This window comes from Zea mays, chromosome 6 (genome assembly GCF_902167145.1).
Source record: "Zea mays cultivar B73 chromosome 6, Zm-B73-REFERENCE-NAM-5.0, whole genome shotgun sequence".
In the NCBI taxonomy this organism is placed as follows: Eukaryota; Viridiplantae; Streptophyta; class Magnoliopsida; order Poales; family Poaceae; genus Zea; species Zea mays.
The window spans coordinates 161,286,723-161,347,670 of NC_050101.1; the positions used below are offsets into that span (position 1 = coordinate 161,286,723).

Genomic DNA, 60,948 nt, shown 5'->3' on the forward strand with positions numbered 1-60,948 from the left:
AGAGAAAGAAAGAATGCGATCCAAGCGCAAGAGCTCAAAAGAACACGGCAAATCTCTCTCGCTAGTCACTAAAGGCTTGAGTGGAATTGGAGAGGATTTGATCTCTTTGTATGTGTCTAAAATTGAATGCCTAGCTCTTGTAAGTGGTTAGAAGTTGGAAAACTTGGATGGCAATGGATGTGGGGTGGTTGGGGTATTTATAGCCCCAACCACCAAAAGTGACCGTTGGCTGGAGGCGTCTGCTCGATGGCGCACCGGACAGTCCGGTGCACACCGGACAGTCCGGTGCCCCTGCCACGTCATCACTGCCGTTGGATTCTAGCCGTTGGAGCTTCTGACTTGTGGGCCCGCCTGGGTGTCCGGTGCACACCGGACATGCACTGTTTGATGTCCGGTGCACCGGTATGGGCAGCCCTGACGTCTGCGCGCGCTGCGCGCGCATTTAATGCACCGCAGGGAGCCGTTGGCGCCGCAGGGAGCCGTTGCTCCGCTGGCACACCGGACAGTCCGGTGCACACCGGACAGTCCGGTGAATTATAGCGGAGCGGCTGCCGCGCGAACCCGAGGCTGGCGAGTTCAGGAGGCCGAGCTTCCTTGGAGCACCGGACATGTCCGGTGCACACCGGACAGTCCGGTGAATTATAGCGCGCCGGCTTCCGAGAATTCCCGAGAGTGAAGAGTTGGAGTCTGAGTCCCCTGGTGCACCGGACAGGTACTGTTCACTGTCCGGTGGCACACCGGACAGTCCGGTGCGCCAGACCAGGGGTGCCCTCGGTTGCCCCTTTGCTCCTTTATTGAATCCAAAACTTGGTCTTTTTATTGGCTGAGTGTGAACCTTTTACACCTGTATAATCTATACACTTGAGCAAACTAGTTAGTCCAAAGATTTGTGTTGGGCAATTCAACCACCAAAATTATATAGGAACTAGGTGTAAGCCTAATTCCCTTTCAATCTCCCCCTTTTTGGTGATTGATGCCAACACAAACCAAAGCAAATATAGAAGTGCATAATTGAACTAGTTTGCATAATGTAAGTGTAAAGGTTGCTTGGAATTGAGCCAATAAAACTACTTACAAGATATGCATGGAATGTTTCTTTCTTATTTAACATTTTGGACCACGTTTGCACCACTTGTTTTGTTTTTGCAAAACCTTTTGTAAATCCTTTTCATAGATCTTTTGCAAATAGTCAAAGGTAAATAAATAAGAGTTTGCAAAAGCATTTTCAAGATTTGAAATTTCCTCCCCCTGTTTCAAATGCTTTTCCTTTGACTAAACAAAACTCCCCCTAAAAGAGATCCACCTCTTAGTGTTCAAGAGGGTTTTGATATACCATTTTTGAAATACTACTTTCTCCCCCTTTTGAACACAATAGGATACCAAATGATAAAGACTTTTGGAAAGCACTAAGTTTTTGAATTTGGTGGTGGTGGTGCGGTCCTTTTGCTTTGGGCTCATTTCTCCCCCTTTTTGGCATGAATCGCCAAAAACGGAATCAATAGAGCCCTTGAAGTGCAATCTTCCCCTTTGGTCATAAATAAGTGAGTTAAGATTATACCAAAGACGAAGTCCTTTTGCGTTTGAGCTTTTACTCCCTCCCCCAAGGATGAAGTCCTTTTCCTTGATGCTCATTTCTCCCCCAAAGAAGAGAGAGTTGCTCGGAGTGGTGGCGAAGTATGAGTTACGGAGTGGAAGCCTTTGTCTTCGCCGAAGACTCCAATTCCCTTTCAATATACCTATGACTTGGTTTGAAATAAACTTGAAAACACATTAGTCATAGCATATAAAAGAGATATGATCAAAGGTATTCAAATGAGCTATGTGTGCAAGCTTAGCAAAAGAAATTTCTAGAATCAAGAATATTGAGCTCATGCCTAAGTCTGGTAAAAGATTGTTCATCAAGTGGCTTTGTAAAGATATCGGCTAATTGATCTTTAGTATTAATGTAAGAAATCTCGATATCCCCCTTTTGTTGGTGATCCCTAAGAAAATGATACCGAATGGCTATGTGCTTAGTGCGGCTATGCTCGACGGGATTGTCGGCCATTTTGATTGCACTCTCATTATCACATAGCAAAGGGACTTTGGTTAATTTGTAACCGTAGTCCCGCAGGGTTTGCCTCATCCAAAGCAATTGCGCGCAACAATGTCCTGCGGCAATGTACTCGGCTTCGGCGGTGGAAAGAGCGACCGAATTTTGCTTCTTTGAAGCCCAAGACACCAAGGATCTTCCCAAGAACTGGCAAGTCCCCGATGTGCTCTTCCTATTGATTTTGCACCCCGCCCAATCGGCATCCGAATAACCAATTAAATCAAATGTGGATCCCCTAGGGTACCAAAGCCCAAACTTAGGAGTATAAGCCAAATATCTCAAGATTCGTTTTACGGCCGTAAGGTGTGATTCCTTAGGGTCGGATTGGAATCTTGCACACATGCAAACGGAAAGCATAATGTCCGGTCGAGATGCACATAAATAAAGCAATGAACCAATCATTGACCGGTATACCTTTTGATCCACGGACTTACCTCCCGTGTCGAGGTCGAGATGCCCATTAGTTCCCATGGGTGTCTTGATGGGTTTGGCATCCTTCATCCCAAACTTAGCAAGAATGTCTTGAGTGTACTTCGTTTGGCTAATGAAGGTGCCCTCTCGGAGTTGCTTGACTTGGAATCCTAGAAAATACTTCAACTCCCCCATCATCGACATCTCGAATTTCTGTGTCATGATCCTACTAAACTCTTCACATGTAGACTCGTTAGTAGACCCAAAAATAATATCATCAACATAAATTTGGCATACAAACAAGTCATTTTCAAGAGTTTTAGTAAAGAGTGTAGGATCGGCCTTGCCAACTTTGAAGCCATTAGCAATAAGGAAATCTCTTAGGCATTCATACCATGCTCTTGGGGCTTGCTTGAGCCCATAAAGCGCCTTAGAGAGCCTATAGACATGGTTAGGGTACTCACTGTCTTCAAAGCCGGGAGGTTGCTCAACATAGACCTCTTCCTTGATTGGTCCGTTGAGGAAGGCACTTTTCACGTCCATTTGATAGAGCTTAAAGCCATGGTAAGTAGCATAGGCCAATAATATGCGAATTGACTCAAGCCTAGCTACGGGTGCATAGGTTTCACCAAAATCCAAACCTTCGACTTGTGAATACCCTTTGGCCACGAGTCGAGCTTTGTTCCTTGTCACCACACCATGCTCATCTTGCTTGTTGCGGAAGACCCATTTGGTTCCTACAACATTTTGGTTAGGACGTGGAACTAAATGCCATACCTCATTCCTCGTGAAATTGTTGAGCTCCTCTTGCATCGCCACCACCCAATCCGAATCTTGGAGAGCTTCCTCTATCCTGTGTGGCTCAATAGAGGAAACAAAAGAGTAATGTTCACAAAAATGAGCAACCCGAGATCGAGTAGTTACCCCCTTATGAATGTCGCCGAGGATGGTGTCGACGGGGTGATCTCGTTGGATTGCTTGGTGGACTCTTGGGTGTGGCGGTCTTGGTTCTTCCTCATCCTCCTTTTCTTGATCATTTGTATCTCCCCCTTGATCATTGCTATCATCTTGAGGTGGCCCGTCTTCTTGATTTTGCTCTTCATCATTTTGAGCCTCATCCTCATTTTGAGTTGGTGGAGATGCTTGCATGGAGGAGGATGGTTGATCTTGTGTACTTGGAGGCTCTTCGGATTCCTTAGGACACACATCCCCGATGGACATGTTCCTTAGCGCGATACATGGAGCCTGTTCTTCACCTATCTCATCAAGATCAACTTGCTCCACTTGAGAGCCGTTAGTTTCATCAAACACAACGTCACAGGAGACTTCAACTAGTCCAGTGGACTTGTTAAAGACCCTATATGCCCTTGTGTTTGAGTCATAACCAAGTAAAAAGCCTTCTACAGTTTTAGGAGCAAATTTTGATTTTCTACCTCTTTTAATAAGAATGAAGCATTTGCTACCAAAAACTCTAAAATATGAAATATTGGGCTTTTTACCGGTTAGGAGTTCATATGATGTCTTCTTGAGGATTCGGTGAAGATATAACCGGTTGATGGCGTAGCAGGCGGTGTTGACCGCTTCGGCCCAAAACCGGTCCGGTGTCTTGTACTCATCAAGCATGGTTCTTGCCATGTCCAATAGAGTTCGATTCTTCCTCTCCACTACACCATTTTGTTGTGGCGTGTAGGGAGAAGAGAACTCATGCTTGATGCCCTCCTCCTCAAGGAAGCTTTCAATTTGAGAGTTCTTGAACTCCGTCCCATTGTCGCTTCTTATTTTCTTGATCCTTAAGCCGAACTCATTTTGAGCCCGTCTCAAGAATCCTTTTAAAGTCTCTTGGGTTTGAGATTTTTCCTGTAAAAAGAATACCCAAGTGAAGCGAGAATAATCATCCACAATAACTAGACAGTACTTACTCCCGCCGATGCTTATGTAAGCGATCGGGCCGAATAGATCCATGTGTAGGAGCTCCAGTGGCCTGTCAGTCGTCATTATGTTCTTGTGTGGATGATGAGTGCCAACTTGCTTCCCTGCTTGGCATGCGCTACAAATCCTGTCTTTCTCAAAATGAACATTGGTTAGTCCTAAAATGTGCTCTCCCTTTAGAAGCTTATGAAGATTCTTCATCCCAACATGGGCTAGTCGGCGGTGCCAGAGCCAACCCATGTTAGTCTTAGCAATTAAACATGTGTCGAGCTCAGCTCTATCAAAATCTACTAAGTATAGCTGACCCTCTAACACACCCTTAAATGCTATTGAATCATCACTTCTTCTAAAGGCAGTGACACCTATATCAGTAAAAAGACAGTTGTAGCCCATTTGACATAATTGGGAAACAGAAAGCAAGTTGTAATCTAATGAATCAACAAGAAAAACATTGGAAATGGAATGGTCAGGTGAAATAGCAATTTTACCCAAACCTTTGACCAACCCTTGATTTCCATCCCCAAATGTGATAGCTCGTTGGGGGTCTTTGTTTTTCTCATATGAGGAGAACATCCTTTTCTCCCCGGTCATGTGGTTTGTGCACCCGCTGTCGAGTATCCAACTTGAGCCCCCGGATGCATAAACCTACAAAACAAATTTAGTTCTTGACTTTAGGTACCCAAACTGTTTTGGGTCCTTTGGCATTAGATACAAGAACTTTGGGTACCCAAACACAAGTCTTGGAGCCTTTGTGTTTGCCCCCAACAAATTTGGCAACTACTTTGCCGGATTTGCTAGTAAGCACATAAGATGCATCAAAAGTTTTAAATGAAATGGCATGATCATTTGATGCATTAGGAATTTTCTTCTTAGGCAACTTGGCACGGGTTGGTTGCCTAGAACTAGATGTCTCACCCTTATACATGAAAGCATGGTTAGGGCCAGAGTGAGACTTCCTAGAATGAATCTTCCTAATTTTGCTCTCAGGATAGCCTGCAGGGTATAAAATGTAACCCTCGCTATCCTGAGGCATGGGAGCTTTGCCCTTAACAAAGTTAGACAAGTTCTTAGGAGGGGCATTAAGTTTGACATTGTCTCCCCTTTGGAAGCCAATGCCATCCTTGATGCCAGGGCGTCTCCCATTATAAAGCATGCTACGAGCAAATTTAAATTTCTCATTTTCTAAGTTGTGCTCGGCAATTTTAGCATCTAGTTTAGCTATATGATCATTTTGTTTTTTAATTAAGGCTAGGTGATCATGGATAGCATCAACATTAATATCTCTACATCTAGTGCAAATAGAAACATGCTCAACATTAGATGTAGAGGGTTTGCAAGATTTAAGTTCTACAACCTTAGCATGCAACATTTCATTCTTAGTTCTAAGGTCGGAAATAGTAGCATTGCAAACATTAAAATCTTTAGCCTTAGCAATTAAATTTTCATTCTCTAATCTAAGGCTAGCAAGAGATGCATTCAATTCATCAATCTTAGCAAGCAAGTCAACGTTATCATCTCTAAGATTGGTAATTGAAACATTACAAACATGTGAATCAACCTTAGCATTTAAAGTAGCATTTTCATTTCTAAGGTTGTCAATCATCTCACGGCAAGTGCTTAGCTCACTAGACAGTTTTTCACATTTTTCAACTTGTAGAGCGTAAGCATTTTTAACCTTAACATGTTTCTTATTCTCCTTGATTAGGAAGTCCTCTTGGGAGTCCAAGAGATCATCCTTTTCATGGATGGCACTAATTAGTTCATTTAATTTTTCCTTTTGTTCCATGTTAAGGTTAGCAAAAAGAATGCGCAAGTTATCCTCCTCATTTTTATCATCATCCTCATCACTAGATGTTTCATATTTGGTGGAGGATCTTGATTTTACCTTCTTTTTGCCGTCCTTGGCCATGAGACACTTGTGGCCGACGTTGGGGAAGAGAAGGCCCTTGGTGACGGCGATGTTGGCGGCGTCCTCGTCGTCGGAGGAGTCGCTTGAGCTTTCGTCGGAGTCCCACTCCCGACAAACATGGGCATCGCCGCCCTTCTTCTTGTAGTATTTCTTCTTCTCCTTTCTTCTTCCCTTCTTGTCGTCGCCCCTGTCACTGTCACTAGACATAGGACATTTTGCAATGAAGTGACCGGGCTTACCACACTTGTAGCAAACCTTCTTGGAACGGGGTTTGTAGTCCTTCCCCTTCCGTTGCTTGAGAATTTGCCGAAAGCTTTTGATGATTAGGGCCATCTCCTCGTTGTCGAGCTTGGAGGCGTCAATTGGTTGTCTACTTGGTGTAGACTCCTCCTTCTTCTCCTCCGTTGCCTTGAAGGCCACTGGTTGCGCCTCGGAGGTGGAAGGCTCGTCAAGCTCGTTGATCTTCTTGGAGCCCTTAATCATGCATTCAAAACTCACAAAATTCCCGATAACTTCCTCGGGGGTCATTAGTGGATATCTAGGATTCCCACGAATTAATTGTACTTGAGTGGGGTTAAGGAAAATAAGAGCTCTTAGAATAACCTTAACCACTTCGTGGTCATCCCATTTTGTGCTCCCGAGGTTGCGCACTTGGTTCACCAGGGTCTTGAGCCGGTTGTACATGTCTTGTGGCTCCTCCCCTTGGCGAAGACGGAAGCGACCGAGCTCCCCCTCGATCGTTTCCCGCTTGGTGATCTTGGTGAGTTCATCACCCTCGTGCGCCGTCTTGAGTAGGTCCCAAATCTCCTTGGCGTTCTTCAATCCTTGTACTTTGTTGTATTCCTCCTTGCTTAGGGAGGCAAGGAGGATGGTTGCGGCTTGGGAGTTGAAGTGCTCGATTTGGGCCACTTCGTCCGTGTCATAGTCCTCATCCCCTATTGATGGTACCTGTACACCATACTCAACAACATCCCATATTCTTTTGTGGAGAGAGGTTAGATGAAATCGCATCAAATTACTCCACATAGCATAATCTTCACCATTAAAAGTTGGTGGTTTGCCTAATGGGACTGTTGGGGGCCTTCGTCCTCCGAAGGTCCTCAAAAACATGATTTGACAATGTTTTCCAAGTGAATTATATGAACAGGTATTTTCGGATTCAGAATTATGGATATGGAGCACGACCAGGACGAAGGCTGAGCCAGACGAAGGTCGGGGGCAGCCGAAGCTGTACGCAGGGAAGCTTCGGCGCGATGGCACAAGGGGGAACCGACCTTAAGATGAAAAGACTTCGGGGTCCTCAATAGATTTCCATAAACCGTTAACAAATGTAATGGACATGGATGTAATTTTACGTGGGCTGCGTCCCGCGTCTATAAATAGATGAACAGTACTCCCGTACTGTTCACGCTAACTTGGCATTCGCTTTTGCGTCACGCTCGTACTTTTCGCCTTTCTCTCAAGACCGAAGGTACATTTGTAATTTGAAAACATTTCTGTTTTTCCATGTTAATAAAATAGAAATGATTCTATGATGATGCTTATATTATATTTCGTGCTTTACGTGAGTCCTTCGTCATTACTTGTTATGTTTACGAAGGTATGTCTCTCTTGACCTTCGTCCGAGACTCATTATTTCCCGAAAGGATATAATGCTTCGAAGGACGAAGGACCCTAACACTTAACACTTTTTATGTTGCCTTGTTCTTAACTCTTAGAATTTGAGAACAAGTCCCCAACATTGGCGCCCACCTCCGGTGAACTCACTTCCACTTCGAGTCTTCGTGAACACCTTCGAGCTATAGACCTTCGCCATGGCGCCGAAGAAAGCTTCAGCGGCTGGGGCTACAGCACTACAACCGCTGGACCACAACCAGGAGACCGTCTCTCTTCGGGAGGCCAGAAGCCAGAAGAGAAAAGCTGTTAGCCCGACGCTTGAGGAAGAAGAGCTAGACCAAGAAATCAGAGAGATGGAGATGCTACATCAACAAGTGCAGAGGAAGAAGGAGAAGATGGCCCGCCTAGCTGAGTTGCAAAGGCAAATTGACGAAGCTTCTGAGGAAGTTCGTCATCTCACTCACGATGAGCAGAACAGAAGGCCTCATCAGAAAGACCTTCATCAGGAGGGCTTCGTCAACGAAGACGACTGGTATGATAATTTCCATCAGGGAAATTTCGTTTTTGATGATGCTTCTCCTCTGTCTGCTGAGCTGCAGGCTACTCCTTGGCCTCCATCCTATAAGCCACCCCAGCTCCCCATGTTTGACGGCCACTCCGACCCGAAGCAATTCTTGATGAGCTACGAAGCGACAGTGTCTTCGTACGGGGGCAACGCTGCAATCATGGCGAAGTCTTTCGTCATGGCCGTCAGGAATGTTGCTCAGACCTGGTATTCCTCCCTTCGGCCAGGAACAATCACTTCATGGCAGAAGCTGAAGGATATGTTACTGACCAGCTTTCAAGGATTTCAAACGAAGCCGGTTACAGCTCAAGCCCTCTTCCAGTGTATTCAGGATCACGAAGAATACCTTCAGGCGTATGTCCGAAGGTTCTTACGATTGAGGGCGCAGGCACCAACGGTGCCCAATGAAATCGTTATCGAAGCCATGATTAAGGGGCTTCGTCCTGGACCTGCAGCTCAATACTTTGCTCGGAAGCCTCCTCAGACTTTGGAGAAATTGCTCCAAAAGATGGATGAGTACATTCGTGCCGACAATGACTTTCGCCAAAGAAGGGAGGAGGCCTTCAGATTTTCTGAGATGACCAGGGGCTTTGGAGGAAGATACTACCCGAGGCATGTCCGTTCCATTCACAGCACTCAGAATGATGATAAGGGGAGTCAGCAAAACAGGCCACAGTGCTCCTCACAGGCTTCGGGGCAACAACAAACTTCCTTTCGGCCACCAGCTCCAAGAGGCAGAGGCGCCAGGGGCTTCGGCGGAAGATTCGGAGATCAGCCAAGGAGACTGTTTTGCCTATTTTGTGGAGAGGGCAAGGGCCACACCACTAGGTCGTGCCATGTTACAATCCAGAAGCAAAAAGAACTAGCCGAAGCTGCATCTCAACAAGCTCAGTCGAAGCAGGTTATGCATACTGCTTCGTTTCATCCGCCTTATGTCCCACAATACATAGATAACCACCCTGCGGCTTCTGTAGCTTCGGCAAGTCAACCTCAAGCTTCCTGGCAGCAGCTTCCACCTCCACCTCCATTGCAGCAAGGTCAACAGCCAGAAGGGAGTCAATACGCTCCACAGCAGAGGGACTTCAGAGAACAGTCCGAAGCTCGCACAGTCAACAGCACTGTGCCAGAGTCGAAGCACATTTATTGAAATATCCTACCTCTGATAGCAGTCTTTTCTATTCAGTTTTATTTTCTGTGAAGCAAAAAACATTGATAGTTTCCATGTAATAATTTCGTTGTCTCCACGAGAAAAATTTATTTGATTCACAGGCCTAAGTTGCCGAAGCCTAAAATTTCTTCCGTTACCAAGAAGGACCTTCGGACTAAAAATCCTTCGGAGTAACAAAAAGTCGTTCTAAGGAACGCAGAGTAAGTTTAAAAAGTCACAAAAAGTCGTTCCAAAGGGAGCGCAGCGTAAGTTTTCTGCTCAGAAGTCGTTCCTAAAGGAATGCAGAGCCTACAGCGAAAAATCAACGCTGATACCGTCTAAGTAAAAGACGAAGAAGCTCCTAAGGGAGGCTTACAGCGAAAAGTCAACGCTGATACCGTCTAAGTAAAAGACGAAGAAGCTCCTAAGGGAGGCTTACAGCGAAAAGTCAACGCTGATGCCGTCTAAGTAAAAGACGAAGAAGCTCCAAAGACGTTCCTAAGGGAATGCAGAGCTTACGAATATATTTTATGTGTATCTTCGGAACAAATGTCACATGCATAACATAACATCATCACATCATTTTGCATAGCATAAGCATCATACATCATATCGCATTTGGCAAGAGAAGGGGACACTCTAAACCTTCGAAGGGATGCTTTGAAAAAGTAACATTGAAATTGTATAGCTTCGGAATACAGTTTCGGGGAATATTTTCACGAAACATGGGCGAACTTTATCAGATCAATATCAAAGTTGCATAGCTTCGGAAAATAGCTTCGGAAAATGTTTTCACGAGGCATCGATGTCATTCATCAGAATAATTTTGACGAAGGCTATCTTCTTCACGACGCATGAAAAGAAGGGAAGGTGTTTTTTCGCCGAAGGCTCAAAAGTGGTATGTATTTAAGTTTCATGCATCGTAAAGAATTCAATAATGAAAAGAGACTTGTATATTACATTCAAATCTACAAAGTGTTGCATAGATTACACTTTAAATGTTTTTTCCAAATAGCACCTAATCTTCCCTCAATACTGCTTCGGCGGCTTTATTCAGAAGTTGGTCAACGACCTTGTCCATGATAGTTTCGGCCATTTGATTAATTTCTTCATCCCCTTTTGTGTGGGGGTCGGCAGATCGTCCAACAGCTTCTGAGCGTAGAGAACACTTCTTCAGTACTTTTACAAATCGCGAGCAAAGTTTAAAATGAAAATTACAGCGCAACAAGAACGACTAGTTGGTACCTAACTGTCTTTCGGGCTCCCTACTCCTTTCGGCAGCGTCTGCTACTCTTCTAGCATCGTGAATGCCTTTTTCGCTTCTTTCAATGATCTCTCGTGCCATTCCTCGGCCGCCGTCGTTCCAGATATCAGTAAAAAATTTGCCTCCAACTGCGCTCGCTTCGGCCGAGGGGTCCTTGATGTCTTCGGTAGATAAGGTAGCTTCGGATTGAGCCAAAAATTTTACATGTTCGCAACCTTTCTTCTCCAAGACGGAAGCAATTCCTCTGGCGCCCGAAAAAGCACATATGTCGCCGCGACTGTTCAGAATCTCTTCGAAGGCCTCTGCTTCGTGGCTAATCCATTCCAGCGGACCTTCGGGATTGCCTCGAGAGAAATTCTCTTCGCTGGAAAAAGCGCCTACGCTGGCGAAGCTGGATTTAATTTTATTAACACATTCTACAGATTTCACATAATATTTCCCCTGAGATGTGCGAAGCTCCTTAACTCTTGATTCCAATTTGCTGACCATGAAATCACTAAGTTCTCGTTTCGTTTCCTCAAGAGCGCGATCCTCTTCGGCTCTGGCCAGCTGTTTCTGAAGATCTTTTATTTCGAGTTTTTGAGCTTCGGCCTGGGCCTTTGAAGCAGCTTCGTTTTTTCTCACTTTATCTACCAGTGTAAGCAGAATCTTATCTTTTTCCAAAGCTTCGTTTCTCAGTTTGATAACTTCGGAGCGTAAATTATTAAACGCAATTTCATAACTTTCATCTTCGGCGCTCTTTTGCGCTCTTAACGCGTTGCTTAGGATCAGGCCCTATATGAAAAAAGAATTCATATAAGAAAAAAGGAATGAGTTGCGTAAAAAAAAAGGGGGGGTTTTTTTCTCAAGTGTTTAATTCCCGTACCTTCAGGCTGTTGTACGCAAGGCTGTCTGCGAGATCCTCTTTCGTCATGGCACTTAACCCAGCTTCAAGCTTCGGAAAGCCCAGGCTTCTAGCCATCTCTCGGCAGACGGATAGCTCTTTGTTATCAGGCAGGCAGTATAAGAAGTCATCTTCATTTGTTCCATTGAATATTACTGCCCCCTTCGGATATTTCAGCTCCTTTGCATAATGATTAGCTTCATGAATTTCTCCATCAGATAGCTTTTTTCCCGAAGCATGTCGTATGATGTAATCACACATGCTGGCAGGCGCTTCGGGGATGGCAGTGTCAGTCTCTTCAACTAAAATTGGTTCTGGTATTTTTATCGCTTCGGCTTCCAAAGTTTCTTCCTTGAAGGGCTCTGAAGGCCCAGCTTCAGCTTCAGTTTGTCGTGTCGGAGCTTCAGAGGAAGCTTCAGCAATTTCAACACTCTTTTTTGGAGTTGTGCTTGAAGACTTAATTGTCTCCAAGACATCTAGTACATTTACCATTCTTTTCCTTTTTGGGGTCACCATTGGAGCCTTTTGGATTTTTGCTGCTTCAATATTTATTGCAGGACTTAAAATTTCTGAGGTTTTTTCCTTAGTCACATTTTTCGCTTCTTCCATTTTTTCTGTCGATGGTGCTTCGGCCATCTCTGCAATTTCTGGCAATAAGAGTGGCCGTTCAGCTTCAGCGGCCGAAGGAGTTCCTCCAGTATACTCAGGCACCAAAGCTGGTTCAATATGGCGTGGTCGGTGTGTGAAGACCTTCAACCTTTTTCCTTTTGGTTCTGGCTCGCTAGGAGCGGTTCCAGCTTCTTCTTTTTCAGAGGTTATGTTTTTCCTTTTTTGCCTTCGGATGGGATAACAATAATCAGGGTAGAAGAACCCGATTGCATCAAACACTCGGTTCAGTCTCTTCTTTTTTCGGCCTCCGAAGGCTGCTGATAGTGCAGTATTTTCAGCCTTCGAGAATGCCCCAAGTAATTCATCACTTAATGTTTCAATGCTTTTCAGCCAGTCATCATCAGGTTCAATAAATTTATCTGCATATTTGAATGTGTATTTTAATCTGACTAGTCCGCCTTCGTCGGACTCTTTGATGGTTTCTTTCGGCATTTCCCACTTTTCTGCAAGTGGCCATACCCTGAAGGCAATGTGCTCCTGGACCAAGTCCCTTGACCCAATGAAGGAGCAGACTGCGCCGAAGGCTCTTTGGCATTCTTCGGCTGCCTCATCCATTTCAACCTTCGGCCTTCGAAGCCCGAAGCGTTGCCAAATTGGGTACATAATGATACTTTTGACATTATTTTGCGCTGTTAGATCATTTTTCACATAAAACCATTCAGACATCCAGGCTCCGGGCCACCTCTTCCGAAAGGTTGGCACAGGGTAGCTTGACCCGGAGCGGGCGCCGAAGCTGTAGCACCCAAAGTTGTTGTGGTATTGCTCCTTTCCCCAGGGCTTCGTCTCGTACAATAACTCGTGTATGTTGCAGAAGCTTTTAGCGTTTGGTTCCAAACCTTGGCTTCTCACAGCCCAGACAAAAATCCCCATTCTTATAATAGCTTCGGGAGTGAGTTGATGAAGGTAGATTTGGAATGTTTTCAGTACCTCAACAACAAAATTGCTCAGGGGGAATCGAAGCCCAGCCTTGAGGAGGCTTCGGAAAATCACAACTTCATCTTCTTCAGGGGTGGGAGAAGTCTTTTCCCCGGCATCAGCTCTCACAATAGATATGTCTCGGAAGTATCGCCCCCTCATATTATCAATGTGACTCTGCTTGATGGTTGTTTTCCCAAAAACTGAGTGACTTGGTCGCCACGGTCGATCTTCGGCCTCTTCCCCATCACTTTCCACATCATAGCTGTCGTTGTCATCAGTATCTTCGGACAAACCTTCGAGAATCTCCTTCGTGATTTTCTCTGTATTAGTCTCTGCCATCGCTATCAGGAACCCCAGATTCTTCTCCTCCTCGAGACTCAGCTTCGTCTCAGCAGGGATCTTCTTGTCTTCAGACATCTTCGGAAACACTAAAAATTTGTTCCCGAGGCCGAAGCTTCGAAATCAAAAAGACCAGCAAATCTCAATGAGCAAGAGCTAAAAATTTTTAGTGGGCCGAAGCAAAAGGCAAGCGTGTGTACCAAATGAATTCACGATGTGTTCTTATTTATACGCCTAGGGCGTTGAAAGTTAAAAGGCCCCGCTTGTCAGTGAATGTTGCTATTCTAGCAAAGGGAAGGTGTTTTTTTCGGACCTTCGGCTCAAGGCCTTCGTCCATATCGCAATCTGAATTTATTATTTACAAATTAATATTGCGAGGGGCTACTGTTGGGGGCCTTCGTCCTCCGAAGGTCCTCAAAAACATGATTTGACAATGTTTTCCAAGTGAATTATATGAACAGGTATTTTCGGATTCAGAATTATGGATATGGAGCACGACCAGGACGAAGGCTGAGCCAGACGAAGGTCGGGGGCAGCCGAAGCTGTACGCAGGGAAGCTTCGGCGCGATGGCACAAGGGGGAACCGACCTTAAGATGAAAAGACTTCGGGGTCCTCAATAGATTTCCATAAACCGTTAACAAATGTAATGGACATGGATGTAATTTTACGTGGGCTGCGTCCCGCGTCTATAAATAGATGAACAGTACTCCCGTACTGTTCACGCTAACTTGGCATTCGCTTTTGCGTCACGCTCGTACTTTTCGCCTTTCTCTCAAGACCGAAGGTACATTTGTAATTTGAAAACATTTCTGTTTTTCCATGTTAATAAAATAGAAATGATTCTATGATGATGCTTATATTATATTTCGTGCTTTACGTGAGTCCTTCGTCATTACTTGTTATGTTTACGAAGGTATGTCTCTCTTGACCTTCGTCCGAGACTCATTATTTCCCGAAAGGATATAATGCTTCGAAGGACGAAGGACCCTAACACTTAACACTTTTTATGTTGCCTTGTTCTTAACTCTTAGAATTTGAGAACAAGTCCCCAACAGGGACGGAAAGTAAAGGTGTATGTTTAGGAATGTGAGGGTAGCGTAGGGGGATCTTACTATACTTCTTGCGCTCTTGGCGCTTAGAAGTGACGGAGGGCGCATCGGAGTCGGAGGTAGAAGTTGATGAAGTGTCGGTCTCGTAGTAGACCACCTTCCTCATCCTCTTGTGCTTATCGCCTTTCCGATGCGGCTTGTGGGAAGAAGATTTTTCCTTCTTCTCTTTGTGGTGAGAAGAAGATTTCTTCTCCTTCCCTTTGTTGGAGGAGCTCTTCTTCTTCTCCCTCCTTTTGGTGCGGGACTCTTCCGATGAAGTGCTCCCGTAGCTCGTAGTGGGCTTTTCGCCGGTCTCCATCTCCTTCTTGGCGTGATCTCCCGACATCACTTCGAGCGATTAGGCTCTAATGAAGCACCGGGTTCTGATACCAATTGATAGTCGCCTAGAGGGGGGGTGAATAGGGCGAAACTGAAATTTACAAAAATAATCACAACTACAAGCCGGTGTTAGCGTTAGTAATAATAAATGAGTCCACAAGAGAGGGCGCAAAACAAATCGCAAGCAAATAAAGAGAGTGACACGTGGATTTGTTTTACCGAGGTTCGGTTCTTGCAAACCTACTCCCCGTTGAGGAGGCCACAAAGGCCGGGTCTCTTTCAACCCTTCCCTCTCTCAAACGGTCCCTCGGACCGAGTGAGCTTTCCTTCTTCTCAATCAACCGGGAACAAAACTTCCCCGCAAGGGCCACCACACAATCGGTGCCTCTTGCCTCGGTTACAATTGAGTGTTGATCACAAGAGCAAAAGAGAAAGAAAGAATGCGATCCAAGCGCAAGAGCTCAAAAGAACACGGCAAATCTCTCTCGCTAGTCACTAAAGGCTTGAGTGGAATTGGAGAGGATTTGATCTCTTTGTATGTGTCTAAAATTGAATGCCTAGCTCTTGTAAGTGGTTAGAAGTTGGAAAACTTGGATGGCAATGGATGTGGGGTGGTTGGGGTATTTATAGCCCCAACCACCAAAAGTGACCGTTGGCTGGAGGCGTCTGCTCGATGGCGCACCGGACAGTCCGGTGCACACCGGACAGTCCGGTGCCCCTGCCACGTCATCACTGCCGTTGGATTCTAGCCGTTGGAGCTTCTGACTTGTGGGCCCGCCTGGGTGTCCGGTGCACACCGGACATGCACTGTTTGATGTCCGGTGCACCGGTATGGGCAGCCCTGACGTCTGCGCGCGCTGCGCGCGCATTTAATGCACCGCAGGGAGCCGTTGGCGCCGCAGGGAGCCGTTGCTCCGCTGGCACACCGGACAGTCCGGTGCACACCGGACAGTCCGGTGAATTATAGCGGAGCGGCTGCCGCGCGAACCCGAGGCTGGCGAGTTCAGGAGGCCGAGCTTCCTTGGAGCACCGGACATGTCCGGTGCACACCGGACAGTCCGGTGAATTATAGCGCGCCGGCTTCCGAGAATTCCCGAGAGTGAAGAGTTGGAGTCTGAGTCCCCTGGTGCACCGGACAGGTACTGTTCACTGTCCGGTGGCACACCGGACAGTCCGGTGCGCCAGACCAGGGGTGCCCTCGGTTGCCCCTTTGCTCCTTTATTGAATCCAAAACTTGGTCTTTTTATTGGCTGAGTGTGAACCTTTTACACCTGTATAATCTATACACTTGGGCAAACTAGTTAGTCCAAAGATTTGTGTTGGGCAATTCAACCACCAAAATTATATAGGAACTAGGTGTAAGCCTAATTCCCTTTCACCCTCGATACACGTGGTGTGCTAGGACCCTATGAGACCAAGGTTTCTTGGAGCTTGGGTACACTAGGCTCTTGTGCCCACTCAGTGGTTGGCGGAGCGGTTGTCTGATGGAATCTACCCTAGGGGTACATAGACCACCCAAGGAGTCTGAGGCCCTGGTGGGGCCCTAGGAACAAATAGAGTTACCAGGCAAAGAACTCCTTGGGGGTCCGGAGTAGGGATGGCAATGAGTACCAGAATCCCAATACCTGATGGGTAAAAGCCCTATTAGGGTACATGTATGGCGATTTTTGATACCCATGGGTATTTTATTGGGTCATTTGTTATACCCATCGAGTATGGTGGGCATGGGTATGTTCTCTCTTGCCGCATACCCACTACCCAATAGGAAACTCGCTAACATATGACATGTGGGCTTGGATTACAGGGATTGTCCTCTCTCATGCATGGGCTTGTATGGTGTTGCCATTTAATGTTGAATGTTGTTGACCTTGTGATAAAATTATGTTGGGTTCAATGAATTTGTCATGCTGGCATAAATATAATATGTTATTTTAGCATCTTTCAATATTCATGAGGTATGGGGTACATTTTGTATTTGGTACTTACTTTTTGCGATTCAAATGATCATGTCTACTAGAATGTTAGTGGGTATGGGTATGACATAATTTTGTACCCATGAAGGATAGTGAGTATGGGTATTGACCTTTTTCTTTATTGGTGCCTATTGGGTACCTTACCCACTGTCATCCCTAGTTCGGAGCCCTCAAAGGGAGGCTGAGGCCCCTACTCTTCAGAAATAGGTGGCAGTGTCAGATCCTACCAATGGCAGGGGCCGTCCAGGACATGTGGTGCAACCGGACCCTGCTAATAGGTTAGCGAGGGCCATTGCAGAAGGAAGCTTGATGAAAACTTACATGGTAAGGGTCCCCTTATGATGACACATAGCGGGGGTCCCGGTCATGTATTGTCCCTGCCTATTTAGAGGGGTCTTATTGACTTGACCCACTTCAAAGGCGGATCTCGTAGCTTGCTCTCTCCACGTCCTAGTTTGATTGTAGCTCCTATGGTACCCGTACCTAGGGCCACTATGGCACTGACAACATTAGAAAAAGACTAGGCTTCAAAAGATCACAAGCGCTTGGATAGATTTGGATTTAGTTTTTCTCGGGTCTGGCCGACGCGGCTCAAAAGTGCACGCAGAGCAAGACAACGACAATACGGGTAAAGCGACAACCAAACACCTTCACGTATGAACCTAGCTAGGACGAAGCAACCAACCAAATGTATTCCACTTGCATATGCTCTACCTGGTCTTTGCCAGATTGGCCTCTGGGTGCGAGCCAGCTTGAGCCTATCGCTGAACCAATCACGCTCGTAGTCTCTATTGAAGAGAAGAAACAACGCAACCAAGATAAACTTCTAGAAATCTAATATAGAGTATGATCTTATTATTTGTAAATTTGGTGTACCACTATAACACGCACTACAAAATTATGTGTTGAAACTGTAATATGTATTATTGTTTCTTTATATTGAAAAATACTAAAAAGTATCCCCTCATCCTAATATGGGAAATATTTGTGCCGTCTAGACGAAACCCCACTTATCCTTGGTGTATCATATCGAAAATATATCGAAAATATTTGTGCTGTTTAGATAGAAAAACCTCTGTATTTATATACGACTAATAGTTTACTATTACAACTACTGTGTAATTAGGCCTTATGTGCAAGAGTGTAAACGAGCCTTCTAATTTGTTAGATCATAATCTAACTGTATGTCATATTAACATTTAAACCCTTTCACCACTATCTCACGTAGAGTTATAAAAAATCCCCTAACAAACCATAGTTATATGTACAATTGAATCATGATCTAATGAATTATGATACTCACTTGCACGCTTACACATAATACACATATTAGTCAGATACTTGTGCATCACTATGATTTATATATATGTCATATGACTTTGTTTTAATAAAACACAAAAATATGTGTTTGGTTAGATGAGTGTAAACGTGAAGGCAACAACCAAGATTTGAATCCCCCACTTGGCCACTAATGCATAATTTTAATATGTTGCTTACAAACATGATCTTATTTGTGAACCTAAACTAATATTTTACCCTCCTCCTCTTTCATCACTAGGTGAGTGCTCGTGCGTTGCAACGGAAACATATAATACCATGATAATTTATATACAAATGTGTGTTATAAGAATCCAAGGGAAATGGAAACAAGAGGTCACAAAGATGGTACATATCATAACAGATTAAAATTGAGAAAAATCATTGAACTCCCTCCGCAAATCACAACATAGTGACGAACTCATCAACAAATCACACCAATTCACTGATCATGAAAAAAACCCTAAGACCCCAAGAATGCATCAGAACGACGGCGTGAAGAGACGACCCGTACCGCGGGCGACGAGGAGAAGACAGTGTTGAAAGTTGTTAAATTCTTATGGTAATCGGCTAACAATTGCAAGTAGCAGGATAGAACAAACAACAATAGCACACTGCTGGTATTAGTGGAACATATGACACAAGCGTTGCATGTATAATTAATACTTTGGTCCAATGTCATACCATCGAAGGTGTCGGGTACCGTAATTAGGGGTACCCCCAACACTCCTAAACACGGCTGGTAACCACCATCAGCACAAGCTGCAGAAACTGATGGGCACGATTTAGGTCAAGGCTTCGTCTACTCAAGGGACGCAATCTCGCCTCGCCCGAGCCCAGCCTCGGGCGGGAACAGTAGTCCCAGACGGATTCTCGCCTCGCCCGAGGGCCTCCTCAAGCAACGGGCGTACCCTCGACTCGCCCGAAGCCCAGCTCGGGCAGGCTTCGTAGTGAAGCAACCTTGGCCAAATCGTCTCACCAACCGACCGTATCGCAGGCGCATTTAATGCGAGGATCGCCTGACACCTTATCCTGACACACGTGCCTCAGTCGGCAAGGTCGAAGTGACCGCAGTCACTTCGCCCTTCCACTGACCAACCTGACAGGAAAACAGCACCGCTCGCCCCTCTCCGACTGTTGTGCCACCCGCCAGGGCGAGGCTGACAACAGCTAAGTTTAGCCTCAGGCGCATTAGGAAGCTCCGCCTCGCCCGACCTTGGGCCTCGGCCTCAGGAGGAGTCTCCGCCTCGCCCGACCTTGGGCTCGGACCGACCGCGCCACGGAGGATGCATCATTACCCTACCCCTAGCTAGCTCAGGCTACGGGGGAACAAGACCGGCGTCCCATCCAGGCTCGCCCCGGTAACAAGTAATGATGGCTCCCCGCGTGCGTCCATGACGACGGTGGTTCTCAGCCCCCTACGGAAGCAAGGAGACTTCAGCAAGGTCCCAAGCAGCCCCGACAGCTATGCTTCTACAGGGCTCAAGCGCTCCTCCGACGGCCACGATACCGCGTACACAGAGCTCTAGCACCTCTCCGACAGCCACGTTGGCATGTACACAGGGCTCAGGCACCTCTCTGCCAGACACGTTAGCACATAGCTACACCCCCATTATATACCTGGACCCTCTCCTTGCATCTATAAAAGGGAGGTCCAGGGCCTTCATGCGGGGGAGCGCGGGAGAACGAGCTGACGAACAGGCTCACTCTCTCTCTCTCGCGAACGCTTGTAACCCCTACTACGAGCGCATCCCCCTAGCGCAGGATAACACGAGCCGCGTTTTCCCCCTTGTGTTCCATCTCGCGCCAACCCATCTGGGCTGGGAGACGCAGCGACAATTTTACTCGTCGGTCCAGGGACCCCCCAGGGTCGAAACGCCGACAGAAGGTCTAACACTTTCCAAAATAGCTTCATCGACCTTCTGATCCTATAAAGAGAGAAAAGATTTTAGGTTAAACATGACAAATGAGAATTTGGCAACCATGCATACAAGTAATTTCATAGTACAACAGCTTGGATAACAGGGTAAATATCTCCAAAAATCCCATTACACTACATAATATGGTTATGGTTTCTGTATAGGTACAACTATTCCTCCTAGTGCCTTGGACATGTTTAGGTTTTTGTATATATGTAGGTATTCCTAATAGCTCTTGATCATGTGTGTTATTTCATATTTTCTTTGTTTTACCAGGTAGTTGTAACTGTTGCCACTTTATCCTTCTTTTGCCATCGGCCAACTGTTATTGCAATCATGGAATTTATGAATGCCATCAACCTTGCAAATGGGTCTGATACTGATAAAGATAAAAGCACTTATCTTGCTACTAAAGAAGATAATGCAATTGAGGAATCTAAGTCTGATCTGGAAACAGAGCCATCAATAAAGCCCTTACTGGCTAAAGGTAAAAGCAGAATAGTTTTTCATCTTACATCCAGCATGGCAGAGGCACAAATATTACTGGTGAATGAAAATGGCGACTGGCTTGCTACTTTATCACAAAATAACCTCTCGACTGATATAAAGGTAATGTGATCATCTCCAGTTTGTGTGATCTATTTTGGGTTGATTTGTTTGATCCCCACACGTGTATGACTATCTTTGGCATTACTCAAGGTGTTCACATCATCATTCAACATAAAGGTTGCACTCAGAAACCTTAAAATAAGTGATGATAACCTTCTTAGCAGCCACCCTTACTTTTGGGTTTGTGATATGCGAAATCCTGGAGGTCGTTCATTTGTGGAGGTATTCCATGTTGTTTGATTTAACTTGCTTAATGTAGGTCATAAATTATTATGCTTGACATTGTTGGTTTTAGAAAAGAAACCTTTTGTAAATCACTGAAGAATAATCAATTTCAAAACCATTGAATAGTACATGCGGAATTTGCTTGCAAGAATGAAATAGAGCTTTGACAAAACTAAACCAGCACAATCTAGCCTAATCAATTGCATATTCAAAAGGGTTGTTGTATGATAGTTGTCGGAGAGCAAATCTCCGGCCGGGTGGCGGAGTGCACCCGCCCTAAATCCTGAGATGAGGAGGGGCTTAGGCGTTTTGCTTGATCGTTGGAATGAACGGGAAGAACTCAAGAACACACAAGGATTTAGAGTGGTTCGGACCGCTGGAGCGTAATACCCTACTCCACTATGAGGTGTATTGCTCGAGAGCTTGTATGAGCTTGCGAGTCTAAGGTGTGACCTAAGATTGCGTGTGTGTGTGTAACGTCGCATGCCTCCCCTTTTATAGCTGAAGGGGGCATGCACAAAGGTACTGGGCCCCGACATGTGGGCCCAAGGACATAAGGAATATAGTGCTTGGAGTTTTCTAATGTCTGTTGCCGAGACAATCTTCTTGTGCCCTGACACCCGAGATCTCCGTATCCTCGGTGTGCAGGGGAAGCTTCTTGTAGAAGGGAGGATGAGTATAGCGTGCCGCTCGGCACGGGCGCACTATTTGCCAGCAGATCCAGCAGGCGTGTTGCCTGCTGGATGACCTTGACATCGTCTGCCAGCGGATGGGATGGGACGCATTAAATGCTGAGAGGGCACGTCGCCCGTCAGCGTAGTGGCAGGCGGCGCGTCCTCTCCTCAATAAATGCAGGGGCTGCACGACTTCATGTCAGGCTCGGCCTGATAGCTTATGTCATGGGCCACAAGCAGTGGGTCTCCGCCTGAGCGGGAAGTGGAGGGCAAGGTCCGGACACGTGTCAGCACCGGACCCTGCTCATACCAGGGTCCTCCTCGTAACGGGACCCTGCTGAGGTTCGGACCTACCCGAAGGCTCCAGACTTATATGTATCGGGGTCCGGTGTCCTTCTGTGGGGGCCCGGACCTACTGGGATGTGTTGTTTCTCCTTGCCACATGGCGCCCTTTGGCCTGCCCATGCGGTGGGGTCAGGCGCCGTCTCCCGTGTGGCTAGGAGACGTTGCATGGGTGCGGCGTCTTCATGCTGTAGAAGAGGGTACCCCTGATTTAGGGTACCGACAGTGGCCCCCGGGCCCGCCTCAGGGGAGGATGCGAGCCTGCAAGTGGGGCCAGAGTCTGGTTGGCGGTTGGACCGCTGCTCCCGCGCGCTTGTTACTGCAATTACTGTCGGCCCGCCTATGGCCTTGCCAACTGCTGCGCCTATTTCCACGACTGACTGGCCCGTGACCATTGTACTTAATGGCACTGTTGGGCCATGCACGGAGTTGCCTCGAGTCGCTGCACTAGTTCTGAAAAATTTACCTTTTCAGGCTCCCGTGACGGCCCCGAGAAGACGTGGCATTGGCGCAAGCAGCGGTGCGGTTTTTTCGCACACGGTAACCGGCGCGCCGGTTGCATGACATGTGGGCCTAGGCCCCCCGAGTTGGACCGCCAGTTGCAGCGGAGCTGAGGGGGCGCACAGCCGTGGGACGGTTGTACGCTTCTTGCGTGACGGTTCGCCTCTTTGATCGCTGGATACGACGAAGATGAAGGGGCGCTTAACCGCGGGGCGGTTGCATGCCCCTTGCACGGCGGTTGGCCTCCCTAACCGCTGGTTGCCCCAAAAATGAAGGGGTGTGTAACCGCAGAGCAGTTGCACGCTCCTTCTTAGGGTTAGTCCGTATGACATGTGGGGCCTGGCCCCTGTGTCATAAGGTGTGATCCTTGGTGCACGCTAGGGGAGACTTCACCCGTGACGCTTCAGGGGTGCGAGTGGGGGAATTTGCCTTTAAAAAGGGGTCGATCTCCTGGCCAGTAGACATGCCTCGCTCCTCTTGCAACCATCGCGCCCTTTCGCCTTCCGGGCCTCTAGATGGGGTGCGCCGGTGTTTTCTGGAGGGATCCGTGTCAAGGTCGTCCCTTTCGGCGACTTCACCGTTGGAGAGCGCGTGCTCATGGTGGTGTTGTCGGTCTTGTCTTCTTCTTGCTGCTGTTGGAGGGGTGCAACCCCATGGGAGTTGTCATCCTTCCACTATCATTCGGCTTCAAGGATTTTCATCACGTATCCCGATCGTAACCTTCGGCCGGTGGTCATCCTCAAGGATGACTACCAGCCTTGTGGTGGAGAAAAGCGAGCCGTGCTGCGGCCTCCCCCTGCCCTCAGCTTCAAGGATGTTCATCATCCGTGCTGGGGAGGAGGGCAAGTCGAGTGGGAGCTTCGCCTTCCGTGTGGGCTAGCAGTCCGCTTCTTCCTCCAGCATTCGGGGGAGAAGGGCGTTCGCCGGCTTTGCGGGGGAGGCAAACTCCGGATACGCGGGGCCGGCCGTCTGTGGTGCCGTCAGCTGCCGTATGTCTGGCTCCCCGGACTAGGTGGCTCTGGTGCCGCCTCCGGCGCTGCCTCTTACCGCTGGGGCGAAGCGTGGCTGCCCGTCCACCGCACGGGCGACGGTCGCGCCGTGCGCGGGTTGGCCACATCCACGACTTCTCCCGCGCCACCGGTCGCACCGAGAGATCGTACAAGACGTCGTACGCCGCGGGGGCGGCGGCGGCGTTCTTGGATGGTCTTGTCCTCACTCCCGCAGTGAGGACAGGAGCGAAGACCTCTTCGTGCGTGCTGGTGCAGCCGCTGCCCATCGGTGCAGAGGTGGTCGCTGCCACCGGTGGGGCTGATGTGGTCGCCTCCGCTGGTGAGGCTATCCACTGCAGAGGTGGTTGCCTCCGCTGGCGGGACCGTCAGTGCCACCTACCGCCGGACCTCTGGCCCTTTGGCTTTAATGGCCTCACTGTCACCCCCCGTAGGAGGACAGGGCGAGGACCTATTCGTAGCAGCGCTCACCCTGAGGTGATCGCTGCTGTTGGCGAGCCGCTCGGAGCAGAGATCGTTGTCGCTGCTGGTGCAGAGGTGGTCACCGTCGTTGGTGGGCTGTCCGGAACCAGCTTCCAGCGTGGCTCTTGCTGGTGCAGCGTAGTCCATTCCTGCAAAAATGGAGCTAGGATCCCGCTTGTAAGGGAATGTAACAACACTTGCTTGAGAGCAAAATGTAATAACATATGTACGCAGGATTTTAGCCTGGGAAGCCAAGTTGTGTGTCCAAACCCCCTAGATGGTGGCTTCAAGTATTAAGACACCTGCCGCAGGGCGGTGGAGTATGCAGGCTCACGGTACGGGACCAGGCTGAGCGGCTACCACTACAAGAAACTGATAAATGTTCGTGGGTAAAATTAAGAACGTGGATACCGACGTTCTTACTTGAGTTAAGTTCATGGGTTATGTTAAGAACGCGGGTACCGACGTTCTTAATTTAAATTCGTGCGCCCTGGCTAAAACCGTCGAACTTAACGAGTTAGGAACGTGGGTACCCACGTTCTTAAGTTAAGTTCGTGGGCCATATGGACACCGTCGAACTTAATCAAAAAAACCTAAATCCCCTAACCCACCCACGCGTGACTCTCTCTCTCACCTGCTGCCTCATTCCCGCCCACCGTGTCGCCGCAACAAAAAAGCGTCATCGCCCCTCCCCTATCGTCGCGCTCGCCGCCTCTCCTTGCGCCTCCCAGGTCGCCGCCGCGCGTGAAGACGGCTCACTCGAGCTCTGGCTCGTCTCCCCGGGCTCCGTCGGCTGGCACAACCAACTCGTATGCTTCCCATAGCCCTGCTGTGTCCTGTGAGGAGTCTAAGGATTGTCTCTGGCCTGATTGGGTGTTTGCTTGGGTGCAGACTATACAGGGGAACGACGAGTCGAGGGTCACATCACTGGTGTGGGGGCGAAGAGGAGGTGAAGCGACCGGCCGGCTGCTCTCGTCCAACGTTGATGGGTCGGTTTGTGAATGGGATCTATTCTACCTGCAGCAAAAGGTGTCTCTCTTCGCATGCTTACACTCGATTTTCTCGTGGAATTGTCAATTCCGAACTCTTAGATGTTGGGATATGCATAAAGCTGGTAATTGGTGTATGAGCAGGTTGTCATTATGTTTGTATAGTGCAATAATAGTCCATAACCTATCGGGTGTATTGAATCACTAGTGATGGCACTTAGATTTCATATTAGGTTTCACCATTTGATCTTCATCGGTCTCCTTATATCTTTTCTCGTTTCGTTGCAATGTGATATCAATTTTAGGTTCATGGATATAATTATAGTTAGTTTGTTGTTCTCTTTTGTAGATTGTTCTAGATACTGTTGGAATTCCAATCTGGCAAATGGCAATGGAGCCTTCAGTTGATGCTAAAAATACTGAAAATAATAGCTCAGAGTTTGTTGTCAATGGCCATCCAGACCAAAATGACTACAGCGATTCTGACTTAAGTAACATTGATGATGGTGACAACTCTGAGGATGAAGATGGTTCTACCAACACAATATCTTCATATCATGTGAATGATTTCCAGCGACTGGCTCTTGCGTGTGATGATGGTTCTGTATGATTGTATAATGTGCCTGAATCAGGTGCATTGACTTACTATAGGTCTCTTCCAAGAGTGAGCGGTATGTGTTATATAAATTCTTTTTTCTGTTATTTTGACAATAAATTCAACACAGACAGTTACGTTTGTGTCTTCTATACAGTTACGTTTGTGTGTTCTCACAGGGCGGACTCTAGTTATGATTTTGGTGTATTTTACCTAATTCTCAGTATCTGGGAGGTAAGAGTGACTTGTTTGGGCATATGGCTGCTCGTTAGCTCTTCATATTTCTCTGCACGCCAATTCTACTGTAACTGGATGTTGCTATTGCAATTTCATTTTATAGGAGATGGTGCCACATTGGAATCGGTTCCAGAGCTTGTGAAGGCAATGTACCTAAACGTTGAAAGCTTCCCTTGTGTGAGGCTGTTGAATCTTTCTGGTGAAATTGGCTGTTCTAGTGAGTCTGCACTCTACATGTATCTAGTCTTCCATCTTCTGCCATTACTAAAGCTAACCACCCCATGCCATTAAGAATAACTGGTTATTAAAATGACTTTTATGCTGTTAGATCCTGGAAGTGAGAAGGTCATTGCACCAATTGTAAGACTTAGAAAAGGCAGTGATCAATTGGTTCAACCATCTACTATTCTCCTTTCCTTAGATCAGATGTCAGATTTCTTTCTGAGGTACATGGAAGCACAACTGCAATTATTCACATATTTTTGAGTTTATATGTGCTTGTGAAATGTGAGGTGTTGAAGTTTGCCCTTTTGCCTTGGTACTAACCGAAGGAAGTTAAGCTTTTTTCCTTGAAAAGTCATATAACCTTTGGGGTGTTAAGAGATGTTAACAAATAACAATAATATTTGGTGCTATTATCCAGGGTATCCAATGATCCAGAACTTCACCAGAAGGTGACTGGTGTATTGGTTGAGTCAAATGGTGTCAACAATGACTTACAAGGTCACTATTCTGAACTAGCATCTCTATTTTCTTGTGTTATTTGCATTTTTTTGCATGATGATCCCTAAGGATGTACTGTATTTTTTTCATGTATATAGAGTTGTCTCCTGATAGAAAATTTCCAAAAGATGATTTTGCACCCTACTCAAATCACAGCCATGATTGGAATCCTGCTGTAAGTAAAACAGGCTTCGTTACACTGATGCCACCCTCTCAAGAGTCAAACTTGCTGCTTCTTTGCAATGTAAAAGTTAAATTTTGTGTTGAATGTGCCTTAGTTACTCTATTATCATGTAGGGATCAGGTATCATGTGGAACAAATATAATTTTCCTGTATTTCTACTTTCAGAAGAGAGTACAAACACTCTTCAAAAGGTAGTTTTCCTTCATTTTTGTTGCATACTTTTTTATTTTCAAAGTTCTGTTTGTCTAATCTCTTGTACCACATTTATATATTGATGATGACTATAAATAAAAGATTTCAGAAAAAAATTGAGAAGACTGGCAATGGATATAAATCAAATGTTGCAGAATTCAACCTTGTTATGCAGGTTTGGATTCCTTTTTAGTCCTTATTATGTCGCATACTCTTATTGACAACAGAAGCATGACCTTTGATCAATTGGGACTACTATTGTCGGCGTTTCGAGACCGGGGGGTCCCTGGGCCAACGAGTGAATGTCGCCGCGTGCCCCAGCCCAGATGGGTCGAGCGCGAGGGCGAGCGCGAAGGGGGGAGAGCGAGGCGGCCGGAGACCGGCATGAGAGAGGTGGGAATCTCGCGGCCTTCGTGTTCGTCCCGCGCCCAGGTCGGGTGCGCTTGCAGTAGGGGGTTACAAGCGTCCACGCGGGAGAGGGAGCGAGCGGCTCCAAGCGAGCGCCTGCCTCGTCCTCGTCCTCGCGCGGCCAACCCTCTCTAAGAGGGCCCTGGTCCTTCCTTTTATAGGCGTAAGGAGAGGATCCAGGTGTACAATGTGGGGTGTAGCAGAGTGCTACGTGTCTAGCGGAGGAGAGCTAGCGCCCTAAGTACATGCCGTTGTGGCAGCCGGAGAGATTTTGGCACCCAGCTGGTGTGATGTCGTGGCCGTCGGAGGAGCGATGGAGCCTGGCGGAGGGACAGCTGTCGGAGCGGTTGGGTCCTTATTGACGTCCTCTTGCTTCCGTAAGGGGGCTGAGAGCCGCCGTCGTCACAGAGTATGCGGGGCGCCATCATTGCCTATCTGGCGGAGCGAGCCAGATGGGACACCGGTCTTGTTTCCTGCGGCCTGAGTCAGCTCGGGGTAGGGCGATGATGGCGCCTCCTGTTGACGTGGCTGGTCTGCGCCCTAGGTTGGGCGATGTGGAAGCTCCTCTGAGGCCGAGGTCGAGTCTGTCTTCTGTGGCCGAGGTCGGGTCCGAGCCCCTGGGTCGGGCGAGGCGGAGTTCGTCGTCTTTTAGGGCAGAGCCCAAGTCCGAGCCCTGGGTCGGGCGGAGTGGAGTTCGTCGTCTTCTGGGGCCGAGCCCAAGTCCGAGCCCTGGGTCGGGCGGAGCGGAGTTCACCGTCTTCCGGGACTTAGCCCGAGTCCGAGCCCTGGGTCGGGCGGAGCGGAGTTCGTCGTCTTCCGGGACTTAGCCCGAGTCCGAGCCCTAGGTCGGGCGGAGCGGAGTTCGCCGTCTTCTGGGGCCGAGCCCAAGTCCGAGCCTTGGGTCGGGCGGAGCGGAGTTCGCCGTCTTCCGGGACTTAGCCCGAGTCCGAGCCCTGGGTCGGGCGGAGCGGAGTTCGCCGTCTTCCGGGGCTGAGCCCGAGTCCGAGCCCTGGGTCGGGCGAAGCGGAGCTTCCTATGGTGCCTTCGGCAGGGCCTGACTGCCTGTCAGTCTCACTCTGTCAAGTGGCACCGCAGTCGGAGTGGCACAGACGGCGTTGTCCTTCTGTCAGGCCGGTCAGTGGAGCGGCGAAGTGATGGCGGTCGCTTCGGCTCTGCCGGCTGGGGGCGCGCGTCAGGATAAAGGTGTCAGGCCACCTTTGCATTAAATGCTCCTGCGATTTGGTCGGTTGGTGCGGCGATTTGGTCAGGGTTGCTTCTTAGCGAAGGCAGGGCCTCGGGCGAGCCGGAAATATGTTCGCCGTTGGAGGGGGGCCTCGGGCGAGACGGAAATCCTCCGGGGTCGGCTGCCCTTGTCCGAGGCTAGGCTCGGGCGAGGCGTGATCGAGTCACTCAAATGGACTGATCCCTGACTTAGTCGCGCCCATCAGGCCTTTGCAGCTTTATGCTGATGGGGGTTACCAGCTGAGAATTAGGAGCCTTGAGGGTACCCCAAATTATGGTCCCCGACAGTAGCCCCCGAGCCTCGAAGGGAGTGTTAGCACTCGCTTGGAGGCTTTCGTCGCACTTTTTTGCAAGGGGACCAGCCTTTCTCGGTTGCATTTTGTTCCGGTGGGTGCGCGCGAGCGCACCCGCCGGGTGTAGCCCCCGAGGCCTCGGAGGAGTGGTTTTACTCCTTCGAGGTCTTAATGCCTTGCGTAATGCTTCGGCTAGTCTGGTTGTTCCCTCATGCGAGCTGGCCGTAGCCCGGGTGTACGGTCGGGTCCCAAGTTCTCGGGCTGGTATGTTGACGCTGTCAACGGTTCGGCCGGAGCCGGGTTTGCGAGAGCAGCCCCTGAGCCTCTGCACAGGGCGAGAGGGCGATCAGGGATAGACTCGGCTTTTTTACATACGCCCCTGCGTCGCCTTTCCGTAAGGAGAGGGGGAAAGCGCCATGTTGCCCTCGATGGGCGCCGAACATGGTGTCTCCGGTGAGCTGCAAGCGGGTAATCCGAGTGGACGTCCGTGCCCCGTTCGTTAGGGGTCGGCTAGGGGCCTAGAGGCACGCCCAAAAGTACCTGCGGGTGATCTGCCGGACCCGGTCCCCTGGCGACGGGGTCCGAGGGCTCGATGCCTCCCTCCAATGGGATTCCGTTACAAGATCGTTCCCGCTGGTCTCGGAAATGTCCTAGGGTACCTCGGGAGCGCAGCCCGAGCCTTGGTTATGTATCGAACGTACCCATGGTCATCCCTCGCTCGGCGTCTGGGGCGGCTGTGAACCCTTCGGGGGCCAGCCTTCGAACCCCTGATAAGTAATGGGCGCGGAGCCCGAGTAGCCTGAGGCGGCCGTGGAACCCTTCCGAGGGGTCGGCCTTCGAACCTCTGACCAGTAGTGGGTGTAGGGCCCACACGATCTGAGGCGGCTGTCGAACCCTTCCGGGGGGCCAGCCTTCGAACCTCTGATCAGTAGGGAGGCTCGGAGCCTGGTTCCTTCACGGGGAAGGATCCTTTTCGGGGTATCCCCCTTTCTCGGTCCCTGTTGCAAGAGAGAGAAAGAGGAAAAAAGGAAAAGGATACGAAATTGAACGACGCGGCGTACCTTTTTTGGCGCGGTTATTATGGCGAAGGCGAAGCGTCGCCTGCTTCTCCTGCGAGAGGCGCCGCCTGTCCCGTCGCGGAGTTAATGCGACGGGGCGAGTGGTTCGCGGGGCGGCCGTTGCGCGTGCGTGAGCCGTTCGAGGAACAGAACACGGGCGCGTTGTCTTCACGCCGTGAGAGAGGGTTCTCTCGCTGCCCCCGGATGGGACGTGAGCTGGGCTGACGACGTGACCGCTGCTCCCGCCCGCCTGCCACCGTCATTACTGTCGGCCCATTTTTGGCTGCACTGACCGTCGCGCCAGGCTGGCGCTGCTGGGTCGTGCGCTGGGTCGCCTCGAGTCGCGGTATTGGTTCCACAATCGAGGAGGCGCGGTGGTGGCGCAAGTGGCGGTGCAGTTGCATGCACGAAGCATTCGGCGCGCCGGTTGCATGACACGTGGGCCTGGGCCTCCATGCTGGGCGTGTTGGGAATCGGAGAAGCACGCCCACTTGGCGCGGTTGCATGCCGCCTGCATGGCTGCCCGCCCCTTTCGCTCGTTGGTCTGGGCAAAAGTGGAGGGTCACTTGTAACCGCTGGGCGGTTGTGCGCACCGCGCACGGCGGTTTGGCTTCTTCTGCTCTGAGCCGGCTTGCATGACATGTGGGACCCAGCCCCCGTGCCGCAGGGGAGGGCCTTGGAGCATGTTGGAGAAGACTCAGCCCGTGACGGCTGGGGACGCAAGTAGGGATAGTCGCCTTTAAAAGGAGGGTGACCCCCTTGGAAGGCGACCATGTCTTCGTGCTCCCTTATGCATCGTGTCTTTCCACCTTCCAAGCCCCCAGATGGAGGATACCCGCCGTATTTCTGCCTTGTCGTCGGGGGAACGCAACTCCGCGGGAGTTGGTACCTTTCAGCCATCGTTCGGCTTCAAGGATTTTCATCACACAGCCCGGTTGCACCCCTCCACTGGTGGTCACCCAAGACGGTGACCTCTAGCTCCTGGATGGGGAGAGGCAAGCCGGGCTGTGATCTCGATCCCGCCCTCAGCGTCGAGGGTGTATGTCATCCTCGCTGGGGCGGGGAGCGAGGCGAGCCGGGGCTCTACCTCCTGCGCGGGTTCGTGGGTCACCCTCTCCTGTGGTGTTCGAGGGAGAGGGCGCTCGCTGGCCCTGCGGGCGGGTCGGACTTCGACAACGCGGGGCTGGTCGACAGCGGGCGTCGTCAGCCCCAGCGTGTCGAGCTCGTCGGCTTGGCTCCCGGTGGCCCCTCCTGCCGGAAGGCGGCTGCCGCGCCGTGTGCACGGGAGGACCGCCCAAGATGTCGCGCGCTGCTAGGGCGGCGTTCGTGTTCTGGGCGGTCCTGCCTTTGCACCGGTATGGCGCCTCCGCGCGGAGGTCGGTGCCCCACTCGTCCGGGAGGATCTGAGTGGGGATCTGCCGGAGGGCTGACGGCCCCTGTCGTCGGTGCCGAGGTGGAGGCGGCTCGAGAAGTCCCCGTCGCCGACGGGATCACCGCCACCATCCGCGCTTCGGGCCTCCGGCTCTTTGTACTTGTCCTCGCCCCTCGAGCGTCGGCGTGGGCGAGGGCAAGATTGCAGCAGCGCCCACCCTGAGGCCTGCGCTGCTGCAGTTCGGCCACCCGGAGCGGGGGTCGTTGTTGTTGCTGTCAGAGCGGGCGGCGGCGAGCCGCCCGTCAGTCTTCTGTTGCTCCGCAGGCCCTCCCCCATCGAGTGGGGTTGTTCGTACCTGCGGAGGTGGAACCGGAGTTCTGTTTGTAATGGCACTCTGAATGCCAGTGTTTTTGTTCATTGTGGCTGTCGAGGCCTGAACATGTATGTAATTTTGGCACGGAGCCGTGTTTTTTCCTCATTTTCGAGCACTAAGACTCGCCTGTTGGTTGTCTGAACCGCTTCACCAAGCGTGAGTCGCCCCGTGTCAAGGTGACGAGTGAGGTATCCGTATCCCGGAGGCGTAGGAGTCCCTCGGCTCGATCGGCCTTGTTGTCCGAGGCTCCTCTAGCTTAGTTAAAGGGACCCCTTGGCCGCTCTTGGATGAGCCAAGGCCAGGGGTAGCGATATCAACATGAACAGGGGCAGAGTTGGCTCGAAAATGAAACCTGGTTGGCCGGAGCCTAGCCGGGTCGTCCGTTAGCGGGACCGACGCTGGAGTTGACCAGCCGACGCCTCGGGTCGTGCTGGCGCCCTCGGTGGACGGCTGGCCGAGGCCCCGGGGCGACCGGCCGAGCCGCCTGCTCGGGCCGGATTCCCGGAGAAGACCCTGGCAGCGATTGCCCGGGCGTGGTGATGACGTCGTCCTTTAGAGCGGAGATCCTCGGACCGCGTTGTCGTCCGAGGCTAGGTCGAACCTCGCCGAAGGTGTCGTCGATGCCGAGGGTGCTGCTGCCCCCTTCCAGCATCAAGACCCGAGCCTGCAGGATCAGATTGTCTTGTAGCGTGTGTCTCCTGCGGCCGCCGAGGCCAGAACACACACCCTCGCTGTGTTGTAAAGTTGCGTCTCTTTTCCTCTTGTTTCGAGTATCTGGACTTTTTTGTCGGTAACAGGGATGTTTGTGCGAGCGAGAGTTGCTTCTCGCGGAAGGTGATGAGTGAGGTATCCGTATCCCGGAGGCGTAGGAGTCCCTCGGCTCGGTCGGCCTTGCCGCTTACGCGCACTTTTACCCGTCCATGAGGCTCTGTCACCGACTCAGTCGAGAAGGCTCGAAGGATCGCTTCGGCAGAAGAACTTCCGAACGTGAAGACTTGTTCGGTCCGCGAAATAACTTATCCGAACGTGAGTTACTTATCGCAGAAGGTGATGAGTGAGGTATCCGTATCCCGGAGGCGTAGGAGTCCCTCGGCTCGGTCAGCCTTGGCTGCTTACGTGTACTCCGTCGTTTTCAGGATCCACTTTTCGAAGTAGTCAAAAAGCACGAAAGATATTCTGGCAGAAGAGATCTTTTTTCGAGGAAAATTTCAACGCAGAGGGGGTTCCCCCCCCCCTTTTAGCCCCCGAGGGAGGGTCGGGCTTTGCCGAGGCGAGGCCGACCCTTCCTTGATGACTAAACTTTGTGTGGGTGCGAGGTATATGAACAACTTGAAAACATCTTAAGGGTAGAAGCGACGTAGCTATTGGATGTTCCAAGCGTTGCCGTAGACCTCGCCTTGACTGTTGGCCAGCTTGTACGTTCCGGGTTTCAGAACCTTGGCGATGACGAACGGTCCCTCCCAGGGGGGCGTGAGCTTGTGCCTCCCTCGGGCGTCTTGTCGCAGCCGAAGCACCAGGTCGCCCACCTGGAGGTCTCGGGACCGGACCCCTCGGGCGTGGTAGCGTCGCAGGGACTGCTGGTACCGCGCCGAGTGTAGTAAGGCCTTGTCCCGAGCCTCTTCCAGCTGGTCCAGCGAGTCTTCTCGGCTAGCTTGGTTGCTTTGATCGTTGTAGGCCCTCGTCCTCGGGGAGCCGTATTCCAGGTTTGTGGGCAAGACGGCCTCGGCCTCGTAGACTAGGAAGAACGGCGTGAAACCCGTGGCTCGGCTCGGCGTTGTCCTCAGGCTCCAGACCACCGAGGGGAGTCCCTTCATCCATCGCTTGCCGAACTTGTTGAGGTCGTTGTAGATCCGAGGCTTGAGCCCTTGTAGAATCATGCCGTTGGCACGCTCTACTTGCCCATTTGACATGGGATGAGCCACGGCGGCCCAGTCCACTCGGATGCGGTGATCCTCGCAGAAGTCCAAGAACTTTTTGCCGGTGAACTGGGTGCCGTTGTCGGTGATGATGGAGTTCGGGACCCCGAAGCGATGGATGATGTTGGTGAAGAACGCCACCGCCTGCTCGGACCTGATGCTATTCAGGGGTCGGACCTCGATCCACTTGGAGAATTTGTCGATGGCGACCAGTAGGTGCGTGTAGCCCCCGGGTGCCTTCTGCAAGGGGCCGACGAGATCCAGACCCCACACAGCGAAAGGCCAGGTGATGGGTATCGTCTGCAGAGCCTGAGCGGGCAGGTGGGTCTGCCTCGCGTAGAATTGACACCCTTCGCAGGTGCGGACAATTCTAGTGGCGTCGGCCACCGCCGTCGGCCAGTAGAAGCCTTGTCGGAAAGCATTCCCGACAAAGGCTCGAGGCGCTGCGTGATGGCCGTAAGCCCCCGAGTGTATCTCTCGCAGGAGTTCCTGACCTTCGGTGACGGAGATGCATCGCTGGAGGATGCCTGAGGGGCTGCGGTGGTAGAGCTCCTTCTCATCGCCCAGCAAGACAGACGACTTGGCGCGCTGCGCCACCCGCCGAGCCTCGGCTCGGTCGAGGGGTAGCTCTCCTTGGTGGAGATATTGCAGGTACGGGGTCTGCCAGTTTCGATCAGGCGCGGCCCCGCTTCGCTCCTCCTCGACGCGCAGTGCCTCACCCTCGGGGGCCGAGGGTACCTCGGGCTGAACCGAGGTCGCCTCGGGCCGAGCTGAGGGTGCCTCGGGCTGTGCCGGGGGTACCTCGGGCTGGGCCGAGGGTACCTCGGACTGGGCCGAGGGCACCTCAGGCTCGGGCGTGTCGTCGATCTTGACGGAAGGTTGGTGCAGATCCCGGGAGAAGACGTCTGGGGGAACCGTTGTTCGCCCCGAGGCTATTTTAGCCAGTTCATCCGCAGTCTCGTTGTAGCGCCGAGCGATGTGGTTGAGCTCGAGCCCGCAGAACTTGTCCTCCAAGCGCCGAACCTCATCGCAGTAGGCCTCCATCTTCGGGTCGCGGCAGTGGGAGTTCTTCATGACTTGGTCGATGACGAGCTGCGAGTCACCGCGGGCGTCGAGGCGCCGGACCCCTAGCTCGATGGCGATCCGCCACCCGTTGACCAGAGCCTCATACTCAGCCACATTGTTGGACGCCGGGAAATGGAGGCGTAGCACATAGCGTAGGTGTTTCCCGAGGGGCGAGATGAAGAGTAGGCCTGCGCCGGCTCCCGTCTTCATCAGCGACCCGTCGAAAAACATGGTCCAGAGCTCCGGTTGGATCGGAGCCGTCGGTAGCTGGGTGTCGACCCATTCGGCCACGAAGTCCGCCAAAACCTGGGACTTGATGGCCTTCCGAGGGGCGAACGAGATTGTCTCGCCCATGATTTCCACCGCCCACTTTGCAATCCTACCCGAGGCCTCTCGGCACTGGATGATCTCCCCCAGGGGGAAGGATGACACCACAGTTACCGGATGAGACTCGAAGTAGTGTCGCAACTTCCGCCGTGCCAGGATCACTGCATACAGCAGCTTCTGAACTTGTGGGTAGCGGACCTTGGTTTCGGACAGTACCTCGCTGACGAAGTAAACTGGCCTCTGAACGGGCAATGTATGCCCCTCTTCTTGCCTCTCGACCACAATCACGGCGCTAACCACCTGAGTGGTCGCGGCGACGTAGACCAAGAGGGCTTCTCCGGCAGCTGGAGGCACCAAGATAGGCGCCTTTGTGAGGAGCGCCTTCAAGTTCCTGAGAGCTTCCTCGGCCTCGGGGGTCCAAGTGAAGCACTCGGCCTTCCTTAAGAGGCGGTACAGAGGTAGACCTCTTTCGCCGAGGCGTGAGATGAAACGGCTCAGAGCCGCGAGACATCCCATGACCCTCTGTACGCCTTTCAAGTCCTTGATGGGCCCCATGCTGGTGATGGCTGCGATCTTCTCCGGGTTGGCTTCGATGCCCCGTTCGGAGACGATGAACCCCAAGAGCATGCCTTGGGGCACCCCGAAGACACACTTCTCGGGATTGAGCTTGACGCATTTCGCCTTGAGGCATCAGAATGTCACTTCAAGGTCGGAAAGGAGGTCGGAAGCTTTCCTCGTCTTGACTACGATGTCATCGACGTAGGCCTCGACCGTGCGGCCGATGTGTTCGCCGAACACATGGTTCATGCACCGCTGGTACGTCGCGCCCGCATTCCTCAAGCCGAACGGCATGGTGACATAGCAGTACATGCCGAAGGGCGTGATGAAAGAAGTCACGAGCTGGTCGGACTTTTCATCCTAATTTGATGATACCCTGAGTAGGCATCGAGGAAAGACAGGGTTTCGCACCCAGCAGTGGAATCCACGATTTGATCGATGCGAGGCAGAGGGTAGGGAACCTTCGGACATGCTTTGTTGAGACCAGTGTAGTCTACACACATCCGCCATTTCCCCCCTTTCTTTCTCACAAGCACAGGGTTGGCAAGCCATTCAGGATGGAATACCTCTTTGATGAACCCTGCCGCCATTAGCTTGTGGATCTCCTCGCCTATGGCTCTGCGCTTCTCTTCGTCGAATCGGCGCAGAGGCTGGTTGACGGGTCGGGCTCCGGCTCGAATGTCCAGCGAGTGCTCGGCGACATCCCTCGGTATGCCGGGCATGTCCGAGGGACTCCACGCGAAGACGTCGGCGTTCGCGCGGAGAAAGTCGACGAGCACTGCTTCCTATTTGGGATCGAGCCCGGAGCCGATCCGGATCTGCTTGGAGGCGTCGCCGCTGGGGTCGAGGGGGACGGCCTTAACCGTCTCCACTGGCTCAAAGTTGCCGGCATGACGTTTCACGTCTGGCACCTCCTTAGAGAGGCTTTCCAGGTCGGCGATGAGGGCCTCGGACTCGGCGAGGGCCTCGGCGTACTCCACGCACTCCACGTCGCATTCGAACGCGTGTTTGTACGTGGGGCCGACGGTGATGACCCCGTTGGGGCCCGACATCTTGAGCTTCAGGTAGGTGTAGTTGGGGACGGCCATGAACTTCGCGTAGCATGGCCTTCCCAGTACCGCGTGGTAGGTTCCTCGGAACCCGACCACCTCGAACGTCAGGGTCTCCCTTCGGAAGTTGGAGGGTGTTCCGAAGCAGACGGGAAGGTCGAGTCGTCCGAGGGGCTGGACGCGCTTCCCGGGAATGATCCCATGGAAGGGCGCAGCGCCTGCTCGGACGGAGGACAGATCGACGCGCAGGAGCCCGAGGGTCTCGGCGTAGATGATGTTGAGGCTGCTGCCTCCGTCCATGAGGACCTTGGTGAGCCTGACGTCGCCGATGACGGGGTCGACGACGAGCGGGTATTTCTCCGGGCTCGGCACGTAGTCGGGGTGGTCGGCTTGGTCGAAGGTGATGGGCTTGTCGGACCAGTCTAGGTAGACTGGCGCCACCACCTTCACTGAGCAGACCTCCCGACGCTCTTGTTTGCGGTGCCGAGCCGAGGCATTCGCCGCTTGCCCACCGTAGATCATGAAGCAGTCGCGGACCTCGGGGAACTCTCCTGTTTGGTGATCTTCCTTCTTGTCGTCGTTGCGGGCCCTGCCACCCTCCGCGGGAGGCCCGGCCCTGTGGAAGTGGCGCCGAAGCATGACACACTCCTCAAGGGTGTGCTTGACGGGCCCCTGATGATAGGGGCACGGCTCCTTGAGCATCTTGTCGAAGAGGTTGGCACCTCCGGGGGGGTTTCCGAGGGTTCTTGTACTCGGCGGCGGCGACAAGGTCCGCGTCGGCGGCGTCGCGTTTCGCTTGCGACTTCTTCTTGCCTTTCTTCTTGGCGCCGCGCTGAGTCGACGCCTCGGGAGCATCTTCCGATGGGCGGCCCTGGGGCTGCTTGTCCTTTCGGAAGATAGCCTCGACCGCCTCCTGGCCGGAGGCGAACTTGGTGGCGATGTCCATCAGCTCGCTCGCCCTGGTGGGGGTCTTGCGACCCAACTTGCTCACCAGGTCGCGGCAGGTGGTGCCGGCGAGGAACGCGCCGATGACATCCGAGTCGGTGATGTTGGGCAGCTCGGTGCGCTGCTTCGAGAATCGCCGGATGTAGTCCCGGAGGGACTCTCCCGGCTGCTGCCGGCAGCTTCGAAGATCCCAGGAATTCTCGGGGCGCACGTACGTGCCCTGGAAATTGCCGGCGAAGGCTTGGACTAGGTCGTCCCAGTTGGAGATCTGCCCCGGAGGCAGGTGCTCCAACCAGGCGCGAGCTGTGTCGGAGAGGAACAGGGGGAGGTTGCGGATGACGAGGTTGTCATCGTCCGTTCCACCCAGTTGGCAGGCCAGACTGTAGTTCGCGAGCCACAGTTCCGGTCTCGTCTCCCCCGAGTACTTTGTGATAGTAGTCGGGGGTCGGAACCGGGTCGGGAACGGTGCCCGTCGGATGGCCCGGCTGAAGGCCTGCGTACTGGGTGGCTCGGGCGAGGGACTCCGATCCTCCCCGCTGTCATAGCGTCCCCCACGCCTAGGGTGGTAGCCTCGGCGCACCCTCTCGTCGAGGTGGGCCCGACGGTCGCGGTGATGGTGCTTGTTGCCGAGGCGGCCCGGGGCCGCAGGCGCGGTGTTGCGCGTGCGCCCGGTGTAGACCGAGGCTTCCCGCATGAATCGGGAAGTCGCGGCATGAGGTTCCGAGGGGTACCCCTGCCTTCGGGAGGCAGAGCTCTCGGCCCGTCGGACCGCAGCGCCTTCCAGGAGATTCTTGAGATCCCCCTGGATTCGCCGGCCCTCGGTGGTTGATGGCTCCGGCATCGCGCGGAGAAGCATCGCTGCTGCAGCCAGGTTCTGGCCGACCCCACTAGATGCGGGTGGTGGCCTGACCCTGACGTCGTCGGCGACGCGGTGCTGGAAGCCCTAGGGCAGATGACGTATTTCTCCGGCCGGGGGTTGGCCCGCCCATGCCTGCCCGACGTCCCGGCGGATCGGCTCAAGCGCTCCTGCTCCCTCGTCGAGCCTGGCCTACACCCCGCGGATTTGCTCGAGCTGTGGGTCATGGCCCCCCGCCTGAACGGGGACCACAGCTAGCTCCCGGGGGATGTCAACGCGGGGCGCCGGCCTAGGGAGGTCACCGTCCTCCGGCATGCCGAGATGATTGCCTTCGGAGGGACCCCCTAGATCGACGTGGAAACATTCGCGGCTTGGGCCGCAGTCCTCGTCGCCGAGGCTGCGGCTACCGTCGGAACAGTCTGAGAGGCAGTAGTCACATGCGGTCATGAAGTCCCGCATGGCACTGGGGTTGCCAAGTCCAGAGAAGTCCCAGCAGATGCTGGGCTCGTCATCTTCCTCGGACCCAGAGGGCCCGTAGGTCGAGACGTCCGTCAGCCGGTCCCAAGGCGACCGCATGTGAAACCCCAGAGGGTTTGGACTCGCCTCTACGAGAGCGCCCGCCAAAGCGAGGTTGCTAGACGGGTTGAGGCTGAATCCAAATGACGTGGGATGGGAATCGGTCGGTACCTCTTGGTCGACGAGCGGCGATAAAGTCACGTCGGGGACTGATTGCACCGTCGTCTCAGGTACAAGGGTGACGTCCAGCAAGCTTTTCGCGAGCGCGCTGGCGTCGTCCGCTTGCTCGGGATTGGCGTGTCGCGGGGAGACGGCGCTCGTCTTCGTCTCAAGCGCGAAGTCGATACCTGGTGCGCCCCCCGTTGGGGTGCCGGCGTTGTCGACTCGCTCGACAGCCGACGAGGCGCTGCCTCCTGCTTGGCCTTGGTTGCCCTGCCTTCCCCTCCGTCGGCGGGGAATAGGTTGGGATGAGCTCGAAGGTTGTTCTTCCACCACGCGGGGAAGACGTCGTCGATTCCACCACCGGCGGGCGGGCTGTCGGCCGCCATTGTCGTTGTCACGCGACGGTGGAAGGAGTATCATGTCGTAGCTGCCGTCGAAGGACATGAACTCAAGACTCCCGAAACGGAGCACCGTCCCGGGTTGGAGAGGTTGCTGGAGACTGCCCATCTGGAGCTTGACGGGAAGCTGTTCGTCAACACGTAGCAGGCCCCTACCTGGCGCGCCAACTGTCGGCGTTTCGAGACTGGGGGGTCCCTGGGCCGACGAGTGAATGTCGCCGCGTGCCCCAGCCCAGATGGGTCGAGCGCGAGGGTGAGCGCGAAGGGGGGAGAGCGAGGCGGCCGGAGACCGGCGTGAGAGAGGTGGGAATCCCGCGGCCTTCGTGTTCGTCCCGCGCCCAGGTCGGGTGCGCTTGCAGTAGGGGGTTACAAGCGTCCACGCGGGAGAGGGAGCGAGCGGCTCCAAGCGAGCGCCTGCCTCGTCCTCGTCCTCGCGCGGCCAACCCTCTCTAAGAGGGCCCTGGTCCTTCCTTTTATAGGCGTAAGGAGAGGATCCAGGTGTACAATGGGGGGTGTAGCAGAGTGCTACGTGTCTAGCGGAGGAGAGCTAGCGCCCTAAGTACATGCCGTTGTGGCAGCCGAAGAGATTTTGGCACCCAGCTGGTGTGATGTCGTGGCCATCGGAGGAGCGATGGAGCCTGGTGGAGGGACAGCTGTCGGAGCGGTTGAGTCCTTGCTGACGTCCTCTTGCTTCCGTAAGGGGGCTGAGAGCCGCCGTCGTCACAGAGTATGCGGGGCGCCATCATTGCCTATCTGGCGGAGCGAGCCAGATGGGACACCGGTCTTGTTTCCTGCGTCCCGAGTCAGCTCGGGGTAGGGCGATGATGGCGCCTCCTGTTGACGTGGCTGGTCTGCGACCTAGGTTGGGCGATGTGGAAGCTCCTCCGAGGCCGAGGTCGAGTCTGTCTTCCGTGGCCGAGGTCGGGTCCGAGCCCCTGGGTCGGGCGAGGCGGAGTTCGTCGTCTTTTAGGGCAGAGCCCAAGTTCGAGCCCTGGGTCGGGCCGAGCGGAGTTCGTCGTCTTCTGGGGCCGAGCCCAAGTCTGAGCCCTGGGTCAGGCGGAGCGGAGTTCGCCGTCTTCCGGGACTTAGCCCGAGTCCGAGCCCTGGGTCGGGCGGAGCGGAGTTCGCCGTCTTCCGGGACTTAGCCCGAGTCCGAGCCCTGGGTCGGGCGGAGCGGAGTTCGCCGTCTTCTAGGGCCGAGCCCAAGTCCGAGCCCTGGGTCGGGCGGAGCGGAGTTCACCGTCTTCCGGGACTTAGCCCGAGTCCGAGCCCTGGGTCGGGCGGAGCGGAGTTCGCCGTCTTCCGGGGCTGAGCCCGAGTCCGAGCCCTGGGTCGGGCGAAGCGGGGCTTCCTATGGTGCCTTCGGCAGGGCCTGACTGCCTGTCAGTCTCACTCTGTCAAGTGGCACCGCAGTCGGAGTGGCGCAGGCGGCGCTGTCCTTCTGTCAGGCCGGTCAGTGGAGCGGCGAAGTGACGGCGGTCGCTTCGGCTCTGCCGGCTGGGGGGCGCGTGTCAGGATAAAGGTGTCAGGCCACCTTTGCATTAAATGCTCCTGCGATTTGGTCGGTTGGTGCGGCGATTTGGTCAGGGTTGCTTCTTAGCGAAGGCAGGGCCTCGGGCGAGCCGGAAATATGTTCGCCGTTGGAGGGGGGCCTCGGGCGAGACGGAAATCCTCCGGGGTCGGCTGCCCTTGTCCGAGGCTAGGCTCGGGCGAGGCGTGATTGAGTCGCTCGAATGGACTGATCCCTGACTTAGTCGCGCCCATTAGGCCTTTGCATCTTTATGCTGATGGGGGTTACCAGCTGAGAATTAGGAGCCTTGAGGGTACCCCTAATTATGGTCCCCGACAACTATTTTTCTAATCGACATGAACTTCAGACAACCAAAGCTCAAACACATGATTCAGCATCCTGCCTCAAAGAACAATCATGCTTGCCCTTAGGTGGACACAGGTGTGTTTTTTCTCCTTAGAGATAGTTTGCAAGTTGCATAATCATGTACACTATACGCTAATACAGTAAAGTTCAAAATTATCTGTCTGAAGCTACTATATGCACCTACAGAGTGTCATACCTCTATATTTAGTTTTTATATGTTATATCATTGTTTGAATACTCATACTCGAAGGGCAGTGTATGGACTTCATTACCGCCACTTAAAAACGGATCTACAGGGCATCCGAAACCTTTAATATTGGCTATTGCGTCTCAAGACTCTGCATCATTTTTTCGGGACCGTAGTCTTGGTTCAGATTCTCCCATATCTGTAAGTTGCTAGTTTGCTAACTGTATGTGATTGTCCTATTCATATTATTTATTTGCCAGGGATAATTTTGAGTTTCACAGGGATTGATTGCTTTGCTCATTGCTGTTGATGCTCTTTCTCACATTCATGGTCTAAGCAAGCTTAAGAAACAGGTATGATATGACTACTGAAATTTTGTTTGTTAGTCGCTTCCATAATATTATGCTAGATATTCTTTTCTATCTTACTTAGAGCAGGTATGCAGCAGATCATATTGAAAGTCGCCTAGAGGGGGGGTGGATAGGCGAAACCTGAAAATTAAAACTTTATCCCCCAACTAGATCCTTTGATTAGTGGTTAGAACAAGATGAACAATTATCGGAGTATAAAAACTAAGTTCTTGCTAGTAAAAAGTATAGCTTTCAAATAATGCGGAAGTGATAAATCAATACAACTAATAATTCTATGATAACAAAGCAAGAAAGCTTAGATGAAAAAGAGCACTAACTCAAGTTCTTTTCTTGCGGAGTGTTGCTTCACTTAAATGATATTTTAACTTGAAGCAACACCAAATGATATGAGCAAAGAATAGTGCAAGAGAACTTAGAGTAAGAGAAAGCAAACAAATCACAAGCAAAAGCACAATGAACACAGGTGATTTGTTTTACCGAGGTTCGGCCCTCGAAGGCCTAGTCCCCGTTGAGGAGTCCACTTAAGGACGGGTCTTTTTCAACCCTTTCCCTCTCTCCCGATCACACAAGGATCGGCGAGCTCTTCTTCTTCTCAAGGATCACTCTCGATCCCACAAGGACCACCACAATCTTTGGTGTCTCTTGCTAGCTTTTACAAGCCCCCAACACTTTGGAGGAAGTTCGAATGGGAGTCAAAAACTCCACGCGCAAATGAACACAAAGATGTAGCGCACACTATCTCTCAATGAGTCTCACAAGGCGCTAGGGCTAAACTCAATTGAGTAGCTCTCAATTGCTTGCTCTCTCTTTTGTGGCACTTGTATTGGGTGTAGTGGACTAAATCTTGTGTATATGATGGATCAATGAATATAGGTGGTTGGGAGGGCTTGAGTGTGTCAACTAGATGACTTAGAATGTTGCTTGGACTCCCACACATTGAAGTGGCCGGTTGGGGTGGTATTTATAGCCAACATCCAATTTTGTAGCCGTTGGAGAAGCTGCTGGCGATGGGCGCACCGGACAGTCCGGTGCACACCGGACATGTCCGGTGCCCCTGCCATGTCATCCTATCCGTTGAGATTGGAGCTGGTCGACCGTTGGAGGCTTTGTCCTTATGTGGCACCGGACAGTCCGGTGCACACCGGACAGTCCGGTGCCTCTCTGATCCTCTGCTCTGACTTCTGCCGCGTGTACTGTTCTGCACTGTTTACTGTCAGAGTCGACCGTTGGCGCGAAGATGACCGTTGCTCCGCTGGCACACCGGACAGTCCGGTGCACACCGGACAGTCCGGTGAATTTTAGCGGAGCGGCTGCCGTGCGAACCCGAGGCTGGCGAGTTCTGGAGACCGCGCTTCCTTGGAGCACCGGACATGTCCGGTGCACACCGGACAGTCCGGTGAATTATAGCGCGCCGGCTTCCGAGAATTCCCGAGGGCGAAGAGTTTGAGTCTGAGTCCCCTGGTGCACCGGACAGGTACTGTTCACTGTCCGGTGGCACACCGGACAGTCCGGTGCGCCAGACCAGGGGAGCCCTCGGTTGCCCCATTGCTCCTTTATTGAATCCAAAACTTGGTCTTTTTATTGGCTGAGTGTGAACCTTTTACACCTGTATAATCTATACACTTGGGCAAACTAGTTAGTCCAATTATTTGTGTTGGGCAATTCAACCACCAAAATTATTTAGGAACTAGGTGTAAGCCTAATTCCCTTTCAATCTCCCCCTTTTTGGTGATTGATGCCAACACAAACCAAAGCAAATAGAGAAGTGCATAATTGAACTAGTTTGCATGATGTAAGTGTAAAGGTTGCTTGGAATTGAGCCAATATAACTACTTACAAGATATGCAAGGAATGTTTCTTTCTTATGTAACATTTTGGACCACGTTTGCACCACATGTTTTGTTTTTGCAAATCCCTTTTGTAAATCCATTTCAAAGATCTTTTGCAAATAGTCAAAGGTAAATGAATAAGAGTTTGCAAAGCATTTTTTTAAGATTTGAAATTTTCTCCCCCTGTTTCAAATGCTTTTCTTTTGACTTAACAAAACTTCCCTTAAAAGAGATCCACCTCTTAGTGTTCAAGAGGGTTTTGATATACCATTTTTGAAATACTACTTTCTCCCCCTTTTGAACACAATAGGATACCAAATGATAAATACTTTTGGAAATCACTAAGTTTTAGTGGTGGTGGTGCGGTCCTTTTGCTTTGGGCTCATTTCTCCCCCTTTTTGGCATGAATCGCCAAAAACGGAATCATTAGAGCCCTCGAAGTGCTATCTTCCCCTTTGGGCATAAATAAATGAGTTAAGATTATACCAAAGGCGAAGTCCGGTCTTTTAGCTTTGGGCTCCTACTCTCTTCAAAGACGAAGTCCTTTTCTTTGATGCTCATTTCTCCCTCAAAGAATAGAGAGTTGCTTGGAGTGATGGCGAAGTATGATATACGGAGTGGAAGCCTTTGTTTTCGCCGAAGACTCCATTTCCCTTTCAATCTACGACTTAGCATAGTAATATACTTGGAAACATATTAGTCGTAGTCATGGTACGGGAATAATAGGATATATGCATTTGTACCAAAATGAAAGAGATATGATCAAGAGATATGTCAATTAAGCATGATCATAGTTCTATATAATATAGATTTCTCCCCCTACATATGTGCCTTGAGAGGAATACATATTTTGGCCTTAAATGCCAGGTGCACATAATTAGGTTAATGAGAACAAGTCTATATCATAGAGAAAGTGAAGTGCATTGTGTCATAGTATATGAGTGATGCTCAAGAGAGTTTATGCACTTATGAAAGCATGTTGCAAACATTCTAAGCATTTTCCTTTAAGGATTTCAAAGAGACTTAAGGACCATCCACCTTTGGAACAAAGGTAGCTTATCCTCGTTACAAGGTTAAGCTTTAAGCTCTTTGACAATAGAATTACTTCATCTAGTTTTAGCAAAGATGTAATAATGCATGAGTGAAATTTTAAGAGGTTAAACTAGGTATGAAGCAGGGATAAACGCAAAGGTCATGCTTTCTCTTCCTTTTATACAAGATATGCAAAGAGTGTATATAGGAGGAAGATTTAGGTACAGGTTTGAATGAAAGGAAGTGGTTTTACCCTTTTGTACCTTCTCATAAAGACGTTCTCTCCATTGTGCTTATGTCCTTGGTGAGAGCACCTAGAGGGGGGGGTGAATAGGTGATCCTGTAAAAACTTCAAACTTAAGCCACAAAAACTTGTTAAGTGTTAGCACGATTATTGCCAAGTGGCTAAGGTGAAGTCTCAACAAAACACAGTACCACAAGAGAATCAAGCACAGAGTGACACAGTGGTTTTATCCCGTGGTTCGGCCAAGACCAACGCTTGCCTACTCCACGTTGTGGCGTCCCAACGGACGAGGGTTGCAATCAACCCCTCTCAAGCGGTCCAAAGACCCACTTGAATACCACGGTGTTTTGTTTTCCTTTCACTATCCCGTTTGCAAGGAATCTCCACAAATTGGAGTCTCTTGCCCTTACAAGTATATGATCACAAATGAAACACAGAGTAAGGGAGGGAAGCAACACACACAAATCCACAGCAAAAGCGCACACACACGGCCAAGAATCGAGCTCACAAGACTATCTCAGAGTTCTCACTTAGAACAGAGCTCGAATCACTTAGAAACACAAACGAATGCGCAGAGACTTAGTGTGGATGATCAAGAATGCTCAAAGGTTGCTTGTGTATCTCCTCCATGCGCCTAGGGGCTCCTTTTATAGCCCCAAGGCAGCTAGGAGCCGTTGAGAGCAAATCCGGAAGGCCATCCTTGCCTTCTGTCGTCGGGGGCACCGGACAGTCCGGTGCACACCGGACACTGTCCGGTGCCCGATTTGTTTCCTTAAACGGCGAAGACGACCGTTGCAGACCGTTGGCAGATCTGGCGCTGTTGACGCACCGGACATGTCCGGTGCACACCGGACAGTCCGGTGCCGTCTTCCGACCGTTGGCTCGGCCACGTGTCCCGCGCGGATTGCGCGGCCGACCGTTGGCCCTGGCCGACCGTTGGCTCACCGGACAGTCCGGTGCACACCGGACAGTCCGGTGAATTTTAGCCGTACGCCGCCGGCCAATTTCCCGAGAGCGGCCAGTTCGAGTCGCGCCAGCCTGGCGCACCGGACACTGTCCGATGCACACCGGACAGTCCGGTGCTCCAGACCGAGCTGGGTCTTGGCAGCACACAGCCAAGTCCCTTCTCCTTTTCTCTATTCTTCTTCTTTCTGTTTCTAGCACTTAGACAAATATATTAGTACTTAAAACCAATGTACTAAGGCTTAGAAACATACCTTTACTTCATGATTTTCACCTTGTTCATCCATGTACATAAATTCCCAATTAAGCACATGTGTTGGCACTCAATCACCAAAATACATAGAAATGGCCCAAGGGCACATTTCCCTTTCAATCTCCCCCTTTTTGGTGATTTATGCCAACACAACATAAAGCAACTAGAACAAGTGCAAACTCACTTCAAATAAAATAAATTTAAGTTTTATTCAATTTTGGCATATATGGATCATCCTTTGCCACCACTTGGTTTGTTTTTGCAAATCAAACTCAAATCTCTATCTCTAAGTCAAACACACATGTTGTAGTATAAAGAGAGTCATTCCAAAAGAGATTGATCAAAGATTTCAAAAACTCCCCCTTTTTCCCATAATCAACACTTCTCCCCACAAGAAGCCAACTTTTGAAAATAGAGACAATAAGAGACAATAAAAGCTTTTGACAAAACAAAAACTCTATTCTACTATTTTCAAAATCTCTCAAGTGGTAGCTGATCCATTTATCACTTTGGCCTTTATTTTCTCCCCCTTTGGCATCAAGCACCAAAACGGGATCAATCTTGGCCTGTTAACCCCATTGCCTCACCAAAGTCTTCAATTAAGAGCAAATGGCAATAAGATTTCATGAGATGAACTTGGAATTAGTTACCCTCTCATCGGAGTGCAGTGGAAGTCTTTCATGGTCCAAGTCCACCTTTTCCCTTTCAATCCTCCTTCGAGACTAAATTATCAAACTCAAACACATGGTTAGTCTCAAAGGGTCAAGTTGTAACACATCTCCCCCTAAACATGTGCATCACTTTGCAACGGACTTGTGAGGTCCAGGGAGTGTTTGTACAACTTGAGCACCACAATAAGCAACAAAATGCAAAAAGGAACATGATCAAAAGCATAACTACATGTATGCTACAATTCAATCCAGGTTCCGCGAATCTAAGACATTTAGCTCACTACGCAACCTGCAAAAGGTCTTCTCATCTAGAGGCTTAGTGAAGATATCGGCTAGCTGGTTCTCGGTGCTAACATGAAACACTTCGATATCTCCCTTTTGCTGGTGGTCTCTCAAAAAGTGATGCCGGATGTCTATGTGCTTTGTGCGGCTGTGTTCAACAGGATTCTCCGCCATGCGGATAGCACTCTCATTGTCACATAGGAGTGGGACTTTGCTCAGATTGTAGCCAAAGTCCCTGAGGGTTTGCCTCATCCAAAGTAGTTGCGCGCAACACTGTCCTGCGGCAACATACTCGGCCTCAGCGGTGGATAGGGCAACGGAGGTTTGTTTCTTAGAGTTCCATGACACCAGGGACCTTCCTAAGAATTGGCACGTCCCCGATGTACTCTTCCTATCGACCTTACATCCAGCATAGTCGGAGTCAGAGTATCCAACTAAGTCAAAGGTAGACCCCTTTGGATACCAGAGCCCGAAGCAAGGCGTAGCAACCAAATATCTAAGAATTCGCTTCACCGCCACTAAGTGACACTCCTTAGGATCGGATTGAAATCTAGCACACATGCATACGCTAAGCATAATATCCGGTCTACTAGCACATAAGTAAAGCAAAGAACCTATCATTGACCGGAATGCTTTTTGATCAACGGACTTACCTCCTTTGTTGAGGTCGGTGTGTCCGTCGGTCCCCATCGGAGTCTTTGCGGGCTTGGCGTCCTTCATCCCAAACCGCTTTAGCAGATCTTGCGTGTACTTCGTTTGGGAGATGAAGGTGCCGTCCTTGAGTTGCTTCACTTGGAACCCAAGGAAGTAGTTCAACTCGCCCATCATCGACATCTCGAATTTCTGCGTCATCACCCTGCTAAACTCTTCACAAGACTTTTGGTTAGTAGAACCAAATATTATGTCATCGACATAAATTTGGCACACAAACAAATCACCATTACAAGTCTTAGTAAAAAGAGTTGGATCGGCTTTCCCAACCTTGAAAGCATTAGCAATTAAGAAATCTCTAAGGCATTCATACCATGCTCTTGGGGCTTGCTTAAGTCCATAGAGCGCCTTAGAGAGCTTACACACATGGTCGGGGTACCGTTCATCCTCGAAGCCAGGGGGTTGCTCCACATACACCTCCTCCTTGATTGGCCCGTTGAGGAAAGCGCTCTTCACATCCATTTGAAACAACCTGAAAGAATGGTGAGCGGCATATGCTAGCAAGATACGAATTGATTCTAGCCTAGCCACAGGAGCAAAAGTCTCCTCGAAATCCAAACCTGCGACTTGGGCATAACCTTTTGCCACAAGTCGAGCCTTGTTTCTCGTCACCACCCCGTGCTCGTCCTGTTTGTTGCGGAACACCCACTTGGTTCCCACAACATTTTGCTTCGGACGAGGCACCAGTGTCCAAACTTCATTGCGCTTGAAATTGTTTAACTCCTCTTGCATGGCCAACACCCAGTCCGGATCTAGCAAGGCCTCTTCTACCCTGAAAGGCTCAATAGAAGAGACAAAGGAGTAATGCTCACAAAAATTAACTAATCGAGATCGAGTAGTTACTCCCTTGCTAATGTCACCCAGAATTTGATCGACGGGATGATCCCTTTGAATCATTGCTCGAACTTGGGTTGGAGGTGCCGGTTGCACTTCTTCCTCCATCACTTGATTATCTTGTGTTCCCCCTTGATCAAGCGCCTCCGCTTGAGGTACCTGTTCGTCATCTTTGGATGGGGGATGCACCATAGTTGAGGAAGAAGGTTGATCTCGTTCATCTTGTTCCTGTGGCCGTACTTCTCCAATCGCCATGGTCCGTATAGCGGCCGTCGGAACATCTTCTTCATCTACATCATCACAATCAACAACTTGCTCTCTTGGAGAGCCATTAGTCTCATCAAATACAACGTCGCTAGAGACTTCAACCAAACCCGATGATTTGTTGAAGACTCTATACGCCTTTGTATTTGAGTCATAACCTAATAAAAACCCTTCTACAGCTTTGGGAGCAAACTTAGAATTTCTACCCTTCTTCACTAGAATGTAGCATTTACTCCCAAATACACGAAAGTACGATACATTGGGTTTGTTACCGGTTAGTAGCTCATACGACGTCTTCTTGAGGAGGCGATGAAGGTAGACCCTGTTGATGGCGTGGCACGCCGTGTTCACGGCTTCCGTCCAAAAGCACTCGGGGGTCTTGAACTCTCCTAGCATCGTCCTCGCCATGTCGATGAGCGTCCTGTTCTTCCTCTCTACCACACCATTTTGCTGTGGTGTGTAGGGAGCGGAGAACTCGTGCTTGATCCCTTCCTCTTCAAGGAACTCCTCCACTTGAAGGTTCTTGAACTCGGACCCGTTGTCGCTTCTTATCTTTTTCACTTTGAGCTCAAACTCATTTTGAGCCCTCCTGAGGAAGCGCTTGAGGGTCCCTTGGGTTTCGGATTTTTCCTGCAAAAAGAACACCCAAGTGAAGCGGGAAAAGTCATCAACAATAACTAAACCATACTTACTTCCTCCTATGCTCAGATAGGCGACAGGTCCGAAGAGGTCCATATGCAGCAGCTCCAGGGGTCTTGACGTGGTCATCACATTCTTGCTGTGATGCGCTCCTCCCACCTGTTTACCTGCCTGACAAGCTGCACAAGGTCTATCTTTTTCGAAATGTACATTCGTTAGACCTATCACATGTTCTCCCTTTAGAAGCTTGTGGAGGTTCTTCATCCCCACATGTGCTAAGCGGCGATGCCATAGCCAGCCCATGCAAGTCTTAGCCATTAAGCATGCATCTAGACCGGCCTCTTCTTTTGCAAAATCAACTAAATAAAGTTTGCCGTCTAGTACACCCTTAAAAGCTAGTGAACCATCACATCTTCTAAAGACAGACACATCTACATTTGTAAATAAACAATTATATCCCATTTGACATAATTGACTGACAGATAGCAAATTATATCCAAGTCTCTCCACTAAGAATACGTTTGATATAGAATGCTCATTAGAAATTGCAATTTTACCTAGCCCTTTTACCTTGCCTTGATTCCCATCACTGAATATAATTGAATCTTGGGAATCCTTATTTTTGACGTAGGAGGTGAACATCTTCTTCTCCCCCGTCATATGGTTTGTGCATCCGCTGTCAATAATCCAGCTTGAACCCCCGGATGCATAAACCTGCAAGGCAAATTTAGGCTTGGGTCTTAGGTACCCAACTCATGTTGGGTCCTGCAAGGTTAGTGCAAATATCCTTAGGGACCCAAATGCAAGTTTTGTCTCCCTTGCATTTTGCCCCTAACTTCCTAGCAACTATTTTCCTATCCTTTCTACAAATAGCAAAGGAAGTGTTTAAAGCACAATAAATTATAGAAGGTTCATTTGCTATTTTCCTAGGAGCATGAATAACATTCCTTCTAGGCATATGATGAATAGCATTTCTTTTAGGAACAACATTTTTCCTAGTAACATTTCTATCATACACATAAGAGGAACTAGGAGCAAACATGGTATGAGAATCATAAACATATGAATCATAAGCATCATGACTTACATTTCTAGTTTGTCTTCTATCATGATACAAAAATGCATGGTTCCTTTTAGCACTAGTAGCCATAGGGGCCTTCCCTTTCTCCTTGGCGGGAATGGGAGCCTTATGGCTTGTTAAGTTCTTAGCTTCTCTCTTGAAGCCAAGTCCATCCTTAATTGAGGGGTGTCTACCAATTGTATAGGCATCCCTTGCAAATTTTAGCTTATCGAAATCATTCTTGCTAGTCTTAAGTTGAGCATTAAGACTAGCCAGTTCATCATTAAGCTTGGAAATTGAAACTAGGTGTTCACTACAAGCATTAATGTCAAAGTCTTTACACCTAGTACAAATTTCAACATGTTCTACACAAGAATTGGATTTGTTTGCTACTTCTAATTTAGCATTTAAATCATTGTTGACACCTTTCAAAGTAGAAATGGTTTCATGACAAGTAGATAGTTCAAAAGAAAGCATTTCATTTCTCTTAACTTCTAAAGCATAGGATTTTTGTGCCTCAACAAATTTATCATGCTCTTCATACAACAAATCCTCTTGCTTTTCTAAAAGTATATTCTTTTCATTCAAGGCATCAATTAATTCATTAATTTTGTCTATCTTAGATCTATCTAAGCCCTTGAACAAACATGAATAATCTACTTCATCCTCATCACTAGATTCGTCCTCACTTGAAGAAGCATAGGTAGAGTTGCGAGTACATACCTTCGTCTCTCTTGCCATAAGGCATGTGTGACGCTCGTTGGGGAAGAGGGTTGATTTGTTGAAGGCGGTGGCGGCGAGTCCTTCATTGTCGGAGTCGGACGAGGAGCAATCCGAGTCCCACTCCTTGCCTAGATGCGCCTCGCCCTTTGCCTTCTTGTAATGCTTCTTCTTTTCCCTCTTGTTCCCCTTTTCCTGGTCACTATCATTATCAGGACAGTTAGCAATAAAATGACCAAGCTTACCGCATTTGAAGCATGATCGCTTCCCCTTGGTCTTAGTCTTGCTCGGCTGTCCATTGCGACCCTTTAGCACCGTCTTGAATCTCTTGATAATGAGGGCCATTTCTTCATCGTTGAGTCCAGCCGCCTCAATTTGTGCCACCTTGCTAGGTAGCGCCTCCTTGCTTCGTGTTGCCTTGAGAGCGAGAGGTTGCGGCTCGTTGATCGGACCATTCAAGGCGTCGTCCACATATCTCGCCTCCTTGATCATCATTCGCCCGCTAACAAATTTCCCAAGAACTTCTTCGGGCGACATCTTGGTGTACCTGGGATTTTCACGTATATTGTTCACCAAGTGAGGATCAAGAACGGTAAATGACCTTAGCATTAGGCGGACGACGTCGTGGTCCGTCCATCGCGTGCTCCCGTAGCTTCTTATCTTGTTGATAAGGGTCTTGAGCCGATTGTATGTTTGCGTTGGCTCCTCGCCCCTTATCATTGCGAACCGTCCAAGCTCGCCCTCCACCAACTCCATCTTGGTGAGTAAGGTGACGTCGTTCCCCTCATGAGAAATCTTGAGGGTGTCCCAGATTTGCTTGGCGTTATCCAAGCCGCTCACCTTATGGTATTCATTCCTGCACAAGGAAGCTAGAAGAACAGTAGTAGCTTGTGCATTCTTATGAATTTGTTCATTAATGAACATGGGACTATCCGAACTATCAAAATGCATTCCACTCTCTACAATCTCCCATATACTAGGATGGAGAGAGAATAGGTGACTACGCATTTTGTGGCTCCAAAATCCGTAGTCCTCTCCATCAAAGTGTGGGGGCTTGCCGAGTGGAATGGAGAGCAAATGAGAATGTGAACTTTGCGGAATACGAGAGTAATCAAAAGAAAAGTTTGAATTAACCGGTTTTCTTCTCTCGTAGTCATTGTGGTCCTCGTCCTTTTGGGAAGAAGTAGACTCGTCGCTGTCGTAGTAGACGATCTCCTTGATGCGCCTGGTCTTCTTCTTCTTCCCTTCCTTCCGTCTTTGGCCCGAGCCGGAGTCGGTAGGCTTATCGTCCTTCGGCTCGTTGACGAAGGATTCCTTCTCTTTGTCGTTGATCACTATACCCTTCCCCTTAGGATCCATCTCTTCGGGCGGTTAGTCCCTTTGTGAAGAGAACGGCTCCGATACCAATTGAGAGCACCTAGAGGGGGGGTGAATAGGTGATCCTGTAAAAACTTCAAACTTAAGCCACAAAAACTTGTTAAGTGTTAGCACGATTATTGCCAAGTGGCTAAGGTGAAGTCTCAACAAAACACAGTACCACAAGAGAATCAAGCACAGAGTGACACAGTGGTTTTATCCCGTGGTTCGGCCAAGACCAACGCTTGCCTACTCCACGTTGTGGCGTCCCAACGGACGAGGGTTGCAATCAACCCCTCTCAAGCGGTCCAAAGACCCACTTGAATACCACGGTGTTTTGTTTTCCTTTCACTATCCCGTTTGCAAGGAATCTCCACAAATTGGAGTCTCTTGCCCTTACAAGTATATGATCACAAATGAAACACAGAGTAAGGGAGGGAAGCAACACACACAAATCCACAGCAAAAGCGCACACACACGGCCAAGAATCGAGCTCACAAGACTATCTCAGAGTTCTCACTTAGAACAGAGCTCGAATCACTTAGAAACACAAACGAATGCGCAGAGACTTAGTGTGGATGATCAAGAATGCTCAAAGGTTGCTTGTGTATCTCCTCCATGCGCCTAGGGGCTCCTTTTATAGCCCCAAGGCAGCTAGGAGCCGTTGAGAGCAAATCCGGAAGGCCATCCTTGCCTTCTGTCGTCGGGGGCACCGGACAGTCCGGTGCACACCGGACACTGTCCGGTGCCCGATTTGTTTCCTTAAACGGCGAAGACGACCGTTGCAGACCGTTGGCAGATCTGGCGCTGTTGACGCACCGGACATGTCCGGTGCACACCGGACAGTCCGGTGCCGTCTTCCGACCGTTGGCTCGGCCACGTGTCCCGCGCGGATTGCGCGGCCGACCGTTGGCCCTGGCCGACCGTTGGCTCACCGGACAGTCCGGTGCACACCGGACAGTCCGGTGAATTTTAGCCGTACGCCGCCGGCCAATTTCCCGAGAGCGGCCAGTTCGAGTCGCGCCAGCCTGGCGCACCGGACACTGTCCGGTGCACACCGGACAGTCCGGTGCTCCAGACCGAGCTGGGTCTTGGCAGCACACAGCCAAGTCCCTTCTCCTTTTCTCTATTCTTCTTCTTTCTGTTTCTAGCACTTAGACAAATATATTAGTACTTAAAACCAATGTACTAAGGCTTAGAAACATACCTTTACTTCATGATTTTCACCTTGTTCATCCATGTACATAAATTCCCAATTAAGCACATGTGTTGGCACTCAATCACCAAAATACATAGAAATGGCCCAAGGGCACATTTCCCTTTCACTTGGTCTCGTTTGCTTAAGACCTATGCTTAATAAAAGTGTGTGAAAATATTTTGCACAAGAGAGAGTTCTATAACTAGTGATCTTTTTCAAGTTATTGTTAGCATAAATCAAATGGATCACAAGTTGTATAAATGAATCATGAATTCTCCTTTTTCCTTAGTGCATACCATTTGAAATCAAATTCAAATTTCATGAGGCACTAAGAAGCATAAGTGACAATTGAGGTTGTTCAATGATCAACCAATATGCGATCAAGAAAACAACAAAGGCATTAAATTTTCAATCAAGCTTAAAAATAGGAGAATCCAATAAGCATGCTACTTTAGAAATGAAAGCAACAATCCTTGATAAAAGCGACATTATTTTAACAAGTTGGATTGATGTGTAGTAGCATACTATATGAGGAACATTATTCTCATGCAAGAGACTATATGAAATTACTAAGATAAAGCAATAGTCTCAACATAATCAAAATATAATAATGGACTCCCCCTAAAGATATGCATCAAGTAATTTAAAGAAATGATTTCGATGCATTCATTTTTAAGGACATAAAGGGAGAAGCATTATACATTTTGATCAAGGCTCATAAATTTAGCAATAAACAACTTGAGCCTGATAATCTCATAATGAAAAAGGATTTAGAATGCTTACAACCAGTTGTGAAGACCTTATTGTCCAGGTAGATGTTGTTGTCCTTGATGTTCTTTCTTTTTCATTTGAGTGTCCTTCCTTTATATTTGTCTCTTTTACCTTCCAAACTTATTGAAAATACTCAAGAGACATGTTAATAGCGCAAGGGAGTCTATGGTGAAGGATGATTACTTTAGATAATTAGCATACAAGATTCATCATCCACAAGTCACATAGACATGAAGTAAAATCCTTAACATTAGTGCATTTCATTTGAGAAAAATGAGTGAGCACCTTTTAAACATTTTTAATAATCATTGGAGATTTTACTTTATCATATTGGAGTTAGTTAATCATCACTTGGAAACAAATCAATATGATAACATATATATAAATATCGCAAAGGAATTAAATAGATTCTAATGGACATGAGCATTGAGAAAATGATATTTGAATGCACACTTAGTTAATTTTGGTCCAACAGCGAATCTATTCCTCACAAGGGTAGAATATGATAATTTAGATTAAATACCCATAGAGATGGGAACTAAACTTAATTAAGAAGATGAGTTCCCATACCTTTGCTTTTACCTTTCTTCTTTTGGGTGAAGATCAACCCATGAGGCTTGTGTACTTTCCCTTCTATGCATATTTATAAGTAAGCTCAAGAGATACGTTAGCAACACAAGCTCTAGTTTCCATTTAGTAATCATTTTGATAAAGAATGAGAAGTTAGATTAACAAAACATGGAAACTCTATAGCATGAACTAGATTATTCATAGATGATGTTATGCTTAATTTTAACTCATAAAACAAGCATAACTAATCCTTTGAGATTATAGGAATAAATCTAAATCATGATTTGGAAAGCGATAAATGTAGAAGAATCATATCCAATTTAAGCAATAAAACATACAACATACATTATTGGATTGATTTTCCTTGTCATGGTGGATTACGCATTTCCATAGAGAAAATTATCTCTACAAGTGAGACTACTTAAATTATTTAGATAAAAACATTAGTCTCACATTTTTAGCTATAGAGAGAATTTTTCCTTTTATAAGTGTCCTAAGTATTTGAATTCCTTACATGACACCTTATTCTTTTAAGAACATGAAATATCTCTCTATATCTAGAACATGGCAATAATAATTAATGTAAAAACATGCCATGAAAAATTGCAACAATTTAAAACATGTAGATTGTCATAATATAGAATTGATAAATACACAATCTACCATATGAAAGGAATTTCTTCAAAGAATGATGACATAATTTTAAAACATCCTTAAGTGCTTTCTATTTCTATGTGACTACACAAGACACATGACAAATTAAGATAATTGCACTTAAGAATATAAATGTTACCATCCTTTGACTTTCCTCCATGTTGTAGGCTTTGAAATTCCGCACATGATAATTCTTTAATTCCTACAACATCAATATCTTCCCCGAGATGATATGGGTTTTGAATAACATATTGAAATAACCTTGGGTCAATCTTGAATATGTAGATCATTTGAAGATTGATAGCTTGAGTTGATAAGAATTGAATTAACTTCCTCAAGCACCCCAAAGGTTCATACCATCTCCTTCTCCTACAAATCTTGTCAAGCACATTTTGGTACCCATCGCTTGATGGGTCCATTAAGGTTAGTAAACAAAGATCTAGGAACCCAAGTGTCCTTTGTGCTAGCGCTTGGTAAACTCGTTACCTTTCTAGCACAAGTTGTAATCTTGGGTTGCCTAGTTATATATGAATCAAATGACAAGTTAGGAGTGGGATTTTTACCAATGGGACAATCTTTGCATTGATGTCCCTTCTTTCGGCATGTGTAGCATAGGCGTTTTCCAAGTTTTGAAGATTTCTTCTTTCCTTGTTTGTTGCTTGCTACATGGTTAGTAAAAATTTTCTTTTCTAACCCTATGCCTCTTTGTTTTAAATGGGGACAAGATCTAAGTAAGTGTCCCTTCTTGGAGCATTTAAAACAAAGTCTATCATCCTTGTCAATAATCAAGCCATTAATATAGGGACATGACCTAATCAAGTGTCCCACTTCAAAGCATTCACTACACCTCTTAATGTGAAGTGTGGCTTGATCATTACCTTGGATGTTACCTTTTGTGGAGGCGTGGTTGAGGCTTTTGGAGGAGGTGTTGAATTTTATCTTTTGTTTCCTCCTTATGGCAATCCTCAAATTCTTGACATTTTCTTCAAGGGATGTAGTGCATGCCGCGGTTTTTCCTGTCTCAAGCTTCTTCACCATGTGATCACGGTTATCTTGAGAAGGTTGGGCAATGCATTTCCCTTTTAGTTGTGTCAAGCTCTTCTTTAGCCTCTCATTTTCTTCTTTGAGCTTTTGATATGAATCATCATTTGTTCCTGCAAATTCTGACTCAAAGGAAGATTTGCTTGTTGACAAACAACAAGCATTAGCACATGGTAATATAGTATTAATTTGAATACATGTGCATGAGTGAGGTTGTTGGGATTTTAAATTTTCTATCACAACCTCATGAGCAATGTTTAATATGATATGATCATCTCTAAGATTTTCATGAGAGCATAGGAGCATATCATATTTTTCTTGAAAAGCTAGATTTTCAATTTTTAGCTTTTCCACTTGGTCCTTAAGCAAGGTATTCCTATTTACTAATTGAGCGATACAATGTGAAGCGTTATTTTGCTCAATTGAAATAGTTTCATACCTTTGGACCAAATCAACATGAGAGCACTTTAGCTCCTCATGTTCTTTAGTCAACTCGTCAAAGTGTTGCATCTTTATGGAGAGAATATCTTCTAGCCTTTGACGAGCTTCGCTTTGCTCTCTCGCTCTTTCTAGAAGTTTGAGCATGACCGCCTTATCTTCTTGGCTTAGGCGAGCGTAGAGATGCACAGAGCTTCTTTCTTCCTCCTCATCCTCATTTGTGCTTCCGCCATCATTTTCATTAGCCACACAACATATGTGGGAATCGAAATGGGAAGACAAACTTTTTGGAGAGGTGGATTCATCGTTTGGTCTCCATCGTTCATTTTCTTCTTCTTCCTTGCAAGGGTTAGTATCACAAATACCAGGGAAGTAGAAGCACAAAATGAACTATTATGTTTGGACTTATTAAATTTGCTTTTAATTCTAATCCAAATATCATGTACATCACAAATGGGTTTGTCATATTTTATTATGAAGGCATGATAATCTTCTTTGCTAAGGGATTTACTTAAGATGTCATAAGCTAGATAGTTTAAGCGTATACATCTTAAATCTTCTTCGGAGGCATTTTCCCTAGCATAGTTAGGAGGAATAATACTCTTGTCCAAAATTTGTTCTAATTGTGGGTCTACCGCTCTAAAGGCATTTATCACTCTAGTAGACCAAGAAACATAATTAGAATAATCGGAAAGTAATATCTCAAGAGTTACCTCCTTGTTCTCCTGGGTCTTCTTGTTCTTTTGGGATCTTCTACGAGCCATCACTTCGAGTTGTTAGACTCAAGATGAAGTGCCTAGCTCCGATACCAATTGAAAGTCGCCTAGAGGGGGGGTGGATAGGCGAAACCTGAAAATTAAAACTTTATCCCCCAACTAGATCCTTTGATTAGTGGTTAGAACAAGATGAACAATTATCGGAGTATAAAAACTAAGTTCTTGCTAGTAAAAAGTATAGCTTTCAAATAATGCGGAAGTGATAAATCAATACAACTAATAATTCTATGATAACAAAGCAAGAAAGCTTAGATGAAAAAGAGCACTAACTCAAGTTCTTTTCTTGCGGAGTGTTGCTTCACTTAAATGATATTTTAACTTGAAGCAACACCAAATGATATGAGCAAAGAATAGTGCAAGAGAACTTAGAGTAAGAGAAAGCAAACAAATCACAAGCAAAAGCACAATGAACACAGGTGATTTGTTTTACCGAGGTTCGGCCCTCGAAGGCCTAGTCCCCGTTGAGGAGTCCACTTAAGGACGGGTCTTTTTCAACCCTTTCCCTCTCTCCCGATCACACAAGGATCGGCGAGCTCTTCTTCTTCTCAAGGATCACTCTCGATCCCACAAGGACCACCACAATCTTTGGTGTCTCTTGCTAGCTTTTACAAGCCCCCAACACTTTGGAGGAAGTTCGAATGGGAGTCAAAAACTCCACGCGCAAATGAACACAAAGATGTAGCGCACACTATCTCTCAATGAGTCTCACAAGGCGCTAGGGCTAAACTCAATTGAGTAGCTCTCAATTGCTTGCTCTCTCTTTTGTGGCACTTGTATTGGGTGTAGTGGACTAAATCTTGTGTATATGATGGATCAATGAATATAGGTGGTTGGGAGGGCTTGAGTGTGTCAACTAGATGACTTAGAATGTTGCTTGGACTCCCACACATTGAAGTGGCCGGTTGGGGTGGTATTTATAGCCAACATCCAATTTTGTAGCCGTTGGAGAAGCTGCTGGTGATGGGCGCACCGGACAGTCCGGTGCACACCGGACATGTCCGGTGCCCCTGCCACGTCATCCTATCCGTTGAGATTGGAGCTGGTCGACCGTTGGAGGCTTTGTCCTTATGTGGCACCGGACAGTCCGGTGCACACCGGACAGTCCGGTGCCTCTCTGATCCTCTGCTCTGACTTCTGCCGCGTGTACTGTTCTGCACTGTTTACTGTCAGAGTCGACCGTTGGCGCGAAGATGACCGTTGCTCCGCTGGCACACCGGACAGTCCGGTGCACACCGGACAGTCCGGTGAATTTTAGCGGAGCGGCTGCCGTGCGAACCCGAGGCTGGCGAGTTCTGGAGACCGCGCTTCCTTGGAGCACCGGACATGTCCGGTGCACACCGGACAGTCCGGTGAATTATAGCGCGCCGGCTTCCGAGAATTCCCGAGGGCGAAGAGTTTGAGTCTGAGTCCCCTGGTGCACCGGACAGGTACTGTTCACTGTCCGGTGGCACACCGGACAGTCCGGTGCGCCAGACCAGGGGAGCCCTCGGTTGCCCCATTGCTCCTTTATTGAATCCAAAACTTGGTCTTTTTATTGGCTGAGTGTGAACCTTTTACACCTGTATAATCTATACACTTGGGCAAACTAGTTAGTCCAATTATTTGTGTTGGGCAATTCAACCACCAAAATTATTTAGGAACTAGGTGTAAGCCTAATTCCCTTTCACATATCCACCATTTTATCTTTACCTCTTTTATACTTGTTGTAAGGTTCAAGCTACTGGTATCTTTGTTAATGTTCTCATTATCTTATACCCTAGCTTACACATGGGGTGGTACATTTAATATGGTTCTTCATATCACTCTCTGAATTTACGTGTGATTGGTTTCTGAAGAAACATCTTCCTGACATTTTCCCTAATTCTTATACAGCTTGTGTTCGCTGTTTTTAATGGTGAGGCCTGGGGTTATCTTGGTAGTCGGAAATTCTTACAGGAATTAGATGAAGCCGCTGCTTCTGTGAATGGAATTAGTAGCTTAATGATTGACCAGGTGAGTGCCAGAAAAATTAATACAGACAGAGACAACCTCAGACTACAGTTAATCATGGAGATTTTAGACCATGGAGATTTTAGTGTGATATTTGAGCTGGCCAATTTTGACCATGGAGATTTTATTCGTTCTAAATTGTACATAGTTTTGGCTTTTTTCTAGATACATTTTTTTACTATCTTGTATTTTCTGGCAGCAGCGATGGGCTAGTACCTCACCTGAACTTATGTATTTAGACTTGTGTGAACTTATGTATTTGAAGTTATATATCTATGTGTTTGAAATCTGTATTGTATGTGATATTCTGTGTGTCTATTTTTTCATTTCTGTATTTTTTTTTCTGAAAAAGCGTTAAGAACGTGGGTACCGTCGAACTTAATGGGCAGCCCTCGCCGACCCACGTAGGACCCATAAGTTCGTCGGCCACCTGTCCCCGTCGAACTTAAATGTAAGAACGTGGGTGTCGTCGAACTTACGGGAAAAAATTCGACGGCCCCCGTCGAACTTAAAAACCCACGTTCTTAATGTTAAGTTCGACGGTACCCACGTTTTTATGTT

At 49.2% G+C, this 60,948-nt stretch overlaps 1 protein-coding gene across 1 annotated transcript; it reads left to right on the top strand.

Annotated features, from left to right (window-relative positions):
- Window positions 1-24,763: 24,763 nt before the first annotated feature.
- On the top strand, window positions 24,764-60,552 carry LOC103631541 (nicastrin). Its single transcript, XM_020540143.1, has 14 exons — window positions 24,764-25,009; window positions 25,092-25,229; window positions 25,539-25,719; window positions 25,822-25,860; window positions 26,125-26,238; window positions 26,350-26,467; window positions 26,665-26,761; window positions 26,843-26,919; window positions 27,042-27,119; window positions 27,223-27,295; window positions 41,536-41,609; window positions 41,790-41,922; window positions 42,003-42,074; window positions 60,271-60,552. The coding sequence occupies exons 1-14, from the start codon at window positions 24,764-24,766 to the stop codon at window positions 60,550-60,552; spliced, it is 1,722 nt and encodes a 573-aa protein (XP_020395732.1).
- Window positions 60,553-60,948: the final 396 nt, after the last annotated feature.

Bases quoted from the DNA above. Each gene is read 5' to 3' on its own strand.
- LOC103631541 (XM_020540143.1), top strand. From the start codon at position 24,764: ATGGACACCGTCGAACTTAATCAAAAAAACCTAAATCCCCTAACCCAC. The intron at 26,468-26,664 runs GTACATGGAAGC...GCTATTATCCAG, and splicing joins ATGTCAGATTTCTTTCTGAG to GGTATCCAATGATCCAGAAC. The intron at 27,120-27,222 runs GTAGTTTTCCTT...TATAAATAAAAG, and splicing joins GTACAAACACTCTTCAAAAG to ATTTCAGAAAAAAATTGAGA.